Here is a 72089-nt window from a genome sequence, read left to right as displayed (position 1 = left end):
CCCACCTACAACTGTCTTCTTTGCAGCCTTCATTGTTCATTAAAAAAATTGCAAAAGATGTCCAGAATACTGTGGAATTATGAAATGAAAACAGAGCTTTTTGTATAGGATTCTACGGGGTACCATAACTTCCGTTACTCGGACTTCGTCACGCGCATACGTCATCATACCGCGATGTTTCAGCCGGATATTTCCCGGGAATTTTAAAATGTCACTTTATAAGTTAACCCGGCTGTATTGGCATGTGTTGCAATGTTAAGATTTCATCATTGATATATAAACTATCAGACTGCGTGGTCGGTAGTAGTGGCTTTCAGTAGGCCTTTAAAGAAATACACTCTACACATGGCTAATGTGGTAAATGACTATTCTAGCTGCAAATGTCTGTTTTTGGTGCAATATCTACATAGGTGTATAGAGGCCCATTTCCAGCAACTATCACTCCAGTGTTCTAATGGTACAATGTGTTTGCTCATTGGCTCAGAAGGCTAATTGATGATTAGAAAACCCTTGTGCAATCATGTTCACACATCTGAAAACAGTTTAGCTCGTTACAGAAGCTACAAAACTGACCTTCCTTTGAGCAGATTGAGTTTCTGGAGCATCACATTTGTGGGGTCAATTAAACGCTCAAAATGGCCAGAAAAAGAGAACTTTCATCTGAAACTCGACAGTCTATTCTTGTTCTTAGAAATGAAGGCTATGCCACAAAATTGTTTGGGTGACCCCAAACTTTTGAACGGTAGTGTATATTTCCCCAAAGTTACGTACGTGACATGCACATAGCGGCACGCACGTACGGGCAAGCGATCAAATGTTTGGAAGCCGCAGCTGCATACTCACGGTACCGCGTATCCAACTCAAAGTCCTCCTGGTAAGAGTCTCTGTTGTCCCAGTTCCCCACAGGCCAATGGTAAAGCTTGACTGTCATCGTTCGGGAATGTAAACAATGAAACACCGGCTACGACGTAGCCGCTACGTGTTTGTGTTGCTGCAGCCGGCCGCTAAAACACCGCTTCCCACCTACAGATTTCTTCTTTGCTATCTCCATTGTTCATTAAACAAATTGCAAAAGATTCACCAACACAGATGTCCAGAATACTGTGGAATTTTGCAATGAAAACAGACGACTTAGTAGCTGGCCACAATGATGTCCCAAAATGTCCGCTACAATCCGTGACGTCACTCGCAAACGTCATCATACCGAGACATTTTCAGCAGGGTATTTCGCGGGAAATTTAAAATTGCACTTTACTAATCTAACCCGGCCGTATTAGCATGTGTTGCAATGTTAAGATTTCATCATTGATATATAAACTATCAGACTGCGTGGTCGGTAGTAGTGGGTTTCAGTAGGCCTTTAAGCCTTTTGAAAATAAGATCCAAAGAGAACGTGAAGCGAAAGTGAAGAAGATTAAAAGGAGCAATAGGAGGAATGAAGGAGCAGATGGAAAATGCTGCTGATGTTGGAAAAATAAGTTAGGTCTGGAAAATATATTTAGTCGGTTTTTAAGAAGCAAGTCGTTTGCATAATGTTGTGGTTTCTATGCTTCCTGGTGATGAAGAGGAGAAAACACAATGTTTGGGTTGACAGTGTCCATCAACACAAAACCGCTTTTTTGTGGAAGATGTTAAGAAACGGATTTTGCAGACTGGTCAAAAAAGTGCAAGCTGCCACAGATTGCATCATGTGTGGAAGTGGCCATGAATGACAACACTACAGGCATTTCACGGAATTTAAGGATGAATAACCTGCTCGGTGGCCTCGTGGTTAGACTGTCCGCCCTCAGGTCGTTAGGTCACGAGTTCAAACCCCGACCGAGTCATACCAAAGACTATAAAAATGGGACCCATCACCTCCCTGCTTGGCACTCAGCATCAAGGGTTGGAATTGGGGGTTAAATCACCAAAAATTATTCCCAAGCGTGGCCACCGCTGCTGCTCATTGCTCCCTTCACCTCGCAGGGGATGGAACAAGGGGATGGGTCAAATGCAGAGAGTAATTTCACCACACCTAGTGTGTGTGTTTGTGACTATCAGTGGTACTTTATAATGTAATTGAAGGGGTTCTGTACATAACAGGTCAATTACATTCACAACCAAGAAGTAACTATGTACCCACCTCAATCAGACTCATGGAAAGCAATCATTCTTAGCATTTTAGTTCATCTTTTATGGATTAACTGTGCATTTGTCATATTATTAACTCATGGTATTTTAGCAATATAGACTCAAATTGTTGACATTTTAGCTTCCAACAGATCTGTTGCATGTTTTATGTCTAATGTTTGTGTCTGTGAACGGATTTTGCTTCAAACCGGAAGTTCCTAGCGGTTAAATAAAAGTACTAGAAGGAAATAAATTGAACATCCAGAAAGTCAAAGAAACAAAGCTGATTAGTAAGTAGATCCTCTACTTTAACAGCAAGAATTAAAGCTGAGGCTGAAGCAGCTGCTATTCTGGTTATGACAAAAGCGACCAAAGGGGAAACATGCTAGTTTAGACCAGTACGGGAGCTTTTAAGGAGGACGAGGGAAGAGCTGGACCTTGGACACGGATAGATTGCTTCTAAGGCAAAAAAAAGTACATGTGTTAAGAACTGCAGAAGGATCCCTGGCTGTGTGTCGTGTATTTCTGCTAAATCTCATGCGTGAATTCATAATAGAAAATTAAAAGAAAAACAAGGTAACACTTTAGTATGGGGAAGACATATTCACCATTAATTAGTTGCTTATTAACATGCAAATAAGTAACATATTGGCTCTTAATTAGTCATTATTAAGTACTTATTAATGCCTTATTCTGCATGGCCTTATGATACAACCAGTAAGCCATTAACTAAGAGTCTTTCCTTAATAACCTCAGAATTATTGCTTATTAGTAACCCTAACCCTAACCCTTATATGTTCCCCTAGTGTCCAAATAACTCTAACTTTAAGGACAAACTTGCAATAAGAAACATAGATAACACTTTAGTATGGGGAAGACATATTCACCATCAATTAGTTGCTTATTAACATGCAAATGAGTAACATATTGGCTCTTTATTAGTCATTGTTAAGTACTTATTAATGCCTTATTCTGCATGGCCTTATTATACAAGCAGTAAGCCATTAACTAAGAGTCTTCCCTTAATAACCTCAGAATTATTGATTATTAGTAACCCTAACCCTAACCCTTATATGTTCCCCTAGTGTCCCCCTAGTTACTTTAATAAACAAACTAACTAATGGTGAATATGTTCCCCATACTAAAATGTTACCAAAAACATTATTAAATTCTGATGCTGAGTCTATTAGAATACATCTTTGTCCACCAAGGTGGAAAATTGTCTTTGGCTCACCAACACAGGCAACAGAGAGCACTAAAATATAAACATTGTCATATATAAAAGCATAACACACAAAAAGAAAAAGTTCCAATGTACACAAGAGAGGTCCTGTGGACATTGTCTTGTGTTTAAACCATGTTGGCGTTAGGGTGAAGGAGTTGAGGAGCAATCTTGTGCCAACTGCACCTAGTACTCTTAACAGCTCGGATCAACGATTACAGTTTTGGAAAGGCAAACCTTTATTAAGAGGGAATAATTGTCATCTAAAGTGTACAAGCTTTAGTAATGTGGTGCCACAGATTGCATCATGTGTGGAAGTGGCCATGAATGACAACACTACAGGCATTTCACAAAATTTAAGGATGAATAACCTTCTCGGTGGCCTTGTGGTTAGAGTGTCCGCCCTGAGATCGGTAGGTCGTGACTTCAAACCCCGGCTGAGTCATACCAAAGACTATAAAAATGGGACCCATTACCTCCCTGCTTGGCACTCAGCATCAAGGGTTGGAATTGGGGGTTAAATCACCAAAAATTATTACCGGGCGCGGCCACTGCTGCTGCTCACTGCTCCCCTCACCTCCCAGGGGGTTATCAAAGGTTAATTTCACCACACCTAGTGTGTGTGTGACCATCATTGGTACTTTAACTTTATAGCCTGTAGAGGCCCGATGATCTGGAATGAGATCGATAGCTCTATAAAAGAATCACATTCTTTAAACATTTTTAAAAGGCGTTTTAGGCTAAATCTATTGCGACGCTATGCTTAGTATATCTAGCACAGTGTTTTTCAACCACTGTGTCACGGTGTGCCGTGAGATACAGTCTGGTGTGCCGTGGGATATTACGTAATTTCACCTAATTGGGTTAAAAATATTTTTTGCAAACCAGTAATTATAATCCGCAAATGTGCCGTTGTTGAGTGTCTGTACTGTCTAGAGCTCAGCAGAGTAACCGTGTAATACTCTTCCATATCAGTAGGTGGCAGCAGGTAGCTAATTGCTTTGTAGATGTTGGGAACGACGACGATGGTTTGCAGGTAAAAAGGTATCTAACGCTTAAACCAAAAATAAACAAAAGGCGAGTGCCGCTAAGAAAAGGCATTGAAGCAAAACGACGCTAAAACTGAACTGGCTGCAAAGTAAACAAAAACAGAATGCTGGACGACAGCAAAGACTTACTGTGTGTGGAGCAGACGGCGTCCACAAAGTACATTTGTACAAGCCATGACAATCAACACCAAAATAGGAACGCAAGACTAGAACTAAAACACTACACACAGGAAAACACCCAAAAAATCAAAATAAGTCAGGGCGTGATGTGACAGGTCGTGACAGTACACCTACTTTGAGACAAGAGCTATAGTGATGCATGGTTGGTTATGGTTTGAACTCATATCCAACAATTGCGAGAACGACTTTTTACTGTCAATATCGGCCACTGAGTTTAATTTTTTTATGTTTTCTGCTGGTGGTGTGCCTTGGGATTTTTTCAATGAAAAAAATGTGCCTTGGCTCAGAAAAGGTTGAAAAACACTGCTCTAGCACACCCCTCATGGTTGAGGAATTCACATTAGTCGCATAATTTTGGTCTTGACCTCTGTATGTAGGATGAGATTATCGCAGATCTTCAAGATGCAACCTTTTAATCAAATTTGAATGATAGGATATTGAGACTGATTTGGTGGATTTAAAGATTCCTTTTTTATTTATGAATGAAATTGGAAATGGGTATTTGGTGGGTAGATTTGTACTGTATTTTGTATATCATATGATGAGGTATATTTTAACTGTGCGTCCCTGTCCATAAGCCGTGTGCTTCAAGGGATGACCTTTCTGCAGAACGGACTCTGATATTAACAAAAGAAACAAAATTGAAAGGCAAAACTAAGTCTGTCTGTAAATAAATAAATAAAATCACATCTTTATTGGTGGAAGAACAATCACTTTTTACCTTTACCTAAACAAGATTCGCAAATTTTTGATAGAAAAATGTTCAGGCGTTTGTACAACTTTTGAACATAATATTGAAAAAAGAACACCAAACCCTCAAGACTGTAAATACCTTATTTTACGGACTATAGAGTGCATCGGTATTTAAGCCGCAACCACTAAATTTTGGAAGAAATAAATATTTTACACATATTAACTGCATCGGACTATAAGCCGCAGATATATACTGTATGAAAATTTTTGTAAATGTTTATTTATATACCTTAATTGATTCCAAGCGGTGCCTGTCACGTGAGGGCAGTAAAACGGCTGATCAAACAAAACAGAAGTCCTCGTCATGGACCCACGAGCTGCGGAAGCTAGCTCTCCAATCAGCTGAACGGACTCAGTAACTCCACGGTGACGCTTTGGTGAATTTACAAAAGAACAAAAAGAATGCTTATTTACATACCATCATTGATTCCAAATGGTACCTGTCACGTGAGGGCAGTAAAATGGCTGATCAAACAAAACAGAAGTCCTCGTCATGAACCCACCACCTGCGGATGTTAGCTCGCCAACAGACTCAGTAACTCCACGGTGACACTTCGGTGAATTTACAAAAGAACAAAAAGAATGCCATTTTAAGTTAATAATACTAACACAGACATTTCTAATTGTGTGAAAATATTTGCTAATGCTAACAACGCTAGCTTGATTACATTACGATAGCACGTACAAATGTGCATGAAAACACTCCTATAGACTTCACACATGGAACGATTGAGTAAGTATGAATTATTTTAGTTATATTGTAAAACTTACAAAACATTGCTTAGGGTGATGAGTGAAGAATCCTTTCAAGCAGAAATGCTACGGATGAACACTCCCGGTTCAAGAAAAGAAACAGGAAGTGCATTTTCAACTGGCAGTGAGCAAACTCATCCAAAAAACAATAACACACCTTTTCAGTGTCTCTGTCAGTGTTCAATGAAAACTATTTGTTGAATACAAAACATTATGGCTGTTAGTAAAATAAAATCTATAAATTAGCCGCACCGTTTTATAAGTCGCAAGGTGCAAAGCGCAGGAAAAAAGTAGTGGCTTACTGTCCAGAAAATATGTTAATATCTTGAACAGTAGTCCAAAGGGCAACCCAGAGATCTTATTAAAAACTGTCAATACATGCCAAATCCATTTGGATACAATAAAGCAAAACCATCCCTCAAACAGAATTTTGGAGATTTAAAACAGGGGTGTCATACTCCTTTTAGCTCAGGGGCCGCGTGGAGAAAAATCTATTCCCAAGTGGGCCGTAATGGTAAAATCATGGCATGATAACTTAAAAATAAAGACAACTCCAGGTTGTTTTCTTTGTTTTACTTTGGCCAAAAATAGAACAAGCACATTATGAAAACCTACAAATCACCACTAATCCTCTGGACAAAACACTTCAAGTTGGTTGAAAATTCTGAGGAAATTGGTGCAGCTTCAAAAACACAATGAGCTTAGACTTGGTCTCCGTGTTTCTACAAAGCCAGGATTCAACTTTAAGTCACAGTCTTTCTGGGAATAAACACAACATGTAAACTCTTCTAAGTATCAAATACCTCCTTTGTCGTGTCCACGTATCAATCCAATGCTAACTCAACAAACCGTAAGAAACGGAGGTAAGAACTATTCAAAAGGTTTAAGTTCACTTTTCTTGTGTTTGACGGATACATTTTGGGGCAAGGAGAGTGCCAAATGACCATGTGTTCCAAGCAGAAGACATAAAACGGCAGTTTCATTTGGGTCGAGGAAGAGGAGCCGCAGTCACCCTTTACTGTGTACCTCTTGCTTGGCCCCGGTGTAAACCGTTTGCTTGCCTAACAGAATTGCTATTGTTGAGTTTCTTTCGTTTAAAAAAAAAGCACATTTTTATACACGCTTAAAATATCGTCAGCTTATTGGAGAAGGTATTCTCTTGGCCAGTGATGAGGTCAGAAGACTACAAGGCTTTGCAATCATATCGTTTTTTTGTGTTGCCAGGCTATGGAGGATTCGCTCTGTGACCTAAACGTTCCTTTTAACATGCAAATGTTTGTAAAGAAACTAGCGTTTATACCAGGGGTGTCAAACTCATTTTAGGTCGGGGGCCACATGGAGAAAAATCTACTCCCAAGTGGACCAGACTGGTAAAATCACAGCACGATCATTTAAAAATAAAGACAACTTCAGATTGTTTTCTTTGTTTAAAAATAGAACAAGCACATTCTGAAAATATACAAATCATACTGGAGGTTTTTTTACACTTACATGTTGCGGTTAATAGTATTCTATCTTTATCTGTCGTTATTTATACTTTCTGTATAAATTATGTGATAATGTTCATCAGTCAACTCATTGGTGTTCATTTTCAATCTATCAAGATAAAGAAATAACATCAAAATTACAATTACAGGATGTTATTTATGTAGTTGGATCATTTTCCTCGACTGGTGCACTAACTCAGTGGCCTAGTGGTTAGAGTGTCCGCCCTGAGATCGGTAGGTTGTGAGTTCAAACCCCGGCCGGGTCATATCAAAGACTATAAAAATGGGACCCATTACCTCCCTGCTTGGCACTCAGCATCAAGGGTTGGAATTGGGGGTTAAATCACCAAAAATGAGTCCCGGACGCGGCTATGCTGCTGCCCACTGCTCCCCTCACCTCCCAGGGGGTGATAAAGGGGATGGGTCAAATGCAGAGGACAAATTTCACCACACCTAGTGTGTGTGAGACAATCATTGGTACTTTAACTTTAACATCATGTGGTTTTTTTGTTATTTTTTTACATATCTAGTAGGGGTGTGGGAAAAAATCGATTCGAATTTGAATCGCGATTCTCACGTTGTGTGAGTCAGAATCGATTCTCATTTTTTAAAAATCGATTTATTTATTTGTAAAAAAAAAAATTATTTTTTATTTATATATATATATATTTTTTTTTTTAATTAATCAATCCAACAAAACAATACACAGCAATACCATAACAATGCAATCCAATTCCAAAACCAAACCCGACCCAGCAACACTCAGAACTGCAATAAACAGAGCAATTGAGAGGAGACACAAACACGACACAGAACAAACCAAAAGTAGTGAAACAAAAATGAATATTATCAACAACAGTATCAATATTAGTTACAATTTCAACATAGCAGTGATTAAAAATCCCTCATTGACATTATCATTAGACATTTATAAAAAATAAAAATAAATGAACAATAGTGTCACAGTGGCTTACACTTGCATCGCATCTCATAAGCTTGACAACACACTGTGTCCAATATTTTCACAAAGATAAAATAAGTCATATTTTTGCTTCATTTAATAGTTAAAACAAATTTAACATTATTGCAATCAGTTGATAAAACATTGTCCTTTACAATTATTAAAGCTTTTTACAAACATCTACTACTCTGCTTGCATGTCAGCAGACTGGGGTAGATCCTGCTGAAATCCTATGTATTGAATAAATAGAGAATCGGGAAAAAATCGTTTTTGAATCGAGAATCGTGTTTAATTGAAAAAAAAAATCGATTTTGAATCGAATCGTGACCCCAAGAATCGATATTGAATCAAATCGTGGGACACCCAAAGATTCACATCCCTAATATATAGCATACTCTACAAAGATACAAATAATTGCTATTGTGACCTCTAGTGGACACATTTAGAACAGCTGTTTCTTTCATTCATAAATTTCGGCTCATTTTCATACTTAGCAAACTCATCCCGCGGGCCGGATAAAACCTTTTTGGGCCGTACGTTTGACACCCCTGGTTTAAACTTAAAGACGGATGGAGAAATGTATTAGAAGAGTAACATTTAAAGAGTTTGTGGAGAAACGAGTGAAGATCACTTTGTTTGGAAATATACAAAATGCCTTTGTAACAAAAAAGTATGCACAAACCTGACAGCTGTGTGCAGCTGGACATTCCTTGGATGCGTGTCTTCTATTGGAGGAAAGGGCACACAGGGAGAAAATGTATTGTCTGAAAGACAATCATGTGTGCTTTGGCTATTTGTGTTTTGGCAAAGAGTTCAGAAGGCGTCTTGTATGTGAGGTGTTCAATTGGAGGCACCCCACTTTGCTACATTTCAACTCTGAAGACAAGAAAACAAGTTGGATTTAGGCTAATACAAGCTCAGAAAATGACCGGAGTCTAGTGCTAACAACACTTTTTATATTGCCTTTACAAGTCAAGTCCAAGAAGGGAAATTAAATACTTGTTACAGACGCATTTTTGGACCTGGGAAGTACAGCCTCGTTTTGTAATTAACGGCTGATGAATAGGCTGAATCTGAAGGCAGGGAAAGTAGGAATAGATCTCAGAACAATGGGACAGAAGAGAGTAGTTGACAGAAACCCGATATTAGACTTGGAAGCGGCAGAGCATGCCAGTTCATCAGGCAATATCCCTCATATCAGAAATCTTAGAACATTGGCTGCCCATGAGACATTAAAAATTCCCGAGATTAATGCAGATGTTGACCTTCTAATTGGCACTAATGTTCCTCAAGCATTAGAGCCACAGGAAGAGGCTCATATTCTGTACAGACCATCTTGGAGGAGATTGCCACATTAGTGTTTGAGGCCAGATTTAACTGTAAATCGTAAAAGCGTATTTCTGTGGCCAGACTTAATGATCTTAGAGAGGGGCAGCTCAAAGTGGACTTCACTGAAACGGCACAGAATAAACAAGTTGAACTCTCTAGAGAGGATAAGCACTTCATGGATGTAGTCTAGACATCCAAAATAGTCAACAGTCATTGCAATATTGTATTGCCATTAAAGGCCTACTGAAACCCACTACTACCGACCACGCAGTCTGATAGTTTATATATCAATGATGAAATCTTAACATTGCAACACATGCCAATACGACCGGGTTAACTTATAAAGTGCAATTTTAAATTTCCCGCTAAACTTCCGGTTGAAAACGTCTATGTATGATGACGTATGCGCGTGACGTCAATCATTGGAACGGAAGTATTGGTACCCCATTGAATCCAATACAAAAAGCTCTGTTTTCATCTCAAAATTCCACAGTATTCTGGACATCTGTGTTGGTGAATCTTTTGCAATTTGTTTAATGAACAATGAAGTCAGCAAAGAAGAAAGCTGTAGGTGGGATCGGTGTATTAGCGGCTGGCTGCAGCAACACAACCAGGAGGACTTTGACTTGGATAGCAGACGCGCTACCGTGAGTACGCAGCTTTGGCTTCCAAACATTTGATTGCTTGCCCGTACGTGCGTGCCGCTATGTGCATGTCACGTACGTAACTTTGGGGAAATATATGTGCTGTATGAACTTTACGGAGGTGAACGGTACTTTGGGCTGTGGGATTGAGTGTGTTGTGCGGGTGTTTGAGTTATATTGGTGGGTTATATGGACGGGAGGGGGGAGGTGCTTGTTATGCGGATTAATTTGTGGCCTATTAAATATAAGCCTGGTTGTTTTGTGGCTAATAGAGTATGTATATGTCTTGTGTTTATTTACTGTTTTAGTCATTCCCAGCTGAATATCAAGTCCCACCCGCCTCTCACAGCATCTTCCCTATCTGAATCGCTTCCACTGCCCTCTAATCCTTCACTCTCACTTTCCTCATCCACAAATCTTTCATCCTCGCTCAAATTAATGGGGTAATTGTCGCTTTCTCGGTCCGAATCGCTCTCGCTGCTGGTGGCCATGATTGTAAACAATGTGCAGATGTGAGGCGCTCCACAACCTGTGACGTCACGCTACTTCCGGTACAGGCAAGGCTTTTTTATCAGCGACCAAAAGTTGCGAACTTTATCGTCGATGTTCTCTACTAAATCCTTTCAGCAAAAATATGGCAATATCGCGAAATGATCAAGTATGACACATAGAACGGATCTGCTATCCCCGTTTAAATAAGAACATTTCATTTCAGTAGGCTTTTAAGACGATGCAACCTCAAGAACAAGTTAAAAAGAAAGACCTAATAAAGACCCATCGTTCTGTATTGATTATGTCTCATTCATGTCTGGAATGCTTGACAACAGCTGACCAGCAAGACCATTGTGATTGTAGGGTGTGGTATGTACCTCACCACGGTGTATATCATTCTAAAAGTTAAAAGTTAAAAAGTACCCATGATTGTCACACACACACTAGGTGTGGCGAAATTATTCTCTGCATTTGACCCATCACCCTTGGTCACCCCCTGGGAGGTGAGGGGGAATCATTTTTGGTGATTTAACCCCCAATTCCAATCCTTGATGCTGAGTGCCAAGCAGGGAGGTAATGGGTCCCATTTTTATAGTCTTTGGTAAGACTCGACCGGGGTTTCAACCCACGACCTACCGATCTCAGGGCGGACACTCTAACCACTAGGCCACTGAGCAGGTAAAGAGGAAGCTGCAGAGGCTCAAATCCCCATCAAGTGAAGGACAAGTGCAACACAGACAATGGCTGTTTCATCAAAATGCGAAGCTCAATGAGTCTCAACCCCAGCATCAATTCTTCAGAGACCTAGAAAAGGGAGAGTCTTGGATCAAGGAGAAAGAGTCGGTCGTAAATTTAGAGGATTATAGACGTGACATGATTGGAGCACAGAACCTCAGGAAGAGATAAACGGCTTTTAAGCTGAGCTGGGAGCCCACAAGCCAACCATAAAGTCGGTGCCGGACACTGGAAAGAAACTCTTGATGACAACACATTTGGCCCAGAGGAGGACCAGCAGAGACTGTCCCAGTTTGTTGACCACTGGAAAGAACTCAAAACCTTATCCGAAGCAAGGAGTCGGAGTCTGGAGGGAATCTTTGTACTACCAGTAGTTTGTGGCAAACGTGGCAGAAGCAGCATGGATTACAGGAAGAGCTGTGGACACCGTTTTAGACAAAAATGGATTTGTGCGTGGAGTAGGGTTGGACGATATAACGGCACTAATAAAGTACTGCAGTACTATCCATCCCATCCATTTTCTACCGCTTGTCCATTTTGGGGTTGCGGGGGTGCTGGAGCCTATCTCAGCTGCATTCGGGTGGAAGGCGGGGTACACCCTGGACAAGTCGCCACCTCATCGCAGGGCCAGCACAGACAAACAGACAACATTCACACTCACATTCACACACTAGGGACAATTTAGTGTTGCCAATTAAACTATCCCTAGGTAGGGATGATGTTTGATAAGAAATTATCGAGTTCGAGCCCATCATCGAATCCCGAATCGAACCGATTCCTTATCGATTCTCTTATCGAATCCAGATAGGTTGTTGTATATGGAAAAAAACAAAAACAAAAGCTCACTTTTATTTTATAAGAAAAAATAAAATAAAATAAATAAATAATAAATAAATATTGACTGTTGTTACCCCCCTAAAAAAATTAAATTAAATAAATAAATATTGACTGTTGTTACCCAAAGTATATTAAGTGGGATTTTTCAGAAAAACAAATATACACATCCATCCATTTTCTACCGCTTGTCCCCTTTGGGGTCGCGGGGTGTCGCTGGAGCCTATCTCAGCTGCATTCGGGAAGAAAGTGGGGTACAGCCTGGTCAAGTCGCCACCTCATTCATTCATTTTCATTTTTAATTTATTTATTTATTTCAGGCAATGACATAAAAAAGTACAACGTTGACAACACATAATAATATAAAGTAATACAGTGCAAAAGGTAATGTATAGTATGCAATGCATGATTGTCCAGTTTTGCCTGAAATCCCACCCCCAGTTCTCCATTCAGTGATTATTCACGTGAGTTTCACTATTACTTTGTTCAAGGATTATAATAAAGATGTTGTATCATAGTGGCATTACCACAGGTAACAATAATTATTACACTGTAACAATAATTTGTATCAACAATGTAGGAATAATGAATATACCAACAATGGTAATAGACAAAATACCAACAATGGTAATAGACAACATAGCAATAATGGTAAGGAAACATTGAGCACATGTTAACACTTTGAGACAGAGTACAACAGTAGGGCCAACACAGATAGACAGACAACATTCACACTCACATTCACACACTAGGGCCAATTTAGTGTTGCCAATCAACCTATATATATATATACAAATATATACAGTAACACAAAAACAACCTGTCTCTGTGATCACTATAGGTGTATAAATAATAATATAGTGTTAAATAAAATCCGTCCCTTGGGCACAAAACTGAAAATAATACAGCTCTCCAAAAAGTGCACTTCTGCTGCTATTGGAACATACTAACTACACACACTATGACACTAAGAACACCACAGTCATCAATCAACAATTCTTCTTCCAAAAAATTAGCATGTCTGCTTTTTCAGGGTCAAGTCGGACCCGCTCTTCGCTAATCGTGTCGCCAACGGTGGAAAAAACACGTTCACTTGGCTTGGAACTAGCTTGGACACACAGATAGGTTTGACGACATCCTCCTCCAGTCTGTATCTAAACCTTCTGGGGTACATCAGTGTGGCCTCCGCCAGGAATGACTGCACATCCTTGTCCTGGAGGGAAAATGAGGGACAGACACAGCATAGACCCCAATTCTTGAGAGTTTGCACTGGCTCCCTGTTCATCTTAGAATTGATTTTAAAACCTTGCTGTTTGTTTTTAAAGCTTTACATGGACTGGCACCTCAGTATATCTCGGACCTCATCCAAATTTACAATCCTGCGCGCGCTCTGAGGTCAGAGAGCCAGCTCCAGCTCGTGGTGCCCAAGATCAGACTTAAAACCAGGGGAGACAGGGCCTTCTCTGTGGTCGGCCCTAAGCTCTGGAACACTCTGCCCCTCCATGTTCGAACTGCTCCCACAGTGGAGTGTTTTAAGTCTTGTCTTAAGACCCACTTTTATTCTCTGGCTTTTAACACTATGTGAGTTGTGTGGTCCTCTGTTGTCCTCTGTGTTTTTAAAAATTTTGATTTCCATTTACTGTTTTAATTGGTTTTACCCTTTAAAATCGTTTTTAATCATATTTATTTTATATTGCTTTTTATATTGGTTTTATATGTATTTATTTTTTGTTTTTATTCAGTCATTGGTGGAGCTAAGGATAATATTTGAATATTGTTTTTAATATTGTTGTGCAGCACTTTGGAAACATTTTGTTGTTTAAATGTGCTATATAAATAAAGTGGATTGGATTGGATTAGAATTAGGGGGGAAATTAGCTGAATGTGAATTCTAGGGTGTCTGTTATTAAGTCTTTAGCATTAGTATGTGGAATTAAATGATGGAATGGATTAAATAATGAAGTTAAACAATGTACTCATATGATCCACTTTAAAAGGGTGTTCAAATTAATAGTGTTTACAAAGTACAAAGAAGAATTATGAGAAATACTTTCAACCTTCTTCATCTCAGTATATTAATTGACTGAATTAATTAATTACGTATTACAAAACTGTTGTATATACTAATTCACAGATGTTATTTTATTATAAAAAGGTCAGTAAATGATGTATATATTTGAATACGCTCCGAAGTGGGAAAGGGGTAGGATTAAATAAGCTTCACTTCTTCCTACTCCTTTTCGGACATGATGTAAAGTGAAATTATATGAAACTGTGATGTGTTATGCTGTAAGTGTGTTCATGTACGAAATAAACTAAAGAAAGAAAGAAAGCCCTAGTTTATTAGACAGACCTGCAAACTCTGGAGTGGTGTAGTCTACAAGATACCGTTAAAATTATCAGACACATACAAAAAGGCTAACGTTAACGTTACCGTTAGCCACTGGCTATGCTTAGGTAACGTTAGTCTAGCTAACATTACTGCAGTCCTGGTTGACATAAGAGGTAACCTTATTTTAGCCTAAAGGCTACAAGTGAGTAAATATGGAAATTAACCGGCAACAGTTAACGTTAGTTACTCACAGCCACTATCACTGGAGCTGGAGGTTGAAATACAGGAAGAGGGGCTGCTTCGTCATCTCTGTCGCTGCTTTTCCACGTGTCGAAGACACGCTACGGTTCTCGAACGTTCAGGTTATGTACGGCCTGAACATGTTTCAACATGCTTGTTGTACTTCCCCCCTTACATGAGAGCGAAGCCTGGCAATAATTGCATATTGCCGTTTCCTCGTTGTATTTTTTTGTCAAATGAAGCCATGCCTTGAGGCGTTTTTTCCGGTCCATTATTTTTGCTGCTTTCTGTATCTGCCGCCTAATGACTGAGCTACGTCATTTCCTGTGATGTCCCACAGGGCATTTCCTGTGGGATGGGATTCGTTTCCAGGGATTCAAGTATAATATATTATATTATTATATCTATAGTGGCCTCGATATTGGGAACCGGTTCTCAAAAAGGGATTTGAGTCCATGGAATCCGTTCTTTTCTTATCGAACAACCGGGAGAACCGGTTTCGAAACATCATCCCTATCCCCAGGTGCATGTCTTTGGAGGTGGGAGGAAGCCGGAGTACCCAGAGGGAACCCACGCAGTCACGAGGAGAACATGCAAACGGTGGTACTAATGAATTTAAAATGTTACTATACTGCTTCTTAAAAATACAGGTACTCTTTTTTTTCCCGGGCATGATGACGCGCCATCGTCACGTTGTGACATTGCTGGTTAGGCAATGCACGGAGTACTTACAAGCAGAAACAGTGGAGATAGAAAAGGGAGAATGGACGCATTTTGGCTTAAAAACTAACGATAAAGTTCAAGCTATAAACACTGAAGCGCTGCTCTGCAAAAGGAGCTTGAAAATCCGGGGGAGAAGGTGTAAATCTCGCGCCAGGCCGTACCCATATCCGCAGCAGGTCTCCAAGGTGAACACCCTCTGGCATGTTAGCTAGCGGCTAACGTCCATCTGCAGTCAGTAGTGCATTAGCTAGTATCATCCTTGCAGGATGAGGAACAGCTGAACATGCTTCACTGCACACTGTAGGAGGATACAATCACAGACATCTTATAGTAGACGCAGCATCGGCCGCTACTGCCTACTGGTGCTGACGAGACACGGGGCCGCCATCTTGGAGTGGTGATCAGTTCCACTCAGTGCAATTCATTTGGCAGGAGCAATGAACTGTCAGCGCATTTAATTCATCTTACCTCACTGAATACCACTGATTTTCACGCACTTTGCTGTCATACGTGTATCTATGATAAAGGACACATGTTTTATTATTCATAGTTTGCTTAACAGTAATTGAATATTCTTATATGCTATAAGTGACCAGACGTCCGAGATCAAAACTGGAAATATAATCCCAGAGAAGGGGGAAAAAAACGGTCAGCGATTTTTAAGTTGAAGAAACAATATGATTAGGTTATATGTACATGCGTATATTCTACATAAACAATGTATGAATACATTAGATATCTATATATCTTAGGGACCTATAGACTGTATATCTGTTGCTGCAGCAGCAGAGAGTTTATTCTGTCTTGACACTTTGTATTGATATTTTGTATTACATTCTTCCCTTAAATGATAATGTTTACAGTGATTGTTTTATATGTATTTTTTATGTATGACGCTTTGGATAAAAGTCCCACGCATTTCACGAAGGTGGGCTACACAAAATTGGGTTGGAAAGCTAGATCAAATTTAGACTTGTATAATACTGTATAGCCACTGTCCATCTGATTGTCTAGTTAGCTAACATATACATATGTAACATACCCCCGCGACCTTTGCTGGAGCCTATCTCAGCTGCATTCGGGTGGAAGGCGGTGTAATACCCTGGACAAGTCGCAACAAAAAATAACTAAAATATAGTAAGACTGCGTAACATCACGTAAAGGGAAATCGCATACATTTAAAAAGTATCATTATATCTATTATAAAGTGACACGACCTGGTAATAAAGAACTTAAAGGCCTACTGAAACCCACTACTACCGACCACGCAGTCTGATAGTTTATATATCAATGATGCAATCTTAACATTATAACACATGCCAAAACGGCCGGGTTAACTTATAAAGTGACATTTTAAATTTGCCGCTAAACTTCCGGTTCGAAACGCCTCTGAGGATGACGTATGCGCGTGACGTAGACCGGGGAACACGGGTATGCCTTCCACATTGAAGCCAATACGAAAAAGCTCTGTTTTCATTTCATAATTCCACGGTATTCTGGACATCTGTGTTCGTGAATCTGTTGCAATCATGTTCATTGCATTATGGAGAAGGAAGCTGAGCAAGCAAAGAAGAAAGTTGTCGGTGCGAAATGGACGTATTTTTCGAACGTAGTCAGCGACAACAGTACACAGCCGGCGCTTCTTTGTTTACATTCCCGAAAGATGCAGTCAAGATGGAAGAACTCGGATAACAGAGACTCTAACCAGGAGGACTTTTGACTTCGATACACAGACGCCTGTAGAGAACTGGGACAACACAGACTCTTACCAGGATTACTTTGATTTGGATGACAAAGACGCAGACGTGCTACTGTGAGTATGCAGCTTTGGCTTCTAAACATTTGATCGCTTGACCGTATGTGCGCAACTTTTTTTTGCGTATGTACGTAACTTTTTTAAAATATATAAGCTTTATGAACCTTGGGTTAGGTGAACGGTCTTTTGGGCTGAGTGATTGTGTGTGTTGATCAGGTGTTTGAATTGTATTGGCGTGTTCTATGGAGCTAGGAGCTAGCAGAGGAGCTAGGAGCTAGCGTAACAAACACGCAGGTGTTTTTATGCAGGATTAATTTGTGGCATATTAAATACAAGCCTGGTTGTGTTGTGGCTAATAGAGTATATATATGTCTTGTGTTTATTTACTGTTGTAGTCATTCCCAGCTGAATATCAGGTCACCCCCGGCTCTCACAGCATCTTCCCTATCTGAATAGCTTCAACTCCCCACTAGTCCTTCACTTGCACTTTACTCATCCACAAATCTTTCATCCTCCCTCAAATTAATGGGGAAATTGTCGCTTTCTCGGTCCGAATCTCTCTCACTTCATGCGGCCATTATTGTAAACAATAGGGAACTTTGCGTATATGTTCAACTGACTACGTCACGCTACTTCCGGTAGGGGCAAGCCTTTTTTTTATCAGATACCAAAAGTTGCAATCTTTATCGTCGTTGTTCTATACTAAATCCTTTCAGCAAAAATATGGCAATATCGCGAAATGATCAAGTATGACACATAGAATAGATCTGCTATCCCCGTTTAAATAAAAAAAATTAATTTCAGTAGGCCTTTAAGTCCTTTTTTTTTTTGCTTGTTGTCAGATGATTTAACCCTTGTGTGCAGAGGAGGGCCGTGTGAGCCAGCTGTTGTAAAATAACCACAGATGCCTTGTAAATACATTTCCCCTCTAAAACAAAAAACTTCAGAGCTCTGACAGTGCAGAAGTGTTTCCAGGAACTGTCCACCGCATTAAATTTTGAGAAAAGTCACATGACAGCTCGTGCACATGCACTGTTTAAGCTCTCGTTCGCGCACACTGCAAACGTTGAATGTGTCACTTCTTGCTTTTACGCTTCCATGTCTCGGCACGTCTCAGCTTGGTGTTGGAGCGCTCACCGTCACCTCCCATCCCTTGAGGAGAAGGTTTTGAATATCCCCTGGCTGGTTTCAACTGGTCCTGGCCACAACATCCTCTCCTGGGTTGTAAAAGAATATCCTGCACAGCGGTCCAGTTCCTAAAGCTTTTCTCTCTTCCTTCAGTGAGATTCCACACATGTTTCAACTTCTTGTTTCATCTTGAACTACTTGGTCTCTCCGTCACACGTGTGAGAGAGACTCAACATGAGGCGAACACAGTTGTTTTGTAAAGGTCACAATGCAAAAGTGACTTTTTATCGATGTTCTAACAGTAATGTGTGTGAGAAAAATGGATCAACTCCCTAACTCATTTGCTCCACTTTGAGAGAAGAGGGGCTTGAACACTTGTTTTTGAAGTTAATAAAGGGGAAAGACCTTCCTCATGGACACACCAACACCTTTGACCCACCTCTAGCTAGATGAGCTTTCCCGGACTTTGGGGGAGGGGGCAATGGGGGGAATAAGCAGGCCTCGCTATACACCTTAAAACATAGCCCTGTCAACTACAATCCCTGAAAATAATTAGGGAATCATTAATAATTGTGGAAATCTTCATGTTTTCTTCAGGCAGTCGTCTTCATAAAGCTCATTGGAACAGTACCAAACTTAGAGTTCAGCATCATCACATTTACCTATGATTCATCACAAGATGCGACTTTCTTACCAATCATCCCTAGTTCACCATTGATTTCCCCTTTGTTTTTTCCTGTTTAGGTGTCAATGACGGCTTTCCTTTAGCTTTCCTGTATTTAAATCCCATTTACTTTAGGCGCTTTCTTACGGTGTGACTCGTTTCCGCCCAATTGTTTTCTGTTTACAAGACATATTGCTTGAAGTTTTCTGTACCAGTACCAGTGCACATGCCTTTTACAAACCCCAAAACCAGTGAAGTTGGCACGTTGGGTAAATCGTAAATAAAAACAGTATACAACGATTTGCAAATCCTTTTCAACTCATATTCAATTGAATAGACTGCAAAGACAATATATTTAAAGTTCAAACTGAGAAACTTAATTTTTTTGCAAATAATCATTAACTTAGAATTTAATGGCAGCAGCACATTGCAAAAAAGTTGGCACAGGGGTATTTTACCACTGTGTTACATGGCCTTTCCTTTTAACAACACTCCGTAAACGTTTGGGAAGCTTTTCAGGTAGAATTATTTCCCATTCTTGTTTGATGTACAGCTTAAATTGTTCAACAGTCCGGTGTCTCCGTTGTCGTATTTTACGCTTCATAATGCACCACACATTTTCAATGGGAGACAGGTCTGGACTACAGGCAGGCCAGTCTAGTACCCGCACTCTTTTACTACGAAGCCACGCTGTTGTAACACGTGCAGAATGTGGCTTGGCATTGTCTTGCTGAAATAAGCAAGACAATAACCATGAAAAAGACGTTGCTTGGATGGCAACATATGTTGCTCCAAAACCTGTATGTACCTTTCAGCATTAATGGTGCCTTCACAGATGTGTAAGTTACCCATGACTTGGGCACTTATACACCCCCATACCATCACAGATGCTGGCTTTTGAACTTTGCGCCTATAACAATCCGGATGGTTCTTTTCCTCTTTTTTGGTCCGGAGGACACAACGTCCAGTTTCCAAAAAAAATTTGAAATTTGGACTAGTCAGACCACAGAACACTTTTCCACTTTGCATCAGTCCATCTCAGATAAGCTCGGGCCCAGCGAAGCCGGCGGCGTTTCTGGGTGTTGTTGATAAATGGCTTTGGCTTCGCATAGTAGAGTTTTAATTTGCACTTACAGATGTAGCGACGAACTGTAGTTACTGACAGTGGTTTTGTGAAGTGTTCCTGAGCTCATGTGGTGATATCCTTTACACACTGATGTCGCTTTTTGATGCAGTATTGCCTGAGGGATCGAAGGTCACGGGCATTGCCGCTTACGTGCAGTGATTTCGCCAGATTCTCTGAACCTGTTGATATTACGGACCGTAGATGTGAAATCCCTAAATATCCTTGCAATAGCTCGTTGAGAAATGTTGTTCTTAAACTGTTCGACAATTTGCTCACACATTTGGTCACAAAGTGGTGAACATCCCCCCCCCCATCCTTGTTTGTGAATGACTGAGCATTTCATGGAAGCTGCTTTTATACCCAATCATGGCACCCACCTGTTCCCAACTAGCCTGTTCACCTGTGAGATGTTCCAAATAAGTGTAAACTTTCTCAGTCTTGTTTGCCACTTGTGCCTGCTTTTTTTAAACATCTTGCAGGCATCAAATTCCAAATGAGATATTTGCAAAAAATAACAGTTTACCAGTTTGAACGTTAAATATCTTGTCTTTGCAGCCTATTCAATTGAATATAGGTTGAAAAGGATTTGCAAATCATTGTATTCTGTTTTTATTTACGATTTACCTTCGTGAAGAAGCTTGACACTACTTGTCATTGTCCCAGTTGACATATCTCCTATTTGAGTTATGATACATGTCAATCTACTAGGTGCAACAGTGCTCAAAGGTGTGAACATTCCTTTTTAAATGCAGACTAATTAATAGATTTAAACTGATACTTTGCTTTGAAAATGAAAATGTATTGATTGCATAATTTCCTTAGAATTGAGTGATTACTTTTTTTTTTACAAACTATTGTTTGAGTCATGTCTGTTATCTACATTTTTACTACAAAATGAAACTGAATGAACATCCTCCAAGTCTGGTGATTTCATATTTATTATATTATAGCATGCTGTTGCTGTTAAAATGTGAGTGTAATGTTAACACTGCAGCTAACAGCTTTGCTATTGTTGCTAGCGTTTGTGTCCTCCTGTCCCACTCCTTAAAGGCCTACTGAAACGCACTACTACCGACCACGCAGTCTGATAGTTTATATATCAATGATGAAATCTTAACATTATAACACATGCCAATACGGCCGGGTTAACTTATAAAGTGACATTTTAAATTTGCCGCTAAACTTCCCGTTCGAAACGCCTCTGAGGATGACGTATGCGCGTGACGTAGACCGGGGAACACGGGTATGCCTTCCACATTGAAGCCAATACGAAAAAGCTCTGTTTTCATTTCATAATTCCACAGTATTCTGGACATCTGTGTTCGTGAATCTGTTTCAATCATGTTCATTGCATTATGGAGAAGGAAGCTGGGCAAGCAAAGAAGAAAGTTGTCGGTGCGAAATGGACGTATTTTTCGAACGTAGTCAGCCACAACAGTACACAGCCGGCGCTTCTTTGTTTACATTCCCGAAAGATGCAGTCAAGATGGAAGAACTCGGATAACAGAGACTCTAACCAGGAGGACTTTTGACTTCGATACACAGACGCCTGTAGAGAACTGGGACAACACAGACTCTTACCAGGATTACTTTGATTTGGATGACAAAGACGCAGAATTGCTACTGTGAGTATGCAGCTTTGGCTTCTAAACATTTGGTCGCTTGACCGTATGTGCGCAACTTTTTTTTGCGTATGTACGTAACTTTTTTAAAATATATAAGCTTTATGAACCTTGGGTTAGGTGAACGGTCTTTTGGGCTGAGTGATTGTGTGTGTTGATCAGGTGTTTGAATTGTATTGGCGTGTTCTATGGAGCTAGGAGCTAGCATAGGAGCTAGGAGCTAGCATAACACGTACCGTACCGTACGTGCGCGTCACGTACGTAACTTTTTAAAAATATATAAGCTTTATGAACCTTGGGTTAGGTGAACGGTCTTTTGGGCTGAGTGATTGTGTGTGTTGATCAGGTGTTTGAATTGTATTGGCGTGTTCTATGGAGCTAGGAGCTAGCATAGGAGCTAGGAGCTAGCATAACACGTACCGTACCGTACGTGCGCGTCACGTACGTAACTTTTTAAAAATATATAAGCTTTATGAACCTTGGGTTAGGTGAACGGTCTTTTGGGCTGAGTGATTGTGTGTGTTGATCAGGTGTTTGAATTGTATTGTCGTGTTCTATGGAGCTAGGAGCTAGCAGAGGAGCTAGGAGCTAGCATAACAAACACGCAGGTGTTATTATGCAGGATTAATTTGTGGCATATTAAATATAAGCCTGGTTGTGTTGTGGCTAATAGAGTATATATGTCTTGTGTTTATTTACTGTTGTAGTCATTCCCAGCTGAATATCAGGTCACCCCCGGCTCTCACAGCATCTTCCCTATCTGAATAGCTTCAACTCCCCACTAGTCCTTCACTTGCACTTTACTCATCCACAAATCTTTCATCCTCGCTCAAATTAATGGGGAAATTGTTGCTTTCTCGGTCCGAATCTCTCTCACTTCATGCGGCCATCATTGTAAACAATAGGGAACTTTGCGTATATGTTCAACTGACTACGTCACGCTACTTCCGGTAGGGGCAAGCCTTTTTTTTATCAGATACCAAAAGTTGCAATCTTTATCGTCGTTGTTCTATACTAAATCCTTTCAGCAAAAATATGGCAATATCGCGAAATGATCAAGTATGACACATAGAATAGATCTGCTATCCCCGTTTAAATAAAAAAAATTCATTTCAGTAGGCCTTTAACGATACATTATAGTATGTGATATGTCGTCTACTGGACATGCTAAGGATCACATGTGTGTAAAAAGTTAGATAAAGTGCATAATTGCGCTTGAAGAAAAACATTCATTAGCATTAAAGCTAGACACACAACATGGTGTGTGCCAGTATGGCTTGCAGTCTCTAAATTCCAAAATAAAGGCTAGATTTTTGGAAACGCATTTCCAAGACACACTATTGCAGGACTTCTGAGACACATTTAAGACTATTTAAAAATAGTATAACTATAATATAACTAGTATGAGTTATGTTAAAATGGTAACATTTTTAACTGTTTTAATTTTTAATTAAGGTTTACACCTACTTAGGTTTATTATTGTACAACTGCACTGCATTATACCAAAATAATAAACAAATAAATGAATAGCTCTCTATTGCAGGGGTCACCAACCTTTTTGAAACCAAGAGCTACTTCTTGGGTAGTGATTAATGCGAAGGGCTACCAGTTTGATACACACTTCAATAAATTGCCAGAAATAGCCAATTTGCTCAATTTACCTTTAACTCTATGTTATTATTCATAATTAATGATATTTACACTTAATTGAACGGTTTAAAAGAGGAGAAAACACAAAAAAAATGACAATTAAATTTTGAAACATAGTTTATCTTCAATTTCGACTCTTTAAAATTCAAAATTCAACCGAAAAAAAGAAGAGAAAAACTAGCTAATTCGAATCTTTTTGAAAAAATAAAAAAAATAATTTATGGAACATCATTAGTAATTTTTCCTGATTAAGATTCATTTTAGAATTTTGATAACATGTTTTAAATAGGTTAAAATCCAATCTGCACTTTATTAGAATATATAACAAATTGGACCAAGCTATATTTCTAACAAAGACAAATCATTATTTCTTCTAGATTTTCCAGAACAAACATTTTAAAAGAAATTCAAAAGACTTTGAAATAAGATTTAAATTTGATTCTACAGATTTTCTAGATTTGTCTGAATATTTTTTTTGAATTTTAATCATAAGTTTGAAGAAATATTTCACAAATATTCTTCGTCGAAAAAACAGACGCTAAAATGAAGAATTAAATTAAAATGTATTTATTATTCTTTACAATAAAAAAAATCACTTGAACATTGATTTAAATTGTCAGGAAATAAGAGGAAGGAATTTAAAAGGTAAAAAGGTATATATGTTTAAAAATCCTAAAATCATTTTTAAGGTTGTATTTTTTTCTCTAAAATTGTCTTTCTGAAAAAAAATGTATGAATTTATTTGAACATGTGAAGACCAAGTCTTTAAAATATTTTCTTGGATTTTCAAATTCTATTTGAGTTTTGTCTCTCTTAGAATTAAAAATGTCGAGCAAAGCGAGACCAGCTTGCTAGTAAATAAAATTTAAAAAATAGAGGTAGCTCACTGGTAAGTGCTACTATTTGAGCTATTTTTAGAACAGGCCAGCGGGCTACTCATCTGGTCCTTACGGGCTACCTGGTGCCCGCGGGCACCGCGTTGGTGACCCCTGCTCTATTGTGTAATAGTGTCTCAGTCAGTACAGGCTGATTTTTCAATTCAGCTTAAATGAAGCATCCACGTTTTCACGAGGGCGCCCCCTTTTGGTTGAATCTCACAATAACAATACCACAGTCTTGTCAGTAAATGAGTAACAAAGCAGCCAAACACAGAACAGTTCAAGTTTTTTTTTAAATATTATTTTAATACTTTTCTTAAAAAAAACATGTCCATATTCTGAAGATGAATCTATTGACCTCAATGCCTCATTTGTCAACATACCAACAAGGTTGTTCTGGATAAAATTAATTGGGGGAGGAAGGAGCCTAAGAAAGAAAAAGAAACAAAATAAGAAGTCCAAACAAACTTTAAAAAAAAAGGAGTAAGAAGAGAAAGTCAAGTCAACTAAAGGACGTTAAAAAAACAAAACTGTGGGCCAGTGTACAGAGCAAAAGTCACGACCAATGTCCCACAACCGAAAGAAAAATCTACAAGAAAGTGTGACAAATGTACATAAACTCTGCAGGAGGTGTTAAGAAGAAGATGAAGGCGGCTAAAAGCCCTAAAACATGTACAACGTGATGCAAAGTATAAGTGCGGATAGAAAAGTTGTGACGTCCGTAATATCGAGCAGAATGCTGATTTAAAAGAGGACGAGGAGGGTGAATTAAATAGCAGTAAAAACATCCTGTCATGTAAAGCGAATAAAAAACAAATGTGAATGGACTTTTAGCAACCAGTTTTGGCATAGAGTTGAGGGGAAAATAAGAGGAAAAAGACAAAAAAAAATCCTCAATAGAATCATAAAAAATGTTTCTTTTTTTTCTTTTTTACAGTAATTCTACAAAAAACAAAAGCTCCGAGAGATCGACACAGGCCGCCACACAAACCAAATTCCTCTCTTCAGCATTGACTTGTCCTTGTATAGAATATATATTCATGTATCTATTTATATATAATATGTATAATTTGTAGGGCGTGATCATAGAGAGTACAGGCCAGAGCGCTAAGGCAGAAAGGACACACTCGTGGACTTTTTTTTTTTTTTTTTTTCTTTTTTTTAAGCGCCATAGCGCGGTCTTGTTTCAAGTGAACTCGTGCAAGGATGAGGGTTAGACGAGGGGATGTCTTTGTAAAGTGTTTCATTCCGTTGTGTGTCCTGAGAAAACAAGCCAATGTGGAGGGCAGCTAAACTCCATGTGGGAATAACACTATTTGATGAGAGGGAACATCTGCTTGTCTTCTTCATTTCTGAGATTAACATCGAACTCTTGATTTTTTTTTTTCTTTTTTCGTGTTGTCCAACAACTATAAACATCGTGTCAGACACCAAAACGTATCTGCGCTCGGAGTAAAAGACGCTTATTCAATATAATCTGTCGCCCACCCCATCACCGGACACAAGCCAGCTGTGAGAAAAAGGACAGGAACAATGTAGTCCATATATGGATGTTAGTGGATGTGTGTGTGTGTGTGAGTGAAGGTCCTTCTTACACATCCATCACCTCTTAAAAGAGATTCTCTTCAAAACTGGCCATCAGGTCGCTCTGGAAGTTAATGTCAATGGTGTCAGTCTGCAGCAGAAGAGAGAGCAGAGTGGAGCATCATGAGGATGGTAACAATCACAGTTTAGGGCAGGGCTGTAAACATGGTGATATAGATATATATATCACCATGTTAGATAATATATATATATATATATATATATATATATATATATATATATATATATATATATATATATATATATATATATATATATACATACACACACATACATACACACATACACACACATATACACATTAAAACACATACATATGTACACATATACATACACAAATATGTACACATACATATATATATACATATACAATACATACCATATTTTCCAGACCATAAGGTCGGACCAGATTATAAGGCGCACTGCCGATGAATGGTCTATTTTTTTATCTTTTTACATACAGTATATAAGGCAGTATTATAAAGCAGTGGTCCCGAACCACCGGGCCGCGGCCCGGTACCGGTCCATGGATCGATTGGTACCGGGCCGCACAAGAAACTAAAAAAAATAAAAAATAATTATTTTTTATTTTTTAAATTAAATCAACATAAAAAACACAAGATACACTTACAATTAGTGCACCAACCCAAAAAACCTCCTTCCCCCATTTACACTCATTCACACTCATATGTGGGACAAATTTTCAAGCGTTGACAGTTACAAAAAGGTTGGGGACCACTGTTATAGCGCACATTAATGGAGTCATATTATTATAATTTTTTTCTAAATTGAAAACACTTCCTTGTGGTCTACATCAGTGGTCCCCAACCACCGGGCCGCACAAGAAAAAAATAAAAAAATAAAAAATAAAAAAGATTTTCTATTTTTTATTAAATCAACATAAAAAACACAAGATACACTTACAATTAGTGCACCAACCCAAAAAACCTCCCTCCCCCATTTACACTCATTCACACAAAAGGGTTGTTTCTTTCTGTTATTAATATTCTGGTTCTTACATTATATATCAATATAGATCAATACAGTCAGCAGGGATACAGTCCGTAAGCACACATGATTGTATTTTTTTATAAAAAAAGAATTCCCATAACAACCGCTTTCTCACAGTTGCTTCCGGATGCGCCGTTTTGTGGGCAATAAACACACCACTACTATATAATATAATCAGTCTGACGCATTAATGTCAGCCTGCCGTGACATTTGGAGGAACTTTTCAATTTATACGCCGCATTATTTTGTCAAAATAAAACTTCTTGAAGCGACAATTGGATGGTATTATTGGACAATATTGGATGTTTGGGATCGCTGTCAACTTGGAGGATAGACGCCTGGACTGGATTCTCGCAACCGCCATTCATTCACAAGTTGTTGCTGCGATACACTTTCACAGTCGGATCTGTTTTGTATTTTTTGGACCATAGGGCGCACCGGATTATAAGGCACACTGCCGAAGAGCGGGTCTAGTCAGGTCTTTTTTCATACAAAAGACGCACCGGATTATAAGGCGCATTAAAGGGGTCATATTATGATTTTTTTTCTAAATTGAAAACACTTCCTTGTGGTCTACATAACATGTAATGGTGGTTCTTTGGTCAAAATGTTGCATAGATTATGTTTTACAGATCATCTTCAAGTCGCTTTCTGACAGTCACTTCAGAATGCGCCGTTTATCGGGTGGTCTTATTTACGTGGCTCACCTTCGGCAGCGTCTTCTCTCCATCTTCTTTGTTGTAGCGGTGTAGCGGAAGACGTGTCAAAAGATGGAGCTAACTGTTTTAATGACATTCAGACTCTACTTAAATCAATAACGGAGCAGCATGGAACTCTCTAATAACTAAAGTTCCTTGGGTTAATAATGTAAACTCACTGGTATGTTTTAGCGCGTTCATGGCGAGTTTACTGACAGATATACGTAAGAACTTTACACTACTTTATATTAGAAATAGCAACAGCGGAAGATAAATGTCCCATAACAAGAAGATAGAGAAAAAGACGAAGCTTATCGACTACAGTGTCGCCACGGACTACAAAGGCAGACACGCACAATTTTTCAGGATTTATGCAGATCCCAAATACAGATCAGCAGGTACCAGAAGGTAAGAAAAGTTGCTTTTGCATATTATTGCGAAACAAAACACCAGATAATATGTCTTACCTTATACACACCATAATAATACTCGTATGTTGAAGCACATCGATAGATTTTGATAGATTTTTGAGCGCCGTGTGTAATATTCTATATTTTCAATGGAACATATAAAATGTTGGTGTTGTTTACTTGAGTCATATTGCTATTATAGTGCAGCTTACACTTATCTCCTATGTTTGACTGCCATCTACTGGTCACACTTATTATTACACCATGTACCAAATAAAATAGCTTCGATGTGGGTAAGCTCAACCAAACTTATTCCTTACATTAGGCGCACAGGGTTATAAGGCGCACTGTCGCGTTTTGAGAAAAAAAAAAGGATTTTAAGTGTGCCTTATAGTGCGGAAAATACGGTACATACTTATATACACATATATACATACATACCCATATATATATATACACATTTATATATATACACACACACACACACACACACACACACACACACACACACACACACACACACACACACACACACACACACACACACACACACACACACACACACACACACACACACACACACATATATATATTAGGGATGTAACTGTAAACGGTATAATGATAAACTGCGATAAATTTCCACATGGTTACTAATACCGTTTACATTTTTAACAGAAAAAACATAATTCATTAATGCATTTTAGGCAACACTGCTTACTTCCTGAAAACTGGAGCGCCGCAGCGCATGCGCACTTGCGCTGTTACGCTCGAGAAAACATGGCGGCGACGACTACACAGACTTTGCTTTGAAAATGTTCCCTCCGAGTTAACGGAGTAGATGGCTCCGTTTAACTTCATTTCAGTCGCTTCTACTGTGCGTTTAAGAGCGCAATGCTATTGGAGGAGAAAAATATTTGATGCTGCGGTTTCATTTTGAAAGTTCAACTAGTGTCCTTCCGTCAGCTGCTGGGACTGAGAGTTACCATGCAGCAGGCGATGTGCCGGGAACGATGTCACAACTTGTTTATAAAGCCGATAGTTTGTTTACTGGGATGCTCACTCGTCATTTAATTTAACTGCTAACATTGTCAGTGTTCAAATAACATCAATAGTAGCTCAAATGTTTTGTCATTTCATCGAATTGAACACAGGCTGAGTTTTCGGTGAGGCACAAAGAGTGTGCTGTGCATTAGATGTGAGAGGTATCACTCCTGTTAATTTTTGTTGGCTAAACTGTTGCACTGAAGTACATGGTTGTTGGAGAAAAACAGAGCTTGTTTCTTTGACTTTATCTTCATTCGCCAAACTGCTTTGTGTTTTATATTGATATGAAAAAGTAAACACCATGTTTTTTACATTACTAATGTTTTTTTTCATTCTACAAAGTAATTCATTACTTTAGTAACATTCATGTGACATAGCATTTTGTTAATGTTTTATGGTGTATGGTTAATACCTATATGACATATTTCTGCTCAACTCTCAATGGATCTGTCCCAAAACAGCATGTAAATGTGTGTACATAACTTAAAAAATACCTCTCTCTATGAAAATGTAAAAATAGAGGTAAAGGCATCACGTAATAAAAAAGCTGGCACACTGATACTATTAATGAACAATAACACAAATGTTTGTCTTTAAATATATAGATAACGATTATCTAGAGCATTTTTATTAGATATAAAAAATTACGTGGTGTCCCGTTCACACCCCAACACTGTTTTATCAAACATAATGAATAATCCTGAATAATAATCGTGATTTCAATATTGATAAAAATAATCTTAATTATTATTTTACCCATAATCGTGCAGTTCTATGTGTAAGACTAGACCTCATATATGAACACTATTTTTATCTACCTCATATATGAACACTATTTTTATCTATATGGACAAAAAGTGCAGTTAAGTCTTACCTGCATAAGGGGCCATCTTCTGAAATGTTCACATTTATTTTTATTAATTTATAGTATTATTTTGTTTCTGCCATATTACTTTGTTTATAATGCTTGTGTTGCTTTCATTTTCACATTCAACTTTCTACTTGAGGTACATGCATACATTTTGAATGTATTGTTTGTGGGGTTTTTTTCAAAATAAAACTTCGTTAAAAAAGATTTCAGTATACCGGGTAAGTAGTTTTTGAAAATTTGGAGCACATTTAAAATTACAGCGATAGTAATTTTGGTCACAATAACCGTGATAAGAAATGTTCATACCGTGACATCCCTAATATACGGTACATATATATATACACATACACGCATATATACGTATTTACACATATATGTATATACATACATACATACATCCATCCACCCATTTTCTACCGCTTGTACATACACACACAAAATAAGAACAACCGTGGAAACAAGTCCAAAGTACATACTGCCTCTCTCCTGCGGCGCTCCTGCTCACGGCGGCGCGCCATCTCCCTCTGTTGGTCGAGGGCATTCTGTGCAGCTGAGGAAGTTGGAGGCGGGGCCGGAGGCTGGATGGGTGGAGCTTGTGGGGACTGAGTGGGCGGGGTAGAAGCCGGAGGCGTGGCCGCAAGTGGTGATTGCTGCTGTTGCTGCTGTTGCTGTAGTTGTTCATGGCGACGGCGGCCGTCATCCTGTGTACGGCGAGAGTGCTCCACAGTGTCTTCGTCGTCGCGACTGTAAAAGAAAAAGAAAAAGCATGTTGACTTGAAATAGAAATAATATGAGACATGAGTGTCCTGTGGTTGCTTACCGCAGCTTCTCCTGCTCCCTCCTGGCCTGCTCTGCCTGAGCCTTCAGCTGTTTCTCCCGCTCCTCCTTCTCCCTGGCAGCACGTCTAAACTGCTCGAAGCTATCGCTGGAGGAGCGAACTGCAGATGCCGGTGTGGACTGCGACCTCTGGGCCAAGCTCGCCCAAGAGCCCATGTTCTTTAACTTCACGTCCTGGGATGGAGAAGGCAAGTAATTGAACTCCAGTGAGACACGAATGGCGTGTTTCCTGTGATAGGTTAAGTACAGTGTCAGGTTTTGTGCAGTAATTGTCGCTCAAACATACCGGTGTCCTCTTGGGGCCGACGGACGTTTTGGACTCTTGTTTAACTTTAGTGTCCTGCTGAGGGCAAGGCTGCACCAGGGTGTCAGGAAGGCGAGAAATCGAGCGAGAACCATCCGATGACTTTACTTCTAATTCTTAAGAGAGCCAAGAAAACCGGATTAACTTTCAAAAATCAAACAGACATTTTTATTAAAACATTTACTTAGATGACCAGATTTGGGGGGCCTATATTAAACCATTAGCAGAGAACAAATACTAGGTGGTTTAATTGTGGAGCATACTTACTGTGTTTACTCTCAGGTTTTTGTGTGTCGAGACGCATGGCAGGGCTGAACGGGGATGGGGGCAGCACTGGTGAGTGGGAGGGTTTCTCCTCTCTGACCCCCACCAAGTTAGATCTCTGATCCTATACAAACAGTCAAATAATTATTACATTCAAACACAAAAACACACTTATTTGATTATACAATCTCGATGTAATGTCCCAAGGGGAATTACTGACATTTTTCTTGATCTGTGAGGGAGATCCTGTTTGGAAGTGAGGCATCAGGGGAGAGTGCATCATTAGTGGTGAGGGGCTGTCACGCAGGCAACCTGGAACAGTAGCAAGCATTGGAAATGTTCAACCAACACAGCTATTAAGCAGCAAAGGGCACTTATTTATTTGGTTATTAAAAGTAGCTGCTTTTTCACAAGCTCACAGTTGACGTTAGATTTGAACATAAAGAGTTTAAGATCATTTGTCTTGCTTGTTTACAAAATGGACTTCATGTTTAATTCTTAAGAGGATTAATGAAATTATTTCTTAGATTAGAGCTTGACCCGCATATATAAGACCACAATGAATATAAAATACCCTCTTTTTCAAGACTCATTTTTTCAGACAAAACAAACTACAGTAATTGTTTGAAAAATGTTTTCAATACAGTGATATAGCAGATAATAAAGAGGGTTACAGTGCTCAACAGTTGATGTTTGACACTTTTATTAGCTTATTATCTGCAACTTGTTTCTAACCTGCAGATAACCGCTAAGACACTTTTTGTTTCAAGCGGAATTGTGTCAACATTGCATCTATCCAGGTCACTTGTGTGTGTTCTTAAATGACAGGAAGAAAAGCTTGAGTTCACCTACGAATCCCTTTGATTCACTTTGGCGCTAACTTCCGGTTTGCATATATAAATCCCCAGACTCCGAATATAAGACGACCCATATTTTTTAACCTTGTATCTCAGTACAAAGAATGCCTATCTTCTATATTGTCAATACGGTAACATAAATCATTTGCTAACCCGAGAATGCTGTACACCTATCAAGTGTTCTAAAGCACTACACTCTGCAAAGCAAAAAATTAAGGTTGCAATGATTAATCAATTAATTTGTTTAGAAACTTTGATATATATTCTGTTGATTCGATTAATAATTTAGTGAGTTTACCTAATAAAATCGATCACAACTGGACCTCATTAAAAAATGCAAAAAAACCCCAAAGTAAAACAAGTACAAATAGACAGGGAAACAATGTAAAAAACTGGTAAATAGAAGGGAAACAATGTAAAAAACTGGTAAATAGAAGGTAAAATAAAGTCAAAAGAAAGTAAAACAAGGTATATAGGAGGTTATAAGGTAAATAGAAAGTAAACGTAAATTAATAGAAGGTAAAAGGGTAAATCTGGTAAACAGAAAGTAAAATATGGTAAACAGATAAAAGAAAGTACATTTTAATGACATCATGTCCAGGACACGTCTGCCTCATTGAATATGCGTGGTGGTCAAGCAGTGTCTGCTCTCAATGGTTCTATGTGCCATTTAGCCTTTCTAGAAGAAAAATGGCCCTATGCTTGCGTTGTAGTCGACAATACGAGCCATTCAAATCGCAAAAAAGATCAACGTTTCTTCAGAGTTCCTCAAGGGATAATCAAGAAGGGTGGAGGAGTGCAAGATTTTACAAAAGACGACAACAAAAGTGGCATGCACTCTAGTACAAGGGAGCAGTCAAAGAACGCACAAGTTTGCAGTGACCACTTTGTTAAAGGTTTGTTTGATATACTTTTAATGTACTTTACTTGTTCAGCATTTCCCATTGAAGTATAATGGTGATATCATTTGCAATTTAATCTTTAAAAAAACAGAAACCAGAAAATCAAGAGTCAATAATACTTTGTCAGAAAAGTACATTCTACGTCTTCCCTCTTGTTTATTTTGTACACAAATGTGTCAAAGTACATATGATAAGAGGAGAAAAATTAAATATGGTGATGATTCAGTAATTGTCGTTTGTTAAATGGATATGCAGTCACGGGTGACAAGTACCTTTGGTCGTCTTTCAAATCACGCTTTCAGAAATCGAAACATTACCATCCCCACCAAGACTGCTGTTTACAAGGCTGTGTGTATCTCTGCCCTCCGGTACGGCTGTGAGGCCTGGACCTTATACAGGGCCCACATGAAGAGTCTTGAAGCCTTTCATGTGAGATGCCTTCAGCGGATCATTGGGATCACCTGGGCAGACCGCGTTCCACATGTCACCATTCTCCAGTGCACTAGCTGCATAAGTGTCGAAGCTCTGATCATCCAGCGCCAGCTCATATGGGTCGGCCTTGTTTATCGCATGGAAGAAAATAGACTCCCCCGCACTTTTCTCGACTAAGAACTTCCCACTGGTCGCCGTAGTGTAGGAGGGCAAAAGAAACGCCTCAAAGATCATCTTAAAGAAGCGTGGGGTGGATCCTTCCAACTTGGAGCACCTTGCTAAGGACAGAGACTCCTGGATGTCAACTTGTCACTGTGCTGTAGAGGACTTGAGGTATCCTTGGTGCAAGCCCGTGAAGAACAGCGCCATTGGCGTCGCGAGCGCATGAATAAAACTCCTCTTTTTCCAAGCGAGGGCGCATTATGCCCCACATGTGGGAAAAGGTGTGCCTCAGACTTTGGAGCCATCAAAGAAGTCACCGGAACCCTCCAACCTGATCTCACACTCGCCACTTATCTATTCACAACCTTAACAATTAAGCTACACTAATCACCATTATGGGAGAAGAGATGTCATCGAATCCAATGGACCACCAAGAGAGAAACACAAATGTGTAAGATAACATATGATAACAGAGCAAAATCTAAATATGATAATAATTTGGTAAAATGCATATGCAGTCACGGGTGTTGAAAGTTGAATCATTAAATGCAACCTTACCCGAGCAAAAACAATGCATATTTATCCGGGAGAGTCTTGATACCAATTTCTTTAACCCAGCCACACACAAAGAAGTTTTAGCCCTCCATCCTTTACAAGTTTCCATTTGTTTTGTCGTGTAGAATGAAGTTGGGAGCACACGATAGTTCAATATATCTGGGAACTCCACTGACGGATAATCCTTGTTATAACTCGAAAATACTTTTTTTAACTATAGCGATAAGTATAGGGATCTATTTCACTGCAGTGTTGGACTTTTTGCTTACATATCTGCATTTTGCAGGAAAATCTAGGCTCCTTGCGTACTCAGTTTGTACGTTGCTTGCTGCACAACAGCCTTCTTGGCTTGGTTGACCACCGCTTTTTTTTCTCCCCACTTCCGGGAAGAAGTCAAATGTCTGAATACAAGCAATAGAAGGTAAACAAAGGTAAAATGATAAATATAAGGTAAAAGAAGTTAAAGAGAAAGTGGTAAACAAATAGCTAAATAGAAGTTGAAGGTTATGGCTAGCAGAAAAATTGTTGAATTTAATTATTTTCCCTGAAAAACGCATTGAGGCAATAAAGTGTGTTTTATCCAATTACTTGATTAATTGAACAAACTAAGCAATGGATTACTAAAATAATTGATAGCTGCAGCCTAGAAGAAATATAAATAACCTGGACAGCTGCAGGTGCTTACTTGCCTGTCTTACCTGTAGAGAAAGGCTCGCCTTTGATGCGTGGAGAGGGCTGCTGCTGATGTTGTTGCAGCTGCTGCAGCTTCTGCTGGAGCGTCGCCCCCTTCTGTTGCTGCACCGCTGTGGCGAAAGTGTGCGGGAAGGAATGCTGAGCGTGAACGTGGCCAGAGCTGTGCCGCTGCAACGTCACGGGGGCGGACGACATTACAGCTTGCGTGTGCATCGAGGGCACTAAATGAGGTGCGCTTTGTACAGGCGAGTGCGCGTGCAGCGGTTGGTTCTGCACAGATAACCGCGGTTGAAGTGACTGCAAGAAGTTTTGGACCTGGCTGAGGTGTGGCGTGTCGTCGGTGGTGGGTGTCGGCTCTTCGTCGTCCTCCAGAAGGGCTTGCGGAGGTTGAGCAGAGAGGGTTCCTAAGATGCCATGCGACGGAGGCGAAGGTACACGGGGGCGTGAAACGGGCTGAGGGAGCGGGAGAGGAAGAGTGCTCTGAAGCTGATGTGAGGACACAGGCAGAGGGGGGGCCGTGGATGGCGGTGGCTGAGAGTTCTTAGGAGGAAGTGGCGCGGCATGGTTGCTGGGTCTTGCTGGTTGCTGGGGGAGAGCGTTATGGATGGCTGTAAAATAAAGGAAAATAAGTACATGATAGACACGTATTTGACATAACCTCGACTCCTGGCACAACGGTTTACTCACCCGGTGAAGGTATGATGGGATGTTGATTTAAAAACGGGTGCGGCTCAGTGGGTGTCGGCGCACTAGGTGTGTTTACGTTGAGGAGACCAGAGGTGAGGGCGGGGCAAGGGGTGGTAAGGACTGGACTGGGCTCAGTGTTGGGCTGTGTCATGTGAGGGTTCATAAAGTGGGCCAAAGGGTCAAATCCAGCGGTCAGCAACTGTGATGACTCCAGAGCAGGGACAGAGACTGGAACATGGGAAGGAGGGACAAATGGCAGTTTGGTCTGGACTACTGGATGCTGCGGAGCGACGGGGCCGGCGGTGCTGGCGACAGACTGCTGTTGCGGCCTTTTGGTGTCCTTGTTTGACAGAGTCTTCTGCTGTTTGGGAACCAGCCCTGGTAAACACAGGAATATTATATTTGATTTAAAAAAAATATATATATATAAGTTAACGTCTATTTATGTGTCGTACCATTGTCAGAGTCGTCACTATCAGAGGAGTCACTGGTGCCTGAGGATGAAGATCCTGTCTTTAACTTGGTGACATTTGTCATTTCCAGAGGCTTTTCTACTGCGACAAACACACAACATCACGTGACAACCTCTGAGGAAGGCAACAATTGTAGCTGAAACCGTCAGGTACGGAAGTAAACACACAGGTCTGGCTATAAGAATAACAAATTGCATAATTTTTTGAAGACCTAATAAACCTCTTTGGATTAAACAAACAACAAGCAGGTAATGATGAAGTCTCATTGACTATTCTGAGTGTCTAATCAAACATCCTACCTGACGACTTCTTCTTCCTCTTGAGGCAGCTGGAGACGTACTTCTCCAGCTCTCGCAGCGTGGAAGGCTTAAGCGTCTCAAAGTCGATCTCGATCTCATCCGGGTTGGAATTTTTCATGGAGGGCTCACGCGTTTGAATTATGTGCACAACGCGGCCCAGTTTGTCACCGGGCAACTTGTTGATGTCCAGGCTTAGCTGGCGCTTCTCTTCGTAGGACATGGGCTTGCCCCCGACAGCGGCCGCTCCCCCAAATAAATCTGAGGAGGTGCAGGAGATGGCTGACACTAAGCCATTGTTAAATAAATGACCTTAAGAGTCTTAATTAGCTCAAATACACACCCATGTCATCGTCCGCTTCAAGGGAGGCTGAGGGGACGAGAGGGGTGGGCCCAGTTTGAGGGGGCACGGCAGGACGACTGTTTTTGATGCCTTCTTTCTTACTGCAATTCATAAACACATCAACTGATGAGATAATGCATCATTTACCTTTGAACAGCCTAAATGCATATGTCATAAAGGTAGAAGTCACTAGATGTCATGAAATGTCATGCAAGCCTGCAGATGACCACAATGCATTCAACCTGATATCATATAGATTATTTCCATGCATTCCGATATGTAAGCGATGGTGTAAAGCTACAATTAATCTTATTTGCGACTGACCCAGGTTTTTTCCTCTCCTTTTTTGCAGCCAGCGGGTCTTTGTTGCTTTTGCTCTTCTTGGAAATCTGAAGCATGGCGGCCTCTGGGGGCTCCTCTGCTCCAATCTTCTTCTTGTGCTTTTCCTTCTTCTTCTCCTTTTTGTCTCGCTCTTTCTTCTTGGGCTTGCAGACCTGAGGCTGAGAGAGCGCGGCCAACTGCTCGTGAACAGCCTTGAGCTAAAAACACACAAAAAAAATGTGGTCATCACCCACTTACCACATTTCAAAAACCTCTTTCCGAATAAATTATTATCTTACCTGTTCCTGCAACACAGCGAGTCGCTGCTGCCTCTCTTGATCAGAGTCTGCCACTGAGGACTCTGATTCAGACAAACTGGAGCTGTCATCTTCCGAGACATTGGGAGGTGGCGGTACCTGCCGAGTGGAGGGGGCGGGGTGGAGGGCAGATGACGGCGTGGGAACGGAGGCGGGCTCTTCCGGCTCATCGGGCATCTTGGCAAAACGCATCTCAAAGACGTCCTGGCAAAAGTTGGAGGATGAGCAGGAGAAAAAAATACTAAAATGTATCTGATCTGACATCAGGTTAGTAATGCTCACCTGTAGTTTGCGCGCCATGGCCACCACATCGTGGCCTGGTGGATTATATTTGTAACAGTTGGAGAACATCACCCGCACGTCCGCTGCAAACTCTTGAGCGTCTCTGTACTGCCGGTTGTCCAGTTTTTTCTGGAGGAGGTAAAACATTTTGAAAGCCATGTTACATTATTTGTCATTTTCAGAAAAAACTTATTATTAAATCCCCAAAGGTGCTGATAGGGGCCAGCACAATGTATAGAAAACAGAAAATTATCCTCTCATTGACTGAAAGTGTAATTATAATTATAATACCAGTAATCTTCTTAGTAAGTATTGTAAAATACATCAAATGTATCATACAGTGAAACCCTCTGAAGTCAAAAAGTCCCTAAGGTCTTAACAATTTGGAACTATAAATAATTATTCAGTTGCATCAGTGTTCATTTCATTTTTCATGACATCATTGAAAAAACAATGTCAGAGGAAAAGTGTGAAGATGACCATATAACCAGAAATTGAACTTGTGACTTGTGGCCCATGTTTCTGTCCTAGCTGTTAGGTACATTATGGGTAAAGCAACACCAAGTCAACATCAACATTACACTTCACGTCACTTGAAAATGTTTACAGGTAATACAAGGTTTTATGAGGGTGAAGGCTTGATTTCCATTATGTAATCTTTGCCACTGAGTTTGTCTGTGTAGTTAGTTAATAAAATAACTGAAAAAGTTATAGAGTATTTCCTGGAACTTTAACCAGATTTTAAGCCTGATCCGGATAATTTCTACAACGTTATGAGGTTGAATTTCTGTGTGTGTATGCTAGCGGCCTCGCTGACAAGAGGATTCACGGTTTCTTTCATTCTACTATAAATAGCTCAAAAATATATGGTCGGGCTTTCATCTACCTTTCAGGAAATGGGATAGGGAACAAGTGATTACATTTTGGAGCTGATCTGGATCACCTTCTGGATTCAGGACTTTTTGTGATGTGGCCTGACAGGGAGGTCTGCGCTTTTATTTTATTCTTTTGGGACAATTTTGTTCTAATTTTGAACAAATCGGAGGATAAACAGAAATATACAATATATATATATATATATACCTTGCCCTGTACTAATCCTTAATAGTAATAAAAACGCAAAGGCCAATTAGAGTCACCTTGACAGTGCTCAGGTCCATGGGGTGCTTGATGATGTCATGGTAGTCGTGAAGGCCAAGAGCTTTTGAGTCGACGGGCAAGTAGAAGGGCCAAGCATATGCAAAGTGCTTCTTTGACAGCATCTCTTTGACTAGCTGGGCACAGGAATGTAACTGATCCTGCCGCTTGGGCGTCAACATGCCTCCCGTCTCCAACCCGCCGCCTGGGTGGTGCTGGGAGTCCGGCTGCAACGGGTCTCGCTTAGGCTGCTTTGATGGGCGGCTGTTCTCTCGGCGCGGTCGAATCTCCCCCGAGATGGGCGACGATTCGCTGAGCTGGTCGTTTGCTGTGGGCGTGGTGGTATCTGCTTTCCTCTTCTGGCTCTTCCTTTGCTATTGAATCATCACAAAAACTAAATAAATAATGACAATAATGAAAATAATTCTCTCACAGCTTGTCAGTAATTATGTCCTGTACCTTAATAAGTGCAGGACTCTGCAGCATCTGGCCAGGATGGAGGCCTGGGTGTGTGATAGCCAGAGGGGGGACAGAGGTCGTACCCTGGGGCATGACGCCTGCTGTTGAGAGAGGGTACGGGGGTCCTAGATGAGGTGCATGAGCTGTGGGTGTAGGAGGCACGCGTGGGGGCTGGGCCAGAACAGGAGGGGTTGGAGAGTGATGGGTCTGTGACAGAGTCGAAGGAGTTGAAAAGACTCGTGTATGGGTGGTGTTTGAGGGAGATAACTCTTGGCCTGATTCGGACATGGTGATCAGAGCTGAAACATAAAAAAAGAGTCAACTTGAAGCGGTCCAAACCATGTATTTCAACAATTGTCCAATCATGACCTAACATCTTACCTGGCTCCCGTTTGATGCCGCGGCGTCCCTTAGAGACCACAGCAATCTCCGTCTCCTCCTGTGGCATCTCCGTGATCTTCTGGAGAAAGAGCTTCTCCAAGGCTTTGGCCATTAATACGATGTCATCGGAAGGCTACATAGCACAATGCACATTACAAAGTTAAAAAAAAAAAAATTCAAAATGCTTGGTCGCCGCTGCCACCAGTTACAGACCTTATTGTAGATGTAGCAGTTAGTAAACATCGTGTTGAAGTCGTGAATACACTCCTGGGCATTTTTGTAGAAGTGGTTCTCCAGACGCTTCTTTATGGTGCCCATGTCCATGGGGGTTTTGATGATCTTATAGTAGTCCTAAGCAGACATGAGGAAGCAAAAACTTTTTAAAACAGATGTCTAAGATGGCCATATTAGCTCAGACAAGACTGTTCTCAGAACCACTAAACAAACCTAAAAACGGGAGGAAAACACCGCTAGAAAGGTTGAAAAACAAAAATCTGCCAGTCCAACGTAAAGTTTTTACAATATCATGCAAGACTTCAGCTCTGTGAGCATCCAAGTCCTTGTTTTTTTTGTGACGCCTCATGCCACCAGAGAAGCATACTTACTAGTGATCAGGGATGTGATCTGGGAAACACAAAAATAACTGAAAAATGTCAATAGTGGAGGAACACCTTTAAAAATGGCAATCAAAAGTTTTGAAATCTACAAATTTCCTAAGGTCATATTTACACAAGCCCCCCCAACCCCCTTGTATGTGCTACATGTACATAATAAATCAGATTTTGTGTTTGTGAATACATATAAATTCAAAACAAACAAACAAATGGAAATTAAATGACACTAAGACATGTTACCTGCAACCAAAGCTGCTTTATCTGCAAATTCTCCCTTTATATATCCCATATGGGCAAAATTACATTTTAACAGTATAATTTAAGAACATTTGACAAGTATTGACTTTGGCTTTATTGCTAAAACAGGGACAGTACATATTGATGAACACACAAGTGTAAATATACAACATTGTAGCCAGTGGCTAATTTCCAACTTTTGTCTCTGTGGCAATTAATGCCAAACACATAAGAACAGGACTGAACCAAACAACAGGAAAACAAGGCCATATACAACAATAAAACAATAATAGAAAGTAAAGTAGGACACAAAAAAAAGAAATAATAAACCAAATTACTAAGACTAGCAATTAAACAACCATATAAAGTTGGATTTAAGTGTAAGGGTGCTTAAGTGCTCAAGTGCTAAGTGTTTTGAGTGTTAAGAAATACAAGAAGAGAATTGCACATTGACCGTTACAAAGAGCTAATTCACATGTTTGTTAAGTGCTAGTGTAAATTGCACATTGCCCTATTGCACTTATTTCGCACACACGAATGTATGTCTGCAGGTATCATTGCACAGGTTAGCATACATAGTTGTGATTATGTACGCACTATTTCACAACATTTGCATACATAGTGTATGTAAGCAAACAAGGTCATAAGATTGGTTTATCACCAGCAACTCCTTTATTAACATTTATTCCAAATACACTTATGAATTACATACAAGTACTTACCGGTACATATAAGTCTGTGCTAGTCGCCTGTAAGTTCAATGTGCACAACTGAGTAGCTTAGTTGCTCCAACAGTGATGTGTTGAGATTAGGGTATGTCGCTTCTTAATGAGAAAAGACATTAATTTATCTTGTATTCATGTTAGCATCTGCGCTAGCTAAATAGCCATTAGCATGCTAGCGTGATTCTTCAGTAAATGAACAGATTCACCTGAGTTTATCAAGTGTGGTACTTAATTACAGATTTACAATATTTTAATTTAAAAAATGGAAATACTAACGATCAGGAGTTTAATTGCAGTTTAATCAGCAATAGTTTATCACTACATCAATTGCATACCCACATAGTGCAAAGGGTACATCGCCCATGTGTGTTTGACTTGTGTGCACCGTGAGGGAGAGGGTTTTACGTGTATATGTATAGTTTATGTGTATTTTCAATCCAACTTGAGGTGGCCACAATAGCATTGTAATTCATGATGCTGGCTTTGATTGATTGATTGAAACTTTTATTAGTAGATTGCACAGTACAGTACATATTATGTACAATTGACCACTAAATGGTAACACCGAATAAGTTTTTCAACTTGGCTACTTGGCTGTTTAAAAAATATATAGTTTAGCAACATTCAGCAGGCCAGATAAGGAAGCTTGGCGGGGCCGATGTGGCTCACGGGTCGGGGTTTGCCCACCCCTGCCATTGCACCACAAATAGATCACTGACTGTCCATCCAAGTTAATAAAGTTGTATAATTGGTGACAGTTTGACTCTGGAACAGATTATTTATACTTCTATTATTTAATGTAGGAAAAATACAATTCCAAATCTATTTATTTATTTATAAATGTATATATTTATATCTATCTACTGTACAGGAAATTTGAGAAATAACAGTAGTAAGCAAGCATAATATAGAAGTAAAAAAGTAGTAGCAGCGTGAATGATTTAGAGCTGTTTTGTGAGATAAGTGTGTGCGTTAGTGCCTTTTAAAAGGCGATGCCTGTTGCCAAGTGCTATGTGACGTCAGCGAGGGCGTGCCGAATGAGCTGTTATCTCAGCATTGGCACTCCGTGGAGTGTGTTGCTGACGTCAGCTCCTGTATGTGTTCACTGCATATTATTAGCGCGAGTTAATAAAGCGACTGCATGTGCTTCTGTGGCTGTGTCTCTTTGTCCACAAACGGGTAATCGTAGACAATGGTCTTTTCACAGATACCAGTTACTCTTTAGGACCCCAAATTTTTTTTTGACATTCGTGTCAAATGCTGGACTTTGCGTGCACCGCGATATAAATTATGGTATTCTAAATAACGAAACATTAATCCTCTTTTATCGGCGAGGTTTGTCTCCCTTTGTAGGAAAAGGATCGGTATCGCTACGAATCTGAGGAACATATACCCCCCGTCACCAGTGCCATTTACACCCATGATCCGAGCAACACGCGTGTTTTTTCACAAACCGTCCCATCCGTGGTTCTTTCAGAAACATGTTTACATTTGAAATACACCTCTTCAAATATCCCGAACATGAGACTCACAGGTAACTGGAGTTTGATGGCATCAACGGGAGCTTGAAAGGGCCATGCGAACTGGTGTTTCCATAAGGTCTTCAACACCACTTTGAGCAGGTACTGAAAAAGGGGGGGGGGGGAGATACATAAGAAGCAGTCCACCATATTCAGATCTCAAAATGTATCTCATTTATCATTTGTACAGCAGATTGTTCATTAATGTGCACTGTCCTGAATTAATACAATCTAGTAACAATAAAAATAATACCTGAAGCTGGTTGGTCTGTCGCTTGGGTCTAGAGGAATCTGATATTTCAGGGGGTAAAGGGATCAAGGGGAGAGGCTGCTGGGTGAAAGGAGGGTTGTGGCTGCTGCCTGGCTCCAGTCCGTCCCCCATCACCGTGGTGGTTAGCAGCGGCCGAGCAGTCAGTGGAGGCAGATGGGACCTGGCGGGGGCAGGTGGGACCGGGGTTATCCCCCTCAGGCCATTCCACTCTTCACTTGACTCTCTAGTCATCAGAAGAAAGTGTTGAGGGTTATTAGGGTGCTGTATGTCATCGACACACGATTACACATTTATCAACAACAAAATATAACACCACCACAGAGCTATTCAACTACAGGATTTCTGCCAAATCTAATTGACCGTGGCGCACCTTAAATTAAAAATATATATATCTTTTTTTTTTTTTACATGAATTTTTAAATTTAGGTATAATATTGTATGAATAGCTTCATTGTATATAGTCTATTATTTTATGTACTATTAACCCTAATATATTTGAAAAACATCCCGAATATCATAACACATTTCCTCTGTGCTTTATTTTGAAGAAAAAAAAGAAATAAATGTACATCTGAGTCGCCTGTCAGAGTTGGCACTCGGCAAAAGTAAGGAGAGAAAGTTGAACAGAAAGGTATTTCAAGTTAATTAATGCATTTATTGTTCAAGCCTGTGTAAACTACCCTAATTTAGATATTACTTCCGACAATACAGTCTAACTTTACACGGTGTGCGTCTCCGAACCTCAGTTTGAACATCCCTGTGTGGGAGAACGCCTGTGCTTGTGTGGGTTTTCTCCGGGTAATCCAGCTTCGTCCCACATTCCAAAAATATTAATGTAAGATATACCCGCAAACAGCCATTTACAAAAACTGCAAATATTAAGAGGACAGTGGCTGCTTTTAAGGAGAAAAAGTCCTACTGGAGCAACAGCGCGATGCAAGTGTGACGTCATGCTCGCTGCAGCTAGCCTCTTCCGTCGGGACATCGAGGGACAGAAGTAAATAGTCTCTATACACGAGTACATTTTATAATAACACCAGAAAATGATTTTTTTTTTCATAAAAAAACTGGCAACAAATCTATCATCATCAACAGTTTTTTTTTTCATAAAAGTCTCTAGACACTAGGGATGATGTTTGATAAGGAATTATCGAGTTCGAGCCTATTATCGAATCCTCTTATCGAACCGATTCCTTATCGATTCTCTTATCGAGTCCAGATAGGTTGTTGTATATGGAAAAAAACACACAATATTTGGTTTAACAAAAGCTCACTTTTATTATATAATAAAAAAAATAAAATCTAATAAATAAATAAATATTGACTGTTACCCACCTAAAAAAATAAAATAAAATAAATAAATATTGACTGTTGTTACCCAAAGTATATTAAGTGGGATTTTTCAGAGAAACAAATATATACAGTAACACAAAAACAACCTGTCTCTGTGATCACTATAAGTGTATAAATAATAATATAGTGTTAAATAAAATCAGTCCCTTGGGCACAAAACTGAAAATAATACAGCTCTCCAAAAAGTGCACTTCTGCTGCTATTTGACATAACTGTTTGTTATGATGCTTTGACATTTTTGCACTTTATTTCTTTATTGAAAGAAAATTCTATAAAGAGAAAAGTTCTTTGCAAATGTGGTTACAATGCTAAAAAATGAAAAGTTAAAGCTAAAAAAAGAAATACACTTTATTGAGTTAACATTATTTCTTTATGGGGGAAAATGTTATGAGCTAGAGAATATAACAACTACACTACCCAGCATGCAACGGGAGTTACGAGCATGCGCGGTAGCCCCGAAAAGTGTTGCATGTTGCCACGCTGTGAAAGTAAACGTCAAGAACTCAGCCAACACGCCTCGTCTGCATTATTTATAATTAGACAGACAACACATCTACAGTGTGATTTTGTTTTGTTTACAAGGAAAGAAAAACAAAAGTTAAAAAAGGGAGATATGTTGTATATATATGTATGTGCTGCGGTTGTTTTAAGAACGTTGCGACAGCTGCCGTAAAGGAGGTGCGTTGCTAGCCTGGTTGCTATGTTTCCGGTTGGTCGTAAAAGTGTTTGTCATGTGTTTTACCCTGCTAAAATCTCTCAGTAAAGTTATTCGATGGATTATAGCTTTTGTTTTGAACTTTATTACACCTTGGAGCGCTTTTTCCCGTCCATTGTTTTCCTGCTTTCGCTACGTGACGCCATTTCTTGTGATGTCCCACGGAGCATTTCTGGTCGGGACGGGATTCGAATAAAGAATCAACTCTTTTCCTTTACTATAGTGGTCTCGATAACGGGTACCGGTTCTCAAAAAGGGATTCGAGTCCGAAGACTCGGTTCTTTTCTTATCAAACAACCGGGAAAACCGGTTTCGAGTATCATCCCTACTAGACACTTGAAAAAATCTCAACAAAGTACATTGCATAAGCAGTACATAAGCAGCAACAATTGAAAATATGGCAAAACAATAAAAAATTATGTTAATACTAATTAATATTAACAGACTTGTTTTTAAATGTATGTATATATTTTTTTAGCCTTTTAAAGAAAAAAATGTAATCGTAAATTACTCGATGACATCATGGTGACAACGCCCATAACCACGCCCCTATGTGTGTGGATTGTTGTCTATCCGTGTTGGCCCTAAGATGAGGAGGCCTTCTACCCGATTGCAGCTGGGATAGGCTCTCAGGGTTTCCCCTACATGTAAACGATTGTGGTGCACCACGGCAAGATTACCCCCGCCACACCTTTAAAAATAAGGGTTTTTTTAAACATGAAAACAAATTTAAGTGATGTATTGTATGAATGGATATACCGTATATAGTCTACTATTTACGTACAATTGGTTATACTAAGTTTAAAAAACCGCTAAAATATCATAACGTTCCTCAATGCTTTATTTTTTTTTTTAAAAAGGAAATAAAAAGAAAAAGAAGGCGTCCATCTAAATCACCTGTCAGAAGCACATCAGCACCTAAACGATTTGACACCTGGCAAAAGTAAGGAGGGAAAGTAGAAGAGAAAGGTATTTTAAGTTAATTAATGCATTTCTTCTTCAAGCAAGTGTAAACTACCCTAAATTTTTGACATTACTACTGACAATAACGTCTAACTTTACACCGTGTGTGTCTTCGAACGTCCGTTTGTACATCCCTATGTGAAATGTGCATTCGTCCCTGTGCGTGTGTGGTTTTCTCCGGTCACTCCATTTTCCTCCCACATTCCAAAAATATGCACGTTAGCGTCATTGTCCTTATATATGAATGTTAGTGTGGATGATTGATAATATACAGTATATGTGCCCTGCGATTGGCCATGCTAATTTGAGTTAGCTTGTCAATAAGTTAGTCCATTGTACGCTAGCATTAAGTACATGAGAGCTCAACCTTCATCCTGCATAATTGTATTGCTTTTTTCAGTTTATTCCAAATGATAATAATCTAACGTGATTCCTACATATATATTAAATGTACTTTATTTAGTGTGGCTTGTTTTACAGTGACTTCATTGTGAAGAATATCAACCATCTCACTCAAAGGACTGTTTACATATTTAGAAAATTATATTGCAACATTTAGGCAGGGCAGAATAAAGTGTAGTCTGTGTTACATTTTACAATAAGCCACGATTGAAACTGCATTGAAAATGGATGGATGGATGAACAAAGACAACACAGTCTCCCAAGTCAAATTCCTTGTGTTAAATCTACAGAATAATACATAGAATAAATAGAAACAAATGTTAATATTAATAACTAACAACACTAATATTTGTTTTATATATACATAAAACATTTGTTTAGCCTTTTTAAAGAAAATATATTCAATCATTGCAAATTAAAATGATCATGTCATATACATGATGTCATATTGAACACGCCCCTAGCCACGCCTCCACTGCCACGTATAGCAGCAATCTTGGGGAAATCCTGGGGTCTATGAAGATAATATCAATTAAATATTTAACTTATGACCTACTATTGGCTCTGATTTAAATCATTTGGTTTTTGCCCTCAAGCCCTTCTGTATCCAGGGACTCTTTCCTGTGTTTGCACTGTTGAGAGACATTAGCCGCTAGCTAGAATGCTACATTGCGTTGAGAACGCGTTCGTTCACTTGTCGCTGTCAAAAATGCAGACACATCTAGAATGTGTCAACATGCATTGTCACAATATAACGATAGCAATAAAATCTCTATTGTGATGTAAAATAATAATGCATGGGTCTGCCAAATTAGTGCTGCAACTAAAGATTATCTTGATTATTTACTAGTCATTGACGAGCTAAAAGATTAATCAGATTATAAAGCGTACATTCAGTGGCTCTAATTTAGCCATCAACTTTTAAATTCAGCTGGGGATATTTTTAGACATGTGCTTACTAAGAGCAAAAGATGACTGGACTAACTCGTTTTTTATACTGTAACTCTACTGCTCATTAGGCTGTTACAAAAAAAATTCATAACTATTCATTCTTTTGTCCATTTAAAAGTAAGGACAAGAAAAGTGCAAAATAAAACAAATATCATTTTTTTTAAAAGAATGCACTTTAAGATGTTCAATATTTATTTAAGTTAAATGTTTGCTTACAGAAAGGAGAGTACCGTATTTTTCGGAGTATAAGTCGCACCGGAGTATAAGTCGCACCTGCCGAAAATGCATGATAAAGAAGGAAAAAAACATATATATGTCGCACTGGAGTATAAGTCGCATTTTTTGGGGAAATGTATTTGATAAAACCCAACACCAAGAATAGACATTTGAAAGGCAATTTAAAATAAAGAATAGTGAACAACAGGCTGAATAAGTGTACGTCATATGAGGCATAAATAACCAACTGAGAACGTGCCTGGTATGTTAACGTAACATATTATGGTAAGAGTCATTCAAATAACTATAACATATAGAAAATGCTATACGTTTACCAAAAAATCTGTCACTCCTAATCGCTAAATCCCATAAAATCTTATACGTCTAGTCTCTTACGTGAATGAGCTAAATAATATTATTTGATATTTTACGGTAATGTGTTAATAATTTCACACATAAGTCGCTCCTGAGTATAAGTCGCACCCCCGGCCAAACTATGAAAAAAACTGTGACTTATAGTCCGAAAAATGCGGTATTTTATTTTATTGTTCATTTATCAGAAGCATCTTTATTGGCCAAGTATGTAACACAAAAGGAATTTTATTTGGTACGGTTCTCTTTTTGGTATTTAGGATAACAAAGTTATTTACCTTCCAATTACAGTACAATAATAAACAATTTTATAGTAATGAAAAATAAATGTTTATATCCTTTTAAATAGTTACTTGCGTTATTGTATATTATGATTACATTACATTATTAACACTGTATAATTGTATCGGTTATTTCTAGAGATGCCCGATAATATCGGACTGCCGATATTATCGGCCGATAAATGCTTTAAAATGTAATATCGGAAATTATCGGTATCGGTTTCAAAAAGTAAAATGTATGACTTTTTTAAACGCCGCTGTACGGAGTGGTACACGGACGTAGGGAGAAGTACAGAGCGCCAATAAACCTTAAAGGCACAGCCTTTGCGTGCTGGCCCAATCACATAATATCTACGGCTTTTCACACACACGAGTGAATGCAACACATACTTGGTCAACAGCCATACAGGTCACACTGAGGGTTGCCGTATAAACAACTTTAACACTGTTACAAATATGCGCTACACTGTGAACCCACACCAAACAAGAATGACAAACACATTTCGGGAGAACGTCCGCACCGTAACACAACATAAACACAACAGAACAAATACCCAGAACCGTTCCTTGCAGCACTAACTCTTCCGGGACGCTACAATATACACCCCTCGCTCACAATGTGGTGTGCGCAGTAAACCTGCACTGAATGCGGTCTCGCATGCAGGCACAATATGTATTTTTTTAATGTACTTTTATCAAATAGAAGATAGAACATTTGGGTTTTAAAAAACTTCAAATTCCGGGTCACCGCTTGCCCTTTACCAAACCACAGGTGAGAAGCACGGATGTATAATTAAAGAATACAAATAATAATTTACCATTTGAAAGCGTTGTTTCGTGAATGTTAACTTAAAAATAAGTATAGTATAGTATTCAGTAAACCACTTGTTTACTGCAGAATAAAATGTGTGATGACAAGCAAAATAACGAAAGAACTTTGAGGCGAAACTGTAGCCCTAAAACCAAGGTACCGACCGTAGCGTGGATTACCTGTACTGTTGCACCTCTGGTAAACACAATCATTAAAATAAACAAAATGACAGCTGCCAGCATATATTGCCTTGATCAAACATGGCGGAAATGTCTGTCACAAGATAATAATAATAATAATAATAATGGATTCGATTTTATATCGCGCTTTTCGGGGCTGCAACGGTGCTCGGAATAATCCTGAAAGGGAAAATCGTGATAATAATCTAGATTGAATGATATGAAAAAAATAACCGTGATCATTTTGATTGACAGTCTAAAAGTAACATGTCTTCCCTTCACTCGTTATTTTCACAGTTTTTTACATTTCTATGTATAAAATACAAGAATCGCAAATCGAATCGCAATCTTGGAGAGAAAAATCGCGATTGAGTTTTTTCTCAAAATTGTGCAAGCCTTAACTGATTTTGTTTTACTCAAACAATTGTTGTCACTTGAAAACAGCCACTAACTACAAATCTAAAGCCGGCAAGAACAATCCATACACACAACACATCTCATCTGCTTGTGTTGTTGTGAACGACATCATTGATGTAAGATCAACGTACAAACAAGACAGCAGTCGCAACTTGGGAGGCTCTCTCTGTCCCTCTCTCTTTTTCAACAGCCATGTCCAAGTCATCTCCGAACTTGTCAAGCTCAGAACAGCAGCACATTTCGCCCCTTTACTATAACAGCTCTGAGCGCATCAATTGGTCTTGTGTGTGCAAACAAAACATTTTTTTTCAAAAAAAGTACTTTACATAAGTGTAATTTACTTGAAGCCCTTAATGATACATTTACAAAATTATTATGTTTTGACTTAATATACTGCTCAAAATTGTCCTAAGATGTATAGAACTACTGAACGTAAATAGTTTTGCATATAATTGAAAAACATTTTATAAAATTGTATTTATGACACAAAAAGTGCCCACTCAATTGTGATTAAAGGCCTACTGAAATGAATTTTTTTTATTTAAACGGGGATAGCAGATCCATTCTATGTGTCATACTTGATCATTTTGCGATATTGCCATATTTTTGCTGAAAGGATTTAGTATAGAACAACGTCGATAACCTTCGCAACTTTTGGTCTCTGATAAAAAAAAACCTTGCCCCTACCGGAAGTAGCGTGACGTTGTCAGTTGTTCACTCCCTTATATTTTCCTATTGTTTTCAACGCAGCTAGAGCTATTCGGAGCGAGAAAGCGACGATTACCCCATTAATTTGAGCGAGGATGAAAGATTTGTGGATGAGGAACGTTAGAGTGACGGACTAGAATGCAGTGAAATGCATATTTTTTTTCCGCTCTGACCGTAACTTAGGTACAGGCTGGCTCATTGGATTCCACACTCTCTCCTTTTTCTATTGTGGATCACGGATTTGTATTTTAAACCACCTCGGATACTATATCCTCTTGAAAATGAGAGTCGAGAACGAGAAATGGACATTCACAGTGCCTTTTATCTCCACGGCAGTACATCGACGACGCTCTTTAGCATGGGCTAACGTGATAGCATCTGTCTCAAATGCAGATAGAAACAAAATAAATAAATCCCTGACTGGAAGGATAGACAGAAGATCAACAATACTATTAAACCATGTACATGTAACTACACGGTTAATAGATCTCAGCCTGGCAAAGCTTAACAATGCTGTTGCTAACGACGCTAAGGCTAACTTAGCAACTTAGCAACCGGACCTCACAGAGCTATGATAAAAACATTAGCGCTCCACCTACGCCAGCCAGCCCTCATCAGCTCTGCTCATCAACACCCGTGCTCACCTGCGTTCCAGCGATCGACGGCGCGACGAAGGACTTCACCCGATCATCCGTGCGGTGTGGGCGGCTAGCATCGGCTAGCGCGTCTGCTATCCAAGTAAGTAGTCCTTGTTGTGTTGCTACAGCCAGCCGCTAATACACCGATCCCACCTACAACGTTCTTCTTTGCAGCTTCCATTGTTCATTAAACAAATTGCAAAAGATTCACCAACACAGATGTCCAGAATACTGTGGAATTATGAAATGAAAACAGAGCTTTTTTGTATTGTATTCAATGGGGAAGGCATACCTCTGTTCCCCGGGCTACGTCACGCGCATACGTCATCCGCCAAAGGCTTTTTCAACCGGAAGTTTGGCGGGAAATTTAAAATTGCACTTTAAAAGTTAACCCGGCCGTATTGGCATGTGTTGCAAAGTTAAGATTTCATCATTGATATATAAACTATCAGACTGCGTGGTCGGTAGTAGTGGGTTTCAGTAGGCCTTTAAAAAAAAGTGTAAATGGTAAAAAACGGAATGTAAACAGCAAAACTGAATTTTATTGTTTTTTCATATTGCTGTTATTTGAATTTATTGTTTTTACTATTATTATCATTGTATTTCGTAGGGGAGACGGTCTCCCAGCTGGCCTGGGAACACTTTGGGATCCCTCAGGATGAGCTAGACAAAGTGGATGGGGAGAGAAGTCTGGGAGGCTGCTGCCCCCGCGAACCGACCTCAGATAAGCGGAAGATGATAAATGGCTGGAATATTATTATTATTTTACTTGTTTGTTTGTTACTAATTTATATTTGTTGTTCTTTTAAATCATATTTTAAGTTGAGTTTTGGTGGTACAATAAATACTCATGTTTTCAAATTAAGGAATAATTGTGTTATTAATCGTGATTTCAATATCAATTAAAACACTGGTGAATATTATTTTTGCCACAATAGTCCAGCTCTCACCATAAATAAAGACATGTTGTTTTTTTTACTGTTAATACATGTTATCGGTATTGGCATCAGCCAATCTCGGATGATCGTTATCTGAATCAACAACATAAAACACAGATTGAAATATCCCTAATTGGGTCCCCTTTAATTCAGTTGGGTTTTCCCCTTAAAGTCTTTCTGTATACAGAGACTTATTATTTTGCTACATTTAAAAAAAAAAAAACATATCAATTAAATCATTTTAATATTGTTTACAACATTAAATCATACTGGGTATCGATAGTATTGGCATCTGGATCCATCACCACTACTTTACATGCAAGATTTAGCGGTTAGCCTCTTGTGTCGTCCTGCAGTGTGTGTACCTTTACAGCTTGCTTAGCCATTCCTTTTCCTTTACTCCTCCAGTGATAACGTACATGGAAGAAATTTAGTTTATTTTCCGCCATGGTGGCAAAGATTAGTATCTTGGAAGCATTACACTATTTTAAGCAAGTCTTCTAACGAGACAAGCACACTCCTGGAATTCATGCAACTCTTGTATGTGTAACAATGAATTTGGAAATGTCTCACTGAGTGTTCATCTCTTTTGAAGGAATGCTTCACGTGAGTACATTTTATAGCCATGTATACACTGGGATACAGCTGCAGTGAAGATCACTGACTAGGGCTGGGCGATATGGCCTTTTATTAATATCTCGATATTTTTAGGCCATGTCACGATACATATCTCGATATTTTGCCTTAGCCTTGAATTAACACTTGATGCATATAATCACACCAGTATGATGATTCTATGTGTCTACATTAAAACATTCTTGTTCATACTGCATTAATATATGCTCATTTTAAACTTTTATGCAGAGAGGGAAATCACAATTAAGTCAATTTACCAAAACTGTAAACAGTTATTAAGCAGTGGCACAAATATTCATGTAATTTCAAAACAGAAAGTGCAAGATTGTCAGAGACATTTAAAAACAAGCTATTAGTGCATAATATCACTAAGATGACACTTAAAAAAAACACTAAATTAAAGTGCACTTTTTGTACATAATGTCACTACAGTATTTTAAAACAAATAAAGTGCACTTTTGTGCATGATGTCACACAAGATATTTCAAAAACTGTAAAATAAAAATTAGCTGCATAATAAGAAATCAAATAGTGTATGTCCTTTGCTATGTGGTAGGTTCCTGGGGACGTTATCTCCGTCTGTTGTTGACTATTTTTGTCATACAGTGTTGATCTGGAAATGGAAGACGTCAGGCTCAATTGGGTCAGTGCTGGTTGCTTCGGCATTTTGTTGGGTGTGGCACCAGCCGCAGATGTTGACATGCGGAGTTTCAAGCACTCCTTATTGTCTAGCGGGTGACTTTTCAAATGGTGTTACAAATTAGTAGTGCTGCTACTTTTTGTAGCAACGCTTTTGCCGCATACTTTACATATTACTGTTGTCTGTTCAACATCTTTCCGCTTGAAGCCAAACCACCGCCAGACGATGGACCCCGTGCTGTTTTTCTTAAATGGTAAATGGGTTGTACTTGTATAGCGATTTTCTACCTTTTTAAGGAACTCAAAGCGCTTTGACACTATTTCCACATTCACCCATTCACACACACACATTCACACACTGATGGCGGGAGCTGCCATGCACGGCGCTAACCAGGCCCATCAGGAGCAAGGGTGAAGTGTCTTGCTCAAGGACACAACGGACGTGACTAGGATGGTAGAAGGTGGGGATTGAACCAGTAACCCTCAGATTGCTGGCACGGCCACTCTCCCAACTTCGCCACGCCGTCTTGGGAATTAATTATTCTTCCTCCATTTGTTACCAGTAAGGTTGAAACGACACGTCGACATAGTCGACGTCATCGGTTACGTAAATACGTCGACGCCGCTTTTGTGCGTCGACGCGTCGCATATTTACGTCACACTACCGTCATGGCGGAGCGCAAAGCAGACGGTGCGAGCGAGGGGGAAAAAGCACGCCAAAAGTCGTCAAAAGTGTGGGAGTATTTCAATACACGGCCTAATAATGTTGTTGTATGCACACTGTGTCGAGCGGAAATGGCCTATCATAGCAGCACAACGGCTATGAACAAACATTTGAAAAGAAAACCATCAACCATCAACTAGTCAATCGTCCGCGTGAGCATACGTTGTCATCATTACACAAAAACATGAATGTGTCATTTGTATCTGCTAGGGGTGTAACGGTACGTGTTTTGTATTGAACCGTTTCGGTACGGGGCATTCGGTTCGGTACGGGGGTGTACCGAACGAGTTTCTAAGCTAAAGCTAAAGTCTTAACAAGCTGCTTTGCTCCTTCTGCCTCTGTCTCAGCACGCAGCATTGTCCCACCCACACAACCATCTGATTGGTACACAGAAAGCGCTAACAGCCAATCAGCAGTGCGTATTCAGAGCGTTAACAGCCAATCAGCAGTGCGTATTCAGAGCGCATGTAGTCAGCGCTTCAGCGTCGAGCAGATAGGTGTTTAGCAGGTGAGCATCAGGCAGCGGACTCTCCCCAAATGATAATAAACACCTCCCAGTCAACTACTAGTAACATCACTATGAGCCTGTTGACCTTCTAGAAACTTAAACTGCAGCTCAGCTCGCTCGCAGTCCTGGCTTGAGGTGAAGGCTAATTACCTCTCAGTTCCAGCCACATCGACCCCTTCTGAGCGCCTATTTTCAGCTGCTGGGAATATTGTAAACAAGAAAAGAAGCAGCATCACCTCAGAACATGTAGACATGCTAACCTTTCTTCATTACAACTGTTAGTCACTCACTGGAATGAGTAGAATTGGTTATTGTGTACTGTGTTGGACTGGATGTTTATTTTGCACATTTTAAAAGCAATACTTAATGTTTATAGAGCTCCAGAATATTTAGATTGGCACTTTTTTGTATTGGATGTTTATCTTTATTTTTGCACATTTTAGCAAATAAGCAATACTTTCACTTTTGTTGAAATGTTTACACTGTTGTTACAGAATATTTCGTTTTGCACTTTTTTGTATTGGATGTTTATCTTTATTTTTGCACATTTTAAAGCAAAATAAATAAATGATAAATGGGTTGTACTTGTATAGCGCTTTTTTACCTTCAAGGTACTCAAAGCGCTTTGACAGTATTTCCACATTCACCCATTCACACACACATTCACACACTGATGGCGGGAGCTGCCATGCAAGGCTCTAACCAGCAGCCATCAGGAGCAAGGGTGAAGTGTCTTGCCCAAGGACACAACAGACGTGACTAGGATGGTAGAAGGTGGGGATTGAATCCCAGTAACCAGCAACCCTCCGATTGCTGACACGGCCACTCTACCAACTTCGCCACGCCGTCCCCATATATATATATATATATCCGTCATAAAAAATAAGCAATACTTTTACTTTTGAAATGCTTATACTATTGCAGAATATTAAGATTTGCACTGGATGTTTACTTTTATATTTGCACATTAAAAATGCAAATAAGCTACTTTTAATTTTGTTAAATGTTAAAAGTTTTAAATGTTTACATTGTTACAGAATATTTTGTCATGTTGTTGTCAATGTTGACTGAGTGGCCATACTTTTTTTTTTTGTAAATAAAAGCCATGCCTTTTGAAAAAACTGGCCTACATTTATTTTTTCATCTTCATTTTAAATTTTAAAAAAAAATCGGTAAAAGGAAAAATAATCTATAGATTAATTGAAAAAAATAATCTATAGATTAACAGATTAATCGAAAAAAATAATCTATAGATTAATCGATAGAAAAATCATCGTTAGCTGCAGCCTTAGTTACCAGATTCGCATCTTTCTTTCTCTCGTATTACCACTAGTACCACCTGCCACAGCTAACTTTACCTATGCCGCTGCCTCTCTGCTCGGCGAGGGCGTATGACGTTGCGCGTGCGACAGTATGTGACGTATGTAACAAGGTGTGCTTGTTTTATCTCTCTGTGAGGAGAGACAAGAAAGAGTGAGAAAAGCCTGTAGTGTAATGCTTGCAGCTAAAAGCAACTGAGTGAGAACGTATACTTGAATACTCACGAAATAGTCATTTTCTACATCGCAGAGACAAACCCGCGATATATCGAGTATATTCGATATATCGCCCAGCCCTATCGCTGACTAATTAGAAATTGCAAATATCTTCCCTGATCCTATCCCACGATTCATATCGGGACAGCTCTAGAAAATACAACAAACAAAATAGACATCAGCATGGCAAATGTAATGCCTATGCCTCATAGTAAGGCCTCAAACATACCTTGTGGGCTGACCACTACCATTGCCTGAAGAATCAAATCAAATAAACTTTATTTATAAAGCACATTTAAAATTTACCACAGGGGTAGCCAAAGTGCTGTACAATGGGCAGGTTAAAAGAAAATACGAGAACCGAGCAAACACAACACAACACAAACAGAGCACGATAAAAAATAAATAACTAAAATAAATAGAACATAAGAAGAAGAAAAGGTACTTCTGCTGCACAGCATTATTACACAGAAACTTACAATAAAAGGACACAATGGAAGCTGCTTATGTGGGGCAGCTATACGTAAGACTATGGCATGTCTACCTTCCACCTTTACACAAACAAAGCCTGAAACGTTCTGCACTTCAGTTACTAAACAACAAACCAAGAAATATGGCTTTTTCAATACGGAAGATTTTTGGCCGCAAAAAGGAATTTTTAAAATGAAGAAAAAGTTCCTGGAAACTTACATGTTTGTTGCCGTTTCTGCCGTTACTTAATTCTCTTGTGCGGTCATGTCGTATTTGAGGAGGCAGCAACACGCTCACTGGGGAGGTGAAAACCACAACAGTGAGTGGGAAGTCACCCTAACAGACAACAAGGGTGAAAGGAAATTAAGACAAGTTAAACTATAACAAATAATACTAAATGTTACAAGGAAATGTGTTGGTTTTTTTTATGTTTAGTTCCTTGTATCAGCTTGGCTCAAGGTGGCCTGAACTCTTGACTAGGGCCTTGTTCACACTGCAGGTCAATTCAAATTTCTTTGCCCATATGCGACCTGTATCTGTGTGAACAGTGCAATTCTGAATGTTTAATATCCGACTCGGGCCTCTTTCGTATGTGGATATAAATCAGATAAATATGCGATGCATCCTTAATGTGAACGCTTCCACGCTCAGGTTGCATTCATCCGACCAGGGCGTCATCAAAAAGCAATAAGTGTCATAATTATTCACCAAAATAAACAGTTACAAAATAAATAGTTGACAACGGATCAGAAAACAGGTGAAAATAATGTTTTCGGAACTCACGTAAAAGTTCCACCAATCCTCGCCCACAGACACGCACGCTCTTCATGCAGACATCGAAGCAAATTATCCCGTAAAACTGCACAAGCCAAAATGCGTGTCCTCTTCCTTCATAATCCTCTACGCACAATAATTTGGTTCAGAAAATGTTGACTTTGATTGCACAAAATCCTTGAAATTGCCACAAATGCGCCAGTACTGAGACCGACTAGAGCTGAAGACATTTTTACTTCATGCAGTGCGTGTAACGTCATGACGTCATTTTCGCATGTGGGTCAGATTGCATTCACATTATAAATCCCTCCATCCATTTTCTACCGCTTGTTCCTCTCGGGCCGCGGGGGTGCTGGAGCCTATCCCAGCTGCACTTGGGCGGAAGGTGGGGTACACCCTGGACAAGTTGCCACCTCATCACAGGGCCAACACAGATAGACAGACAAACATTCACATTCACCCACTAGGGACAATTCAGTGTTGCCGATCACTTTTTTTTTTGTAATGTGAACAGCCACTAAAAATATTGGATTTGACAAAAAAACATGAATCACCCTGCAGTGTGATCGTAACCTAATTCTAATATATGTATCTAACAAACAAGACACTATGTCAACCCAAAGTAGTTTAACAGGTACATATACTTTCAGGAAAATCCTACATCTCAGCCGAGAACACGTATCCACTCTAACTCAGGGTAGAAGTATAACAGTTAAGTCAATAAAACTTGACTACTTTTCTTTTTGTCCCTTTGTTAATACTCATACCTAGACTGTTTTGTATAATTATTTTTAGTATACTTCCAAGAACAAGTACTGCACTCTAACACAACATTTATTTGTTACTACTAGGTATGTAAAGGTATTGTAGATACTGCGTTATTGCCTCTCCATATGTTCACAATAATGCCATGACGGTGTCAAACAAAAACTTGGTGAGTGTAGTTTTTCCTGGTGCTTTTGCGTTGGCTGGTTTGAAATAAACGTCTCCCAGAATCCTCTGCGCAGGATTGCCAGCCCGGCACCCGTGTATGTTGCCACAACTGGCTGTATTAGCAACACGGTAACTTGTACTAATATTCCTTTTGTAAATAAGTAAGTCCAAAGAGTTAGTTTTTTTATGTTACGCATACATTTTAGACTAGACTGTTATGCTGATGACACCCAACTCTACATGCCCCTAAAGCTGACCAACACGGCGGATTGTAGTCAGCTGGAGGCATGTCTTAATGAAATTAAAGAATGGATGTCTGCTAACTTTTTGCAACTCAACACTCTGTGCCGAGGATGTCATTGTGGCTTGTGCAGCCCTTTGAGACTTTTGTGATTTAGGGCTATATAAATAAACATTGATTGATTGATAGACCACTGTAATACGAACAGACAGACAAACAAACCCTGGCGAAAACATATCCTCTTTGGCGGAGGCAGTAAGTCTTGAGCGTTCCAAGCTAAAACAGACTCGGTCACAGCGCACCGCCGCGAGGGAAAATAAATTTGGAGCCAGAGAGGCTTAACAACAATTTGAGGCATTTACATTAAAAAAGTTAAATTGTGAGGTAACTTTTCTGAGAAACTCCATTTTCCAAACTGATATCAAAGGCTCCAGCACCCCCCGCAACCCCGAAAGGGACAAGTGGAAGAAAATGGATGGATGGATATCAAAGCATACACTGATCCTCAGAAAATAAAAGTTGAAAGAAGCTATATGGATGGATGGATATCAAAGCATACACTGCTCCTCAGAAAATAAAAGTTGAAAGAAGCTATACTGAACAGTATTGGATTACACTTATTACACACAATGTTTACGTTGTCAGTTTAAATACACTCACATGTAAGTTTTTTTTTAATTTGCTCATAACATTGGCCGTTTCTGTACTATTCTTTGCACTTAAACATTACTTTTTTTCGTTGTTGGGGACGGCGTGGTGTGGCTGGGAGAGTGGCCGTGCCAACAACCTGAAGGTTCCTGGTTCGATCCCCAGCTTCTACCAACCTAGTCACGTCCGTTGTGTCCTTTAGCAAGACACTTCACCCTTGCTACTGATAGGTCGTGGTTAGTGCCTTGCATGGCAGCTCCCGCCATCAGTGTGTGAACGTGTGTGTGAATGGGTGAATGTGGAAATAGTGTCAAAGCGCTTTGAGTACCTTGAAGGTAGAAAAGCGCTATACAAGTATAACCCATTTACCATATGATTAGAACATTTGAGCATTATGTTTGTGTTCAATTACAGTGTGTTCATCCCAAACATTCCTGCTACTTTATTTTACATATTATGGCGTTTTAAGTCTTTATTTGGACATATAGTGCAATAACATCATACCGTGGTCTTAATAGCAGGACAATATCGAACCGTGACATTTTGATATCGTCACATCCCTAGTTACTACACATTAACAGCTGTGTTTATCGAAGTTGCCAAATTTGGGCCTAAAGATAGACATGATTGTATTATCTTTAAACACCTTTAACTTGTAAACAATATTAACTATATGTGTTAAACATGCTTGTATTATCTTTAAACACCTTTAACTTGTTAACAATATTAACTATATGTGTTAAACATGCTTGCATTATCTTTAAACACCTTTAACTTGTTAACAATATTAACTATATGTGTTAAACATGCTTGTATTATCTTTAAACACCTTTAACTTGTTAACAATATCAACTATGTATTAAACATGCTTGTATTATCATTAAACACCTTTAACTTGTTAACAATATTAACTATATGTGTTAAACATGCTTGCATTATCATTAAACACCTTTAACTTGTTAACAAAAACATATTTCATAAACAAGTAAATATAAATTATATATATGAATGAGGTACATCCCCACGACTTGATCAACTGAAAAGTAGCTCGCCTGCAGAAAAAGTGTGGGCACCCCTGTGCTAAAGAGTCAAGTTTGTTGCTGAAAGCCCATTTTATTGGTTTGGACTCCGGAAAACAGATAGCTGTGGGCTGTAAATGACCCCCGGAGAGGACTTTGGACACCGGTGCTTTACTACAATATCACTGCATAGATACATGTTCATTGAGGAAATTACCTCATACAATAACAGTCTGTCCTAAAGTCATAGTGACAAGTGTTGATATTTAACTCGCAGACACCCTTTGCGACGTTATTCCAAAAAAACACATCAAAGAGACTTAACCGAAAGCTAATGTACCCGACGTGGCTAATGGCAGCTCTTGGGCTATACTTTACCTTCGTCTACAACAAAACAACCAACGTGGGAAGTTAGAAATGGTTAGTATACCGTAACTGAGTTGTGTAAGCCAAAAAAGACGATGAAAACATGCAATGTGATACAATTATGCCTTTGCTAACCTTCCATGACAGCACGTCGCCATGTTTCCTCAGCAAGTGTCAACTCCGGGCGTAAAGCGCCTTTCAGAATACGAACCAAGACCAGGTTTGGTATTCAGGAAAGCGAAGTACGCCGGGTTCCGCACGGCTCCCCCCGCGCCATTGATGCCCGGCTACGCAGTCTGGAGTACGTAAGTTATGTCACGAATACGGCCTACGGGAGGGGAGAAGAGACGCTACAAACAAACAGCCGAGGAAGCTAGCTGCTTTTAGCACTAGCGGCGGCTTAACACACACACACTGACAAATGGCTCCAAGACAGGCTGAGTGTACGCTTGAAGCGGTAGAGAGACGATCAACAATATGCGCAATAACGCCATGTTAGCCTTAATAGAGACATTCATACTAGTGTGGCCGCGCCGGTGCGAGGCCCGCGCAGACAGCTCATGCCGAGGCGCACTCTGACAGCGCGCGAAATAACCCCGACGATGAAGCCTTATAAAGCGTTTATTAAAGCCCCCGCGGCCTATACGGAGTCGCCCGACACGCCAGTGTCACCCATGCCGGCACGTAAATGCTTATTTATACCTAACTGAGTCGGTTGTCAGCGCTCGCGGACCTTCCTCGCCCCAAATCCAGAACAAACAGTCCCGTTCGACGTCGGGTGACGTCAGACGCACGGGGGGCGGGAGCGACGCTGTCAGTGTCAGACGTAGCCGCGCCCCTTCTCTCTCCTGGCCATATTACGCAATCATTTGCAATCATTTCAACGCGAAAAAAAAATGTTATGTAAACATTAATACTATCTAAAAATAAATAAAAAACAAAAACAAACGAACTGAAGCAATAAAACAGATTTAGTAAAACATTTATTTATTTATTTTTTCTAATTTCAGCTAAATCAATCAATCAAAGTTTATTTACATAGCCCTAAATCACGAGTGTCTCAAAGGGCTGCACACTAGTGATGGGTTGATGAGGCGTCATGAAGCGTTTCGACACATTGCAAAACTGTATTGATACTGTGTCGGGACTGTGTCACTAAATACTGACATCTGCTGGACATTAAAAATCCCTACATGCAACCTATGGACCGACTCAACTGACACTGATTTTATGACCTAGTACAGTGGTTCTCAAATGGGGGTACGTGTACCCCTGGGGGTACTTGAAGGTATGCCAGGGGGTACGTGAGATTTTTTTTTTAAATGTCTGTCCAAAAGAACTGTGAAAAGAAATGCAACAATGATTCAGTGTTGACAGCTAGATTTTTTGTGGACATGTTCCATAAATATTGATGTTAAAGATTTCTTTTTTTGTGAAGAAATGTTTAGAATTAAGTTCATGAATCCAGATGGATCTCTATTACAATCCCCAAAGAGGGCACTTTAAGTTGATGATTACTTGTATGTGTATAAATCTTTATTTATAATTGAATCACTTGTTAATTTTTCAACAAGTTTGTAGTTATTTTTATATCTTTTTTTCCAAATAGTTCAAGAAAGACCACAACAAATGAGCAATATTTTGCACTGTTACACAATTTAATAAATCAGGAACTGATGACATAGTGCTGTCTTTTTTTCAACCAAAAATGCTTAGCTCTGATTAGGGGGTACATGAATTAAAAAAATGTTCACAGGGGGTACATCACTGAAAAAAGGTTGAGAACCACTGACCTAGTATATACAATAGATAGATAGATAGTACTTTATTGATTCCTTCAGGAGAGTTCCCTCAGGACAATTAAAATTCCAGCAGCAGTGTACAAAATTGAGATCGAATTTAAAAAGTAAAAAGTAAATAATGGGGGTATAAATGGAAACAAAATAGAAAAATATTACAATAGAATAATATATATATATATATATATATATATATATATATATATATATATATATATATATATATATATATATATATATATATATATATGTATATATATATATGTATATATATATATATACATATATATATATACATATATATATATATATATATATATATATATATATATATATATATATATATATATATATATATATATATATATATATATATATATATATATATATATATATATATATATATATATATTAACCAAGTCATTGTATTTTATTCAGGATTATTTCATATCTTTATTTCAATAAAAATATATTTGTATCTTTTTTTAGATACAGTCAATAAATAATGTGAACATGTATCATAACATGGAAATCTAAGAGAACATGTTGTGAATGAGGATGCTTGTGGACTGGGAATTTTTTTTTTTTTTTTACACATTGTTATTGAAAAAAAAAACAGTTTTGCCAACGTATTAAATTTTAGACGATTTCTCTTCTTAGTTATTATTTCTCCGGCTGTAGAAAAGACCCGCTCACAGAGCACAGAGGAGGCGTCAGTGCAACACAGTTCGCGTATCGGTCATGTGACCGAAACAGCTCATGATCGGTCACGTGACTTTCTAAAAGCGGTACGCGCACCGACACAGGGTTTTGCTCTATGAGCTCGACGCATGCGCCGATGCATCGGTGTTGTCGGACCCATCACTACTGCACACATGCTTGCCAACCCTCCCGATTTTCCCGGGAGACTCCCAAATTTCAGTGCCCCTCCCGAAAATCTCCCGGGGCAACATTTCTCCCGATTTCCACCCGGACAATAACATTGGGGGCGTGCCTTAATGGCACTGCCTTTAGTGTCCGCTTTTCCTCCATACTAACAGCGTGCCAGCCTAGTCAGATAATACATGCAACTTTTACATAACACACACACAAGGTAATGCAAGACATACTTGATCAACAGCCATACAGGTCACACTGAGGGTGACCGTATAAACAACTTTAACACTGTTTCAAATATGCGCCACACTGTGAACCCACACCAAACAAGAATGACAAACACATTTCGGGAGAACATCTGCACCGTAACACAACATAAACACAACAGAACAAATACCCAGAACCCCTTGCAGCTCTAACTTTTCCGGGACACTACAATATATACCCCCGCTAGTGATGGGTTGATGAGGCGTCATGAAGCGTTTCGACACATTGCAAAACTGTATTGATACTGTGTCGATACTGTGTCACTAAATACTGACATCTGCTGGACATTAAAAATCCCTACAGGCAACCTATGGACCGACTCAACTGACACTGATTTTATGACCTAGTATATACAATAATATAAACCAAGTCATTGTATTTCATTTAGGATTATTTCATATCTTCATTTAAATAAAAATATATTTTTATCTTTTTAGATACAGTCAATAAATAATGTGAACATGTATCATAACATGGAAATCTAAGAGAACGTGTTGTGAATAAGGATGCTTGTGGACTGGGATTTTTTTATTTTTTTTATTTTTTTACACATTTTTATTTAGAAAAAAACTGTTTTTCCCAGTTATTCCCAGTTTTCTTAGTTATTATTTCTCCGGCTGTAGAAAAGACCCGCTCACAGGGCACAGGGGAGGCGTCAGTGCGACACAGTTCGCGTATCGGTACTGAAACAGCTCATGATCGGTTAAGTGACTTTCTAAAAGCGGTACGCGCACCGACACAGGGTTTTGCTCTATGAGCTCGACGCATGCGCCGATGCATCGGTGTTGCCGGACCCATCACTAATCCCCGCTACCACCAAACCCCGCCCACCTCAAACCACCCCCCTCCCCTATCTCCAGAATTCGGAGGTCTCAAGGTTGGCAAGTATGGCTGCACAAGCCACAACGACATGCATCAGGGCAAGAAAAAACTCAACCCAATGGGATACAATGAGAAACCTTGGAGGGCACCGCAGATGTGGGACTCCCACCCCTGGGCGACCGGTGCAATAGATGTCAAGTGGATCTAGTTAAAGTTCGTCGTCGGCGATCACTCGAAACGAGTATTATTGTCCTGTTGGTGGGATTGCCTTCAGGAGAACGCCTGTGCGTGAAATCTTTTAAAGCGGGGAGACTGGTGCACAGACAACCACCACATTTTCCTTGGCAAAGAGAAGGCCAGGGTCCAATGGCATGGAGACCAAGACAATTGGGGGCCCATCTTTGCTGCAGCCTTCTTCCGCCTTTGTGATCGTTGTGGAGCTTCTATGCAACCATCATCCGGCCACTCCGCCGTTGAGGTCTTTTTCGACGAGGGAGACGCGCAGACTCCAACGTCACTTCTTCGCTGTACCCGGTGGCAAGGGAAACCCAGGACAACCTGCACCTCCTCACAGCTGCAGGAGCTCCGGTCTGTCGGAAAACCGCCTATGGTGCGCCTACCAGCACTTGCTTTTCTCTCAGGGTGTGCTCCCCTAGCCTTTTGTCTTCCCTATAACCCACAAGGCAGCGGGGCAAGTTAAAGTTAAAGTACCAATGATTGTCACACACACTAGGTGTGGTGAGATTAACCTCTGCATTTGACCAATCACCCTCACCCCCCTGGGAGGTGAGGGGAACAGTGAGCAGCAGCAGTGGCCGTGGCCGTGCCCAGGAATAATGTTTGGTGATTTAACCCCCAATTCCAACCCTTGATGCTGAGTCAGGGAGGTAATGGGTCCTGTTTTTATAGTCTTTGGTATGACTCGGCCGGGGTTTGAACTCATGACCTACCGATCCCAGGGCGGACAGTCTAACCAGCCAGCGGTAGATCATCTTGAGTGGAGACAAGTCAGCAGCGCAGAGACGATCAACTGATGCACAGATGAGTGGTCCACCCCAGGGCCCGACTTTGAACAGCGAGCACATCTCCTGAGGTAGCATCTCTATGTTACATAATACAATGCTAATATTAATCCAATTAGTATTATTTGCTACTGGATGTGTTCTTTTGAATTCATGTTATCATAGTTGGCAGAGAAACTAAGTATATTTTGATTTGGAGACTAAAATTAAAAAAATAAAACAGTTAAGTAAAAATTAGGTAATAAAAACCACAAAACAAATGTATTCTTATATCCAACAGTAAAACTTGGGGGTTAACATTTCTAAATGTGTCAATGAGTTCCCTATGATTCAACTGACTATAATATGGTTAGCATCTCCCATAAAGTCCTATGGTCCACTTTATGCTTTAAAAACCCCAGCAATTAAATCTCAAAAGCAAGATTATGGGTGTTTTACATAAAGTATTTTTGAAAGCTACTCAGGTGAATGGATTTTAGATTGTGCAAATGTACCTAATATTCATACGCTGTACAAGAAGATTGTGCAATTGTACTTAATGTTCATACGCTGTACAATAAATGCTATTGTAAGCAAAACGTTGTTTGTGGCCTATTAAGAAAGTGTATGTCGATTGCCACAATCCCCTAAATTGCTGTACATTGTGTCAAGCTTTTCAAACACCACAACACCACAAACAGGTTGTTTTGTCAAGTTTATTCATGTCACAATAGAGCAGTTAACTTCCATAGCAATTGTAATTATCGAGACCCTTTAGACACATCACTGATCAATTTGACATAAGAACAAAGAAAATAAAAAAACTATTCAACTCCTCCGTCAATTAAGTCATGTACACCAGCAATGGACAAAAAAGCTGTGTGGAACCCCAGAAAAACTTGACCTACACAACACACAAAATGCTTTAAAACAAACTATAAAACATGTAATTTAAGAATAAATTGAACAAAAGGCACACAAAAAAAACTAAAAGCAATAACTTGTATGGTGACTTGTTTGAGGGACTGCTATAAACCTAGAGGTTGTGTTAAATTTTGCCATGGTCCACAACATATACACTAACTTTCGAGTTGAGAAGGTAGAATAAAGAGTGGGAAAAAGCAAGGGGTCTTATTCTGATACTGCTTAATTTAAATGGGGAGGGACTCATATAAAAGTCATTCTTTTTGCTCAGCTTCCTCCTCAGCCTTTGTCGCTTTAACTTCATCCTCTTCAAAATCCACTGCATATTCGTCGTCTTCGGTCACTTCATCATGGACCACGTATGCGACGTATCCGTCCTCTCCGTCTCCTTCTTCTTCTCCAACTTCAAAGCCTTCCCCTTCCAACTCATTCTCCGGGTTCCCTTCTTCCACGGTTCCTTCCACGCCTGGCTCATCCTCATTCCCTCCTGGCTCATCCCCATTCCCTCCTTCCTCCATTTGTATTTCCTTGGGTGCTTCTAACTCGGCTGGCTGCAGGGCGGACACCTCTTCCGATTCGGTCTCTTCTTTAATCGACGTTGTCTGGTCCTCTGTTGCATCCACCACCATCATGTCAGAGGCATCCTCGCCCTCCTGGTTTCTGGTGAATGGGTTTTCTCCCTAGAAAAGGAACAAGGCTGTCAGTGAATGCATAGTTTCAAATGTGGCGAATGTTTAGGGCTCAGAAGAGGTCTCTAGATTTTGAGCTGCATGACACCACGTACCTTGAGGTAGCTTTCCAGCTTCTTTCCAATAACCTTATGGTTGACGATGCTGCGTGCAACAGACAGGCTTCCTCTCTTGGCCTGCTCCATCATTCCCTTGGATCACAAAACAGGACCAGTCAGTCAGGCATGGAGTCCGCTTTGCTAACAAAAAGGTATCACCAACAAAGCATACCTTGCGGTTGTAATTATGGTCATGGGACTTGATGTGTTTCTGAATCATGTGGAGCTCCATTGGAATAAACACATCACATGCACTGCAGTGGGCAGCTTCCACTTTCTTTAGGAAGTGCTCCATACCGATATCTGCAACATAGTGGATTAAAAAATAATAAATCAAATATACATGCAATGAGCAATTGTGTGACATCCCCCACAGCTTATTCTGCTTACCCTTGGTGAGGTCCTGGTCTCGATACACCTGACATATGGCTGCGCTGTGGTTCTCCAGCTGACTTACCATTTGTTGTGTCTTCTCGAACTTGTTGTGCAAGTATTCCTAGGAGGCAAATTACATGTTCATTCATGCGCCTTGGCTTTACAGATGCCATGTCAGCTGTAACATAACATAAGGTGATTTCAGTCATAGTACGAGTTAACTACAACCTGCCTACTGGCACTTTGTGGGCATATTATAAAAGGCTTAAAAGGAAATATACAAGTCAGATCATGAAAAAATAGCAGAAAGTGATAAAGTGGATCCATACACTCCTAAGAACAATTACTTTGTACAAAATGTAACATCACCGAAGTGGACTTTCCAAACTATCTGGCTGCTTACACTTCCTTCTACTTTCGCAAGAAATAGAAGTGTAGAAGCACATATTTTATTTACATCTGGATGGATCAATAAATTAAGCATCAAGCGATGAAAGACATGTACAGTTGTCCCTCACCACATCACGCTTTAAATATTGTGGCTCCACCACATTGCCGATTTTTTTAAAGCAAATTTTACAACATTTTTGCCCTTATCAAGCATTTTCAGGAATAAAAAATGGCTAAGTGAACTAGAAATACCAACACTAGTAGTACAGGCCACTAGATGAGACCAAACCAATCAGAGTGCGTTGCTTAGTATCGTGGCTACTGATTGACTGACTACATTGCAATTTTTACTGACTACATTGCAATTAAAAAAAAAAAAGAGTTTAAAAGGTGACCAAAGGGTGTTATTTCATGTCGAGAAGGTAAATATTATGGTGAAAATGTAGTAAACAGGTTTTTTTTATGCTCTAGCTATGAAAATATTTGATTTATAATTAATGGCTCTTACTTCCCGGGGATGCATTTTTCCGCAGTCATGTCTTGAACCAATTATCAGCGATAAACTAGGGATTACTGTTGTGGCAAAGTGGGCAGTTTACCAATATTAAGTTTTTAAATTGTACTTTGTTCTTAGTTATAATATACATGAATCAATCTGTACTTTTGATATTGTGCACAGTATAAAAAAACTTGTGAAGTTACTACAGATTTCCACTGGATGCGGAAAGGCAGCAAAATAGCGCAGACTTTTACAAGATTCCGCGAATCCGTCCGTAATCATGTGATAATGGAAGTTGTAATAAAGCGAACCACAAGCAGAAGCAAATAAACTCGGTCCTGCCATTAACAAAAGGTGCTGAACGGCAACACAGACGACAGTTTTACTTTATTTTTTGTGCCAAGCAACTATACAACAGTAACATCATCCCTGGCGATTATGTCACAAACACCACTCCCCTGTTTTTCTGGTCTCCCTATCAGCTGTTATTTGACACAACCCCCCCCCCAAATCCCTATATAGCTGCCCGGGAAGTGGCTGTGTATTATTCTTTAATTTGGGCAGCACGTCGCCATCCATTTGTGTAAACGAGGTTTAAATTACAGTCTAAAAACCTTTCACAAGTTAACTTTGTTTGTCGCCGCCCATTGGGACTTTTCCAAGTGTAAAATAGGATCTGCCTTGAAAACTGAGTATTTTATTTTGAAAGTAAACCCGAAAATGTATTTTGTGTTAAATAATTTCCTGTCCCACACAAGCAGATTTTAGCTAAATTGAACAGATTTGTTGCGGCGTCCGGCAAATATAGAAGCTCTGTATATATTTAGCACTGTGTGTGATGGTGCAAGTCGTCAGTCACCTGGAGAAAGTCGGTGGTCGGCTTAGACAGCTGGCCGGAAAGGAACTTGAAGTGGTCCTTGTGGAAGCGACTATCGAGATGATTTTCCATTTCCTCCTTGTAGAATGAGCGAAACTTGCAGATAGAGCATGCAAACATCACCCTGGAAAAGTGGGAAAGATGAAAATGCATTCTCTTAATGTAATTGATTGTGGCTGTGCGCCACAGCAACATTTTAGCCGCCACACCTTGAAAATGCGTTTTTACGTAAAAACAAAATAAAGTAATATAATGTATTATAGCGTCCAGAAGAGACACAACATCAGACGTTCCTTTTAGCTTTTATTGCCAATCTTATGTAACAACCGGCCCAATTCCAACAAGTGGTGCACACACACCCGTCTCCATCAACAAAGTACATCGTACAAAAAGAAGCAACAATTGAAAAATAGAGAAAAACGATACGTAGGAAAAAAGATGTTATTACTATAATTGAAAAACGATATGTAGGAAAAAATATATGTTAATACTATAATTAATAATACCAGTTTTGTTTCAAATGTAAATACTCTTTTTTTGCTTTTTTAAAGAAAATATTTGCACATCCACCCCCATAGCCACACCACCACCACCACAGGTATCTAGGCAATCTAGGAGAAACCCTGAAGTGGTCTGTACAGTAGAATGGCAACATGGGCAACTCACACAGCCTGAAAGAAAGCATTATTTTATGTTAAATACTACAGAAAAAAAATATTTATATTCCCCTTTATATCTAGATAATGAACTACTCACCTTTCCTGGAAGCCCCTCTTTTTCTTCATTTTGGCTTTTCTTTTTATTTGGGCCCGAGAAGGTGTTTGTTTGTCCTCTGGATTTGTATTCACATCAGCGCTCTCCTGTTTTGGTGCACCTGAGAGGAAGTGCAGAACTTTAAGTTGTGCCAAGACACAGCAACACTGAGATGGGCATATCGATATGGCCTAAAATCTATATTGCAAAATATACTGCAGCCTCCTGCAATACCAATTTATATCCCAATATACTATTTGGTGGATAAATGATAATAGAACCATTTCAAAAGGGGTTACAAAGGTTCCTAATTTAGTTGTGGTAACATATTGCACCATTTCCGGTTGTATTATTTTCTCAAAACTATTATTCTACTTAAATTATTGTAATTAAATTACAGTTAATATCTGGTTACTTTCTGTTGTCACTATGTACACTTCTGTTAAAAAAGTAATAAGTACTTTTTCTTCTGTTGTTTGGATACTTTACATTAGTTTTGGGCAATACTACACATTTGGGTATCAATCCAATAACAAGTAGTTAAAGGGGCAGTATTGGGCACACCAATGCTAATATTGATACTTAAATTTTCAAGATCATTGAATGATTAATTTTGTAATTATGACCTACTGGTTTTAAATCCTTCGGGTTATGCCCTACAGCCCTCCTGTGTCCAGGGCCTTTTTATGTGTGAACAATAACAAAACAACAAAAGATTTTGTGATAGTAAATCATGTCGTTTTAACCACTGTATCGACTTGGAACTTTACTACTTAGTATCACTACATCGAAGAGGCCTAGCTTGCAGTTAGCATATCTTTCTACAATGTGTAGTGTCTCCTGTTTAGCTATTATTCGTCCCTCAGAGACGATACTTGTAAGAAACATAGTTTATCTGCCGCCATGGAGGTGACGATTGCTGACTAGAAGTGACTTTGCACTGTGGTGGGACATTAGCCGTTGGCAAGAATCCTACATTGCGTTCAGAGTACGTTGGTTTCGCTGTCGAATTTGCAGGACATAGATAAAATATGTCATCAATAAGGGTGCAACGATTCGTTTTAGCAACGATTTGATTAAAATCATAATTAGTGGTTGCCGATACGATTCAGTGAGTTGAAATCGATTCAGTAACTTTTTAAATAAATACTGGATACCGCAGGTGAAGTTTCCTATGTTCTTGTTACTTCTTGTAAGGGGACTAGGTATGAATTAATCAGACAAACAATCAAGTAATGGCCAATGCATTCACATCCTACTTGAATAATGTGCAACCAGCACTTCAGGTTGAATTAACAAGAGGAAACCTTTTCTGTTTTTAATTTTTAGTATTCAGGTTCACTAAAAGTCAGGGCTGCAAAAATCAGTGGACATTGTCGACAATACAATAGTCGTGTTTTTCCGGGCGGCTGTGGGTCACTCGCAAAACAACGCCAGTGCTAACATGTAAAGTTTGTGGATATTTCCCCTTATTCTTATTAAAAACATGAATAACTTGCTCATTTTGTAAAGCGGACCTTGTTTATGTGTGTGTACCAATAATTGTCACACACACTAGGTGTGGTGAAATTATCCTCTGCATTTGACCCATCACACTTGATCACCCTCTGGGAGGTGAGGGGAGCAGTGAGCAGCAGCGGTGGCCGCGCCCAGGAATCATGGCAGTTCATCTGTGATACACGAGCATTTAGAGCGGAGGCATGATGTCGGACACGGTGTCAACCTCGGTAAGAGTGTTAGCTTCTACCTTGCTAGCTAGCTAAAAAGAGTGAGACAAAGTTATGTGAAAAATAACTATAATTTTATCCAAAGTCAGACATCTAAACGTTCTCTACATCAATTCAAGTACGTTTTAAAGCAGTGTCAATTTGCAATGCCAAAATAAAGGCACCTTAACAAACGCAAA

At 39.5% G+C, this 72089-nt stretch overlaps 2 protein-coding genes across 12 annotated transcripts in view; both read right to left on the bottom strand.

The window, feature by feature from the left end:
• Positions 1-24957: 24957 nt before the first annotated feature.
• Positions 24958-61607, bottom strand: LOC133633779 (bromodomain-containing protein 4-like). 11 transcript variants are annotated; one of them, XM_062026459.1, is made up of 22 exons: positions 61516-61596; positions 57052-57168; positions 43358-43598; positions 43117-43209; positions 40222-40359; positions 40009-40141; positions 39628-39926; positions 39171-39542; positions 38032-38160; positions 37732-37953; positions 37436-37650; positions 37112-37212; positions 36772-37056; positions 36455-36553; positions 36000-36377; positions 35309-35920; positions 31932-32023; positions 31715-31835; positions 31430-31563; positions 31127-31317; positions 30783-31050; positions 24958-26342 (listed from the first exon to the last, which is right to left on the bottom strand). In XM_062026459.1, the coding sequence occupies exons 3-22, from the start codon at positions 43484-43486 to the stop codon at positions 26277-26279; spliced, it is 4077 nt and encodes a 1358-aa protein (XP_061882443.1). In that variant the 5' UTR covers positions 43487-43598; positions 57052-57168; positions 61516-61596; the 3' UTR covers positions 24958-26276. The 11 variants fall into 11 exon arrangements, with proteins under 11 accessions (XP_061882443.1, XP_061882445.1, XP_061882444.1 ...); XM_062026461.1 differs by lacking the exon at positions 61516-61596 and adding an exon at positions 60949-60979 and having other exon boundaries at positions 57052-57128; XM_062026460.1 differs by lacking the exon at positions 61516-61596 and adding an exon at positions 60949-60970.
• A 4673-nt stretch (positions 61608-66280) lies between these two features.
• Positions 66281-72089, bottom strand: part of LOC133633778 (A-kinase anchor protein 8-like) — a 19930-nt gene continuing 14121 nt past the window's right edge. The window contains exons 8-13 of the mRNA XM_062026450.1: positions 70187-70304; positions 69413-69554; positions 67680-67785; positions 67462-67592; positions 67287-67382; positions 66281-67182 (exon numbers count right to left, since the gene is read on the bottom strand). Of these exons, the coding sequence (XP_061882434.1) occupies positions 66757-67182; positions 67287-67382; positions 67462-67592; positions 67680-67785; positions 69413-69554; positions 70187-70304 (1019 nt within the window). The 3' untranslated portion in view covers positions 66281-66756. The remainder of the gene's footprint in view (positions 67183-67286; positions 67383-67461; positions 67593-67679; positions 67786-69412; positions 69555-70186; positions 70305-72089) is intronic.

The sequence above is a fragment of the Entelurus aequoreus genome, linkage group LG18, assembly GCF_033978785.1.
Source record: "Entelurus aequoreus isolate RoL-2023_Sb linkage group LG18, RoL_Eaeq_v1.1, whole genome shotgun sequence".
Lineage (NCBI taxonomy): Eukaryota > Metazoa > Chordata > Actinopteri > Syngnathiformes > Syngnathidae > Entelurus > Entelurus aequoreus.
The sequence above is the reverse complement of the archived record's forward strand: the minus strand, read 5'-3'. Positions and strand labels throughout refer to the sequence as shown.

Bases quoted from the DNA above. Each gene is read 5' to 3' on its own strand.
- LOC133633779 (XM_062026451.1), bottom strand. From the start codon at position 60,971: ATGGCGACGTGCTGTCATGGAAG. The intron at 32,024-35,308 runs GCAAGTAAGCAC...CTACTGTTCCAG, and splicing joins TTTCTCTACAGGTAAGACAG to GTTGCCTGCGTGACAGCCCC. The intron at 31,051-31,126 runs GTAAGCAACCAC...TTTCTTTTACAG, and splicing joins AGGGAGCAGGAGAAGCTGCG to TCGCGACGACGAAGACACTG.